This window comes from Melospiza melodia, chromosome 2 (genome assembly GCF_035770615.1).
Source record: "Melospiza melodia melodia isolate bMelMel2 chromosome 2, bMelMel2.pri, whole genome shotgun sequence".
NCBI classification, from domain to species: Eukaryota; Metazoa; Chordata; class Aves; order Passeriformes; family Passerellidae; genus Melospiza; species Melospiza melodia.
The window spans coordinates 123,533,196-123,605,284 of NC_086195.1; the positions used below are offsets into that span (position 1 = coordinate 123,533,196).

The 72,089-nt window shown below is 38.7% G+C and overlaps 1 protein-coding gene across 2 annotated transcripts; it reads left to right on the plus strand.

The window, feature by feature from the left end:
- Positions 1-22,121: 22,121 nt before the first annotated feature.
- Positions 22,122-57,820, plus strand: MRPS9 (mitochondrial ribosomal protein S9). Of its 2 annotated transcripts, none has more exons than XM_063149834.1 (11): positions 22,122-22,226; positions 30,685-30,864; positions 39,303-39,365; positions 39,455-39,485; positions 41,712-41,791; positions 47,953-48,035; positions 50,767-50,842; positions 53,539-53,707; positions 55,109-55,217; positions 56,084-56,253; positions 57,613-57,820. In XM_063149834.1, exons 1-11 carry the CDS (start codon positions 22,137-22,139, stop codon positions 57,702-57,704), a joined length of 1,143 nt encoding a protein of 380 aa, XP_063005904.1. In that variant the 5' UTR covers positions 22,122-22,136; the 3' UTR covers positions 57,705-57,820. The 2 variants fall into 2 exon arrangements, with proteins under 2 accessions (XP_063005904.1, XP_063005905.1); XM_063149835.1 differs by lacking the exon at positions 22,122-22,226 and adding an exon at positions 23,797-23,886.
- Positions 57,821-72,089: the final 14,269 nt, after the last annotated feature.

Sequence of the window (72,089 nt, forward strand, 5' to 3'; positions counted from 1 at the left end):
AAAAACTCATCAAAAAAGAAGCCACAAAAGGGCCAAGAGGGGAAAAAAATACCCAATAAAACCCCAGCATTTTTCAGTGGTTACAGTCATAACTCAGCACAGACACGCATGGTACCAAATGCAACCTGCCCAGTTTAAACAGCGGAGAGCAGGCGCTGGAGTTGATGTTGTTCCCCTGTTTATTAAAAACGGATGGGAGCACTTGACAGAAAAATCAAACTTCTGGTCACAGCTCATTAATCTCTGTTGTATCTGTCAGATATGTGTGTCTAGAGTTTCAACAAGGCTCTAGAATCAAGATTGCTGCTGAGCTCTGTTGTTTTCTCTAATTTTGAATGAGGGGAAATGCTGCCAATCACCCTAGGCAAGAGGCGAGCGCAGGGCCATGGCTGCAACCCATTGCAGCCGGCATCTCCCTGCCCAGTGGTTTGGATCTGATTTCAGAGACAGCAACTCCTCTTTCCCTTCCTCACCACAGCCAGTTTTGGCTGGCTGCCTCCTCTCCCTTTCCCCTGAAAACCAGACTCATCACCCACCACCAAAGCACATGGCTGTCAGTGTTAAGGTGATGACGAGGTTGATCTGAGGCAGGGTGGATGCTCCTTCATCCCTGAATTCTGCTCTCATACACAAAAGTGTTAATCCCATTAATCCACTGAAGACAGTGGAGCTCCTCCTGTGTAAAACCAGGGTAAGTGATGGGCTCAGCAGGCCTAGAGTGGGCTCAGCAGGCCTGAGACAAATATGGTATGAAACAATTAGCTGCAGATGGTATAGGAATCTCGTTTTCTGGAAATACAGATTTTGCCTGGAGATTTTTCTATATATATTGGGTTTGTCAAACTGATAATGACTTGAACATTTGGAGGGAGAGGATAACCCACTGCAGGGCCAGATGCAGCTGTGATGGGGAGGATGGAGGATGTATATTAGCCTCAAAATGTGTCTGTCTCCCCATCACATTCCCATGCCAATCTATGGCGGTGGGAGGATGGATGAGGCCCTGAGCAGAGCAGGGCAGAGGAGCTCACCCGCTGCCTCCCCTTATGCCGTTACTTTCCTTATTTGTTTTGGACATTGCTCATTTCTTCACTCATTCTTTTCTTCCCCCCCTTTCCTCCTCTTCAAATCGTCAGTGTTGCTGTTTCCAGAGACAGAAAAACTTATGGGCACTGAGAAGATGAGGCACAAGATTTAGCTGTGGCTTCGCTTAAGCGCAAAACACAGGCAGTTGTTAGAGGAGGCTTCCAGCTCTGCCTGCCAGAGGACAGGCTGGGGATTCCTTTCAATCTTGATACCACAAGCACTGTTCTTCAGGCAGGAACAGTGGAATCACATAACACAAGCATAGACACAGACAGAAAAATAGCAAAGAAAATATGATGTTTTATGACTGCAGGTACACCACAAGCAGGCAGCCTGACCCTCACTGCTCACCAACTGTAAATGGCAGTAACAACACTGTGTAAAAGCCATGCTTGCCAGCTCTCTTCTCAATGAAACACATGGAGGTTTCCTCCAGGGGATGTCTCTCCTGCCTGCCAAAGTCTGCCCTCAAGATCAGCCCTGCCTGCTGCGCCAACTGCAGGATTGCAGGCACGGCTGCCGCATGGTGTTTCAGATCATATGGAAAGCCATATTCCTGAGGATGTTCAGACATGCCAGAGAGCCTGTCTGCATGGCAGTCAGCTGGATTGGGAGTGGGCAGTAGGCAAATGGCAAAGAGCAGCACTTACTGCTGGGCTGCAGCTCGCTGTTTTGACAAGCACAGGCATAGCCCTGTGTTTGTTTCAGCCTTAGGAGAGATTGCCTGTGCAGAACACTTCCCAAGACCATTTTGAAGATCAGATTTAGAAAGCTAGACCTACTAAGAAACAGAATGTCTTACTAGATCTCAACAGACAGGGTGAAATCCAGTGGCCTGCTAACCTGCCTGCAATGTGGTGGACCCTTATAATCCCAAGAGCAAATTCCCATTGTTTTAATGTTAGGTTCTATCACTTAAAATACTTTTCCAGTGGGTTTTTAGGAATCTGGGTTATTGGGCCAAGAAATCTGGGCCTCCTGACCTGTTTATTCTTGCAGACATATGAGTGGCTATACTAGTTGGTGTAACTTTTGTTGTTGCTCAGACAAGACTCTGCTTCTCTGTCTCTCTCTCTACATATATATGTGTTTTCAGCATTTCTGAAGCTTCTCTGTATTTAACACTTAATTTTTTTCAATAAAGTGTATATGATATAGGAGTAATTTTTAACAGTGACATCAGCAATTAAGCCTGGATCATTTAAGCTATTCAAGTACTTATATAGACATATACCTTATATATATACATATATATATAAGATTTATATATAAGAGATATATATATATATATATATATATATATATATATATACACCTATATCTCTTGGTGGAAGTGTTTCAGACATCTCAGTGAGTTAGATGAGTAGCTTCCAATGAAATCTGCCCCCAGTTCCAGCTTCTCCTCAGTTGCTTGTTTTTTTTTTTTTTGATTTAGACCCTGAGATGATAGGCACCTAAAATATGCAATAACTGCATGACATGCATAAGGTAAAGATGGGTGTTTGAACACTGTAGGATGCAGGATCATATTTAGCTGAGGGACAGGTCAGGAAAAGGCCACATGGCCCTCCTAGGTATCCCCTGGTCACCAATAGCCCTAGAGTAAAATTGTCAGGCAGCATATGCTGACAGTATCTTGCTACATGCTTGGGTATGTGAAATTTCTTGTGCAGATACAGAAGGCACAGCACAGGGAAAATCTCCTTGCTAGGCAGCTTATTGGGAGCCAAGTCATAGTAGTGAACCTCTATTGAGAGCAGTGCAGGTCAGCTCAGGTGTAACTGAGAGCAGAGAAGGGACCCACACATCAACCTGGCAGAAATAAGGGCTGGTTTCATTGAAATAGTGGGGGCATTTTTAATGGCAGCCTGTCAGGAAGCTATACTGTATTCTTCAAAGAGCAGTTGCAAGGGCTGCAGGTAGGCAATAGTTGAGTGGGCTTGCTGGGTCTTATTGCTTCCTGACTTTGTGCATTGTTCATGCAAAGTCACTAACTATGAACCCAGCATGTGTTATCTTCTTCCATCCTTTCGAGTATTAATTTTTTTTCTAGGAGACAAAGAGAAACCTGAGCTAACAGACCTGCTCCAACTCTACTCCTGTCTCCAGGATATAGACATTACAGGAGTCCTTGGTGTCCTTTACTGCATGGTGTGACAGCAGCATTCCCTTTGATGTGTCAGCAGCATTCCCTTTACTCTCAAAAAGACTTTGTGTCTCCTTGGACAGAATCACAGAATCCTAGAAGGGTTTGGTTGCAAAGGACCTTTAACAGTCATCTAGTTCAATCCCCTGCAATGAGAAGTCAGGAGGTTCCTTTGGGTGGTGTAATTTGGTACTGCTGTGTACCAAGAATGACATTTTAAGCAGCCATCATGTCCTTTGTCTTCGCCATTTCCTTTCTCCTCTCTATTGCTGGTAATTTTTTTGCATGCATCTGTTATTTGAACAAAATAAAATGTTTTCAAGTGAGTAAGTCTATAAAATCAAGTTACTTGTAGTTTGCTGGAAAGGTTAGTGGAAGGCAATTACAAATGTTTTAATGCTTAGCAAAATATAGCTGAAGATGTTATTTGCTTTGAACTGCAAAATCAGAAAGCACAAACCCTTTTGTTATTTGAGATGTGTCACTAAATAAAAAAATCTTTTTATGAAGGGAAAGCTAAAAATCCAACGATATTCTATTCAGTTACTCTAAAACTGCAACCTTTCCCTCTGCATCTCTGTTTCTACCATCAGCCATAAAAAGCCCTTCTTCTTAGCACAGAATATATCAACTGCAGGTCTCCAGTTAACTCATGTGTGAAATGTGCTTGATACTAAATGAATGGATGATCATAAAAACAGCGTTCCTTTTTCCTGGAAACAAAAAGCAGTGGTGATACATATTGCTTCTGTTTTCAGCCAAAGACTATAGTACCAGATGGCTAACACAACCGTAACAGCTAGCTGCATCTGGATTAAAAAGTTTGAAGGGTGTGAGTTAATCTTTAAAAAATGCCAGATAACTTTTGCCTCTTTAAATCATGCTACTGCTCACACCATCCTAGGACTGCTCAAACATGCCTTAGTCATGTTCATTCAGCATAATTAAATTGAACAAAAGGCTAGTAACTATCTTGGTCAAGTCAGAGGCCGTCTTTTGGGATATGATCCAAGATCCACTGAAGGCAAAGGAAGATGTCGCACTGGTTTTTGTGGCTCTGAAGTAGGAGCATAGTGGTTATTGCTGCTTGTCCACATTGATTACGGCTGCAGATGAAACTTATACTAGTTAAGGTTCTTTTCCAACTTTTCCCTCTGTATGACATGGCTTGGTTTTTCAAACTCAAATGTACTTTTTCCCATAAAAGCAATATGTTTGGGTAACAAAGGTTGTAACCCGAATACTGACCACCTAGGAAAGAAATATATCTTTTTGCTTGATATGATTATGAGATACCTGAAACTTGTAGTAAAGCCCTAGGCTTAGCTACAGGTACTTACATTGCAACAGTCAGGTACCATTTCAAATTACTTTTATTTCAATGTCTTTCATAATCAGCTAGGAATGAAATTAATACACTGTTGTACAGGAGAGTTTGCAGGGGCTTTAAGGGAAAAAAGCATTTTTATTTTGTGAACACCAAGGCTGAAATGTGTGGATACAGACTAGATACAGAGCGGCAGTTCTTTTTTTCCATTGACTGTGCCAGGCTACCAAAGTTCTGAGGGCTAGCTCTTGGGTTGGTTTTGCTTTTCTTCCCTCTTTCATTTTCTTTCCTGTAATGGTAGCAGCATACCTTAAAATTCCACAATTTCCCACCCTAATCTTTGCTATATTGTCAGACAGTCAATGGGAAGAGTTTCACAATTGCTCAGTGTTTCATGGTGTTAAAATGTCATAACCATTCCGGTGTTTTTTCATGTGAGAACATCTACAAAACTTCTTGAGAACATCTACAAAACTTCATGACTCACCATACCAGGACAGAGAAAGAGAACAGCCTTGCAATACCTTATGCCATTTCTAAAATGTTTGCTATCTTAATGGGGTCAGCACTGACATTTGTCTTGAAAGCCACCCAGCAATAGCAGGAAGTTCTCACACAGTCTTCCTCACAGATGGTGAGACGTGCCAGCAGTTTTATGGCTCGGCAGTGAATGGCTCTGCAGCTGTATGGGCATACCTGCTGGAAGGCTGCCCGAGTGATGCAGGCAACACGAGCAGCAAAACCCCCAGCGCCACTGGTGGCTTCCTTTGTTTAATCTTCCTCCAGCAAACAAAAAGTGACGTGGCTTCAAAACAATGGGAGGGAGCGAGAAAAATAAGGGGAGAGGGTGCTACTGAAAGATTTAGTTAAAGTCTATTCTTCTCTGGTATTTCTCAGAGTAGGGGTCAATGGTTTAAGTACAACAGGCTTGATTCACTGCCTGGGTGAAGCAGATGGGGCAGATCACCAGGCCGCGGCTTCCGAATAAAAGCCATGGAAGGCAGCTTTAACTTTCCCTGCAGACCAAAGGGCCATTGTAACAGTGAGAATGTGGGACCTGACCTGACTCAGCCTTCACTGCCATCTGCTCCTGAGAATCCTTCATACAGCAGTTTGGGTCAGAAGGACCACCTGGACTATCCCTTTCCTCATCCACCAGCATCTTGGAGATCCAGTAGAGGAATTGACAGACAATCTGCACAGGAGAATACAGGGATTGCCTAAGACAATCAGCCCCAGTGTGTTGATTTATACTCTCACCTGGAGCCCACAGCTTACTGCAAGAAAAGGTGCTGCACCAGCAACTCACAAAAGGTCCTCTTGCCTGGAAGATGAGAAAGTGGAAGAATGAAACTATAGATAGAATTGGGAACACAGACACTTAGAGGGAAGTACAAAGAGAGAGCTGACATTGTTCAGCATCATGGCCAGCAGCCTGACTGTTGTTGTAGGGGTTGCAGGCCTTGAGATCCTTTTAAAGCAGAGAATGAGGTAAGCTTGCAGATATCTGCTGGGAATTCTTCCCAAGAGAAATATGAGCAAAAGGGTAAAAGTACTTATTTGGAAGTGCAATGAGTGGGTAATAACTGTGGTTTTCTGGGACAAGGATGCAAGATTCAAAACAATACTAGGCAGGGAAGATCCAAGAAACTGGAAACAAACAGTTTATATCAAGAACCAAGATGGAAACCAGAAGAGAGAAGCAAAAATATTAAGTAAATATGCCGTCTAGAAGAATTATTTTTTTCAGTAGAAGTCAAAATATGTTTTTGTGACATTCAGCTTTCCATGATTTAGCTATGATGCCTATAGCTGTTTTCCAAGGCCCCTTTCCCTTCTTAAACCTGGAATAGACCCTAGGAAATCCTTCAGGGACCTGAGAGAGGAGTACCTGGAACTAAGACACACAGACAGCTACTTCTTTTTGAGGTTTTCATCATTGGTGGTCCAAGTGTCACCCTCTACTGAGGAGTCTCCATTTTATACTTTTTCTAGGTTTTTTGAGACCCTGACTTTGAGCTACTAGCACCCATGTTGTTTTCCAAGCTTTTGGGAAGCTTGAGTTATGAGTGTGCATGGTGATACACAGCTCTGATGAAAGGGTATTGTACACATTCCTATCCCATGTATGGAAATGTGTGGATAAATCTTTCCATGTCTCTTTGGGCTCATGTATTGTTAGCAGATAGTCTGAAAGACAAATAGTTAAAGCATTCAACACGTTGTGTCCCCAGAATATTCCACTGTCAGTAAAGTAACACGTATTTCTATAATATCTTTTTTTTCATTTGTTGATTCATAATTTTTTCACTTCTTTCACACCAACCTCTGCTTGTTTCTCGAGTCTCTAAACACGCACCACATAATTGCCTTTCAAATGTCCAATATCTACCACTGCCTTTGCTTTCAGCCACAAAGTTTCCTAGACATCAAAACAAAGCATTCTTCAGTACGTGCTCAGGAGCTTTGCTCTCATACATCACTAGCTGGGCATCTAGTTCCCACATAGTTCAGTGCTCTACTAATCGTGAAGAAAACTACTCTTGCCCAACTCCAAAAGGATTTTAATTTGGAATTCCTGTTTTCCATGGGAGTTATGTATGGATCAGGATACAGATATTCAGCCACAATGAAGAGAAATGTGCAAACTACATCTACAGGAGAAGAAAACTATGTTGGTTTGATTCCATAGTCCTGGGACAACAGGAATACTAGAACTAGGTAAAGTCACAATTTCTGCCTTCTGCCCTGTCCCTGTGCCTTATCATCAGCATGTAATTCTTCAATTACCTATGTATTGCAGTGATGAAACCTTGACTGTTTTGACTTCAATGGATTTTGAAGAACTGGGTCAGAATGTGTGTATGACAGATAATAAGCCTTAACTATTAAAGCAATAAAAATGCAGGAGGTGCTATCTGTGTAATACAGTTCCATTAACATATCACACTTGAAATCTTAATTTTGGAATTTCCTGAGGTAATTTTAACTATGCAGTCTTCACTTTACATTAAGAGTCCTCCTTGTATAACACCCAGGGTGGCACAGCAAGTGTAGCAGGAGCTGAAACGTGGGTTTCTGAGCTTAGTGACTTTAACCTCTGCTGCCTGAGCTTAAAGTTGGCAGACAGGAGCGACACAGAGTGCCAGCGTGGGTTACAGTAGCATATTCTTTCATTTTCTGCTACTCACACCCTTGTTTTCACAGCAGAAAAGGAAGATCAACAGGCCTGAAGGAAATTGGATGGAAGTGTTCCTAGACTCAAAATAAAATAGTAAGACTTATTTTGAGTATTAAGACACATATGCATAGATGGGGGTTGGGAGTGAGGAAAAGAAAAATACTCAGCATGGGTGTTAAGGAGAGAAAAACAGTGTCTGCTTTGACAGTTAGTATTTGGTGCCCTCTTCTGCACCCATCCGTATTTCTGAAGTTGTGTAGAATGAGGGGAAGAGCATCTGTCTGTCGTCCATTTCTGCATAGCAGCGCTTTGCTGCGAGGGGCAGGGGGTCAGCCTAGCAGATGTCAGCCATCGTGGTGATGGGAAAAGTAGAATCTTTTTTTAGGTGAGAGGAATGAGTGTGTTAATAGAGAATAAAAGGCTGTGAATAGAAATTAAAAAATATTTAACTGAGATCTCAGTTATGACATCTAAATTATTATATTAATAAAAGAAGGTTGTATTTTGATTGTGACTGAAAAAGAAGCACACCATGTATATAAGGTATATAATCAGTTTAATCATATGCTGATCCCAGGACAATCTCATTCCGACATTTTATGAAGCTACAAATAATATATAGCACACACAATTCTTCATAGTAATTTAAATGTCACTTTGCTAAATGAACTTGAAGACAGATTTGCACTTCTTGAATGCAGAATCATTTCAATATTAATTTCTATTTTTTCCATTACTGAAAGATAATTTTATGCTAGAATTTCAAATACTTAAAACCAAATGGTTCACTAATTCTGGTCTCAGCTTTTGAGTCTCAGTTTGAGTTTCAAATTCAATTGGAAAGTTTCCTGACTACCTTTTTCTGTCTTCCTTGAACGTCACTTTATCCACAGATGCACGAAGCATTGCAAACATATTCTTACAGCATTCTCTACCAGTCTGCCACAGCCTGGGCAGCTCTTGTTTCCTCCAAGATTATTCATTTATTTTGAAGAGGACTAGTATGGAGGTTATAATTGTGCCAGCTCACAGCTCCTCCACTCAGAACTGAAGAGAGCAGTATCTAAATTATAGATGCTGTTGTGAAAATGACAAGCCTCAGGTTCCTGTACAACAGTCCCTGAACCTGGACAGAGTTACTCAGAAACATCATATGAGCAAGAAACAGCAAACTGAGGTCTAGTTTTACCCTTCCAGGTATGGTTCTGTTCCTGTTTATTGCTGGTTGACTTCATGAGAAGAAATCCATTTGACATTTTAAGATTTTCTTTCTTGGATACATAGGTTTGAGCAGCTGCTGCTAACCTCCCCTACAGTTTTGAAGCCAGTTTGTTTTCAGTCAAGTTAAACCTTAGAGCCAAAACTGTCAAACTTGGGTGACTACATTCCACAGAGAGACATGAAAGCAATTGGCCAGATTTTTGAGGATGGAAAACATTCTGAATTTGGATCAACTTAGCACCTCCAAAAGTCAGGCCATTAATTTAAGTGAGCAAATATGTATTTAGATTCCCAAATAGATTTTTTTATTTGGAATAGCTGGCTATTGTTTTCAATTGAACTGTCATTCTCAGTAACCTGTCCTGAAAACTGTTACCTTCTTTCTTATTTTCAAACTTCGGAGTAGAGAAGATATATCTTTAGTGCAATGACTAAGTTTTATACAAATGTCAGAGGATAGATAAAATGGGGTATATCACAGGAAAAGGCTCAGGAAAATATGAAGACTATTACTGTAAGCAGGCACCTGACCTCAAAAGCAGCAGTCACAGTGCACCCAGGCAAGCTTATCCTGAATCTGACATATTATTGTCACTAAGCAGATCTGAGCAATATAAGGAAATCTTGCTATACTAGATCTACGTCTTACTGTGCAGGAGCGCAAATTCCAAATGCAAGAACATCTCTGCAAAGTTAATTTTAGCCTAAATGTTGCCCAAGTTTAACCAGGATCCCAACTTCAGTGTGGTGAAGCCTGTGGCTCTAACTGGCTGGCCCACTAATGGATGCAGTCTAACAATTGATCTCCCTGTAGCAGGGACATATGTTTGCTCCATGGGAAAACTTCAAGGGTATACAGTCCTTCAGTGCCTTCTGCTCATCTAAAGAGGTCAGCCTTTTCTTATAAACAATTAACTGGGGATGTTTTGTTTTGTTTTGTTTGGCAGCCTGCTCCAGTAAAGAAATCCATAGGATGCCCATCCACAACTGTTAGTATTACATACAAGCATAGCGTGGACAAAACAAACTCTAGTGTTATTTCACAGTGTGGTTGCTTTCATGCAAACAGAGCTTATACAAACAGAGTAACTCAAGCACGGATAATTCATGTTAACTCTTCACTGAAGACACATCCATCAGTGGTGCATAGGAAGTGATTTTACCCTTGCTTTGTTTTCACTGAGGTTGCTAATTAAGAGAAGTTAATCTAAACAAGTTTGAACTGGATTCAAAGTGTCAGCCTCATGGATTTTTTTCTAGTTTACATAGATCAAATAAAATTAATTAATGTAAACTTTTGGAACTTTTCTACTGAGGACAAGATCCTGTGTAATAGAAAATATTAGCACAGACTGCAAAGATAGATTCCAGAGCTTACAGCACCTCTTTTTCTGATGTCTTATACTTTTATATCATATGACTGTCTGCAGCTAAGTGGAGCTGGCCATTTAACAAAGGGACTAGTCAGGTCACTGAAATATGGAGTTGCCCTTTGCTTGTATTTGGATAACTCAGATGGATAAAACATTGCTGAACATTATTCAGGAATGACATCAAACATTTTGCCTCTGTATACAAAAAATAGCAGTCTAGACTGAGAGGAGACATTCAGCATTCTTATTTTCTATTCAACTTTGCAAAAAAAAATTTTTTTGAATTAATTATTAAATGAAGGCATTTAAAAATAATAAACCAAAGCTGCATTTAAATTTCAAACAAGGATGAAGTACCTGTGGAAAGAGGAAGGACATTTTCCTCCTTTTACCATGGTACCTTACAGTTTTTGAAGGTGATTAACTATTGAATGCTCTAATATTAAAAGCATTCTTAAAAGGCATTTTATTGTGAGGATTTCTGATTTAAAGAGGTGCTTCAGGAAGTAATCAGCTGTTTTACTATCCTGTTGAGATAGCTATCACTGACACTGTAAGCTCAAGTAGTATTCATACCAATGTAAGCAATGTTATGGCATACAATCTCAGATTAAACTGTGTGGAAAGCAGTTTCTAACATTGCATCATCTACATAGCAAAAATATATGCCATTAATAGAATCTACTTACAAAGGCAACAAACAAATATAATAGGTAGGCTGTTTAGGAGCAAAAAGCTTCATCACTATGTCATCACCATAGTCCTCTAACCTAACAAAACAAAATAACTTTGATGAGTTAAGAACATGATTTCAGAATAAAAAAAGTATTCTGCTTACATATTCAGATAAAAGGATTGAGCACAAGATCAAGTGTCTAGTAGCTGCATATTCTGAAATTAGCTTGGATCTCATCTGGAACTCATCTCATCTGAGCTCTGGAAGTGCGTGCTGTCACACAGTTCCCCACAGCTCAGGGTAACTGCCACCTTATATAGTGTTAACCACCTCAGATCTTCAAGGGAGACTGGCATCCCCCTTCCAAGCCCAGCCCACCCAGCTTGCAGCATGGGGACAATACCTCCAAGCAGAGGCAACACCTGTGCACAGGGACCTCGGTGTCATCATGAGTCTTAAAGTCAGCAGAGGTTTTCTCCTAAATGTCGTAAAGCCAGGGCATAGAAATCAGATTCCTTGGCCTATGTCTATGTGATTCTTGGTACTCTCTTACTGATCCAATATCTAGGGTTATATACTGTTAAGTTAAACAGTGTCAGGCAAAGTTCTTGGGTGGGGAAGTCCATCAGCTATACTGTAAAATTACAGTTAGAATAGTTGCAACAGTTGCAATAGTTGCAAGCACAGCTTTGGTCTTGCCATATAGGACTTCCCCAGCCATAGTTCAAGAATTAGTACAGCCCTGGCACCACTCCAAGAGGTGGAATGGATGTGGATGCCCTTTGCTGAAGGGTAAGACTTTATTAGTGCAGTTGCAAGCCACTCTGTGACAGCTGGCCCTAGTGCCAGAACAGGGCCCCAGGATGCTTTGCTTAACACCAAACACAGTTTAAGCATTTGCCAGGTGAAGACATACTTGGTCTCTTCACAAAATCAGGACCAGGTGTGAGGCATTCTCCAAAGGTTTGGAGACACTGAGAGAGCAGATGATGAAGTGGACCACTTCAGTCACCCTCAGTACTCCAGGCAGTCTCTGAGACACCTCTGGAGATCAATACCTTTTCATGGCTATCAGAAATGGAAGTGGAAGTACCACAAAGCACAGGTTTGCTTCTGTTATAGGCAATATAAAAATGAAAAGGGTTATACATCTTCCCACTAGGTGCTCATTTCCATATTTGTAATTTTCAGATGAAAGGGTATGTCCTGTTGCAGTCTTACCTTCCAGTAAACAGAGATATGGTTTTTAATAGATGCATACTGTGGCCCATGGAAAGTACAAATCATGTCCCTTGCTACTATGCAATAAACCTTCTGGATACCTTTTATTTAATTAATCAATGCATAGTGAGAATTTTATTTTAACATCAAGTCACTCCTTAACTATTAGAGTTCACTCCCGGGAGAGAAATGTCCCCAATTATCATAATTATCGTATAGTTCAGCTCCTGCAAATTTTATATTATGCATTTAACTTCTGGCATCATAAAATGTGAAGTGCAAAGTACACATGATGTGCCTTCCTTCACAGCTTAAGAGTAGCATCACCTACTTCCTAGATCTGTGCACTTTTTGTACTTTTGACAGGGAATTACATTAACATTAGCCATTCTTCTCTGTTGCTAAAGTAAAAAACATTTCTTTGCTTCAAAACTACTTGCTATAAACCTTTCCTTCATGATAGCAACCATTCAAAAACTGTATATTCAATTTTTAGAAAAATTCCTGGAGAAATTTCTGAAATCATCATAACAAGCTAGTTTGTAAACTTTTATTTTGGAGATTACATATATAGAAATTTTTCAAACAAGTTTCCTATCTACAGAGACATTTGTTCAACCTGCCTGATTTTCTCCTCACTTATTTTTAAGAGGTAGGAGCCGTCTCTGTTACAGTGGCACTGACATACCAGGGCTACTCCCAGCAATGGTGATGTATTAAATGCTCCCCAAGAAAGAATGTTCTCTCTGCAGTAGTAGCCTGCTTACCTGATAAATTATCCCAGAAATTCAAAATGTTAATATGCTTAATCTTCAGGGATTTCTTCAGAAGTTTTTCAAGATATTTACTCGAGGAAAGATCAAGATAGATCATAGTTGGAAATTTTAAGAAAATCTCGCCACATGAAATTACAAATTGTTGAGTTGCATTTGTAATTAAAAATAATTCATCTGCATTTGGTACTTTTTATAGTATATGCTTTGAATCCTCGGATAAGCAACCTAAGGATGTATTTAAGATTTTTTTTTCCTTTGCATTTAAGAATAAGAGCTTTTATTCTCAGTCTTGTTTATTTAGGTGCTTTGGACACATTCTATAGCTTCCTTTCTGCCACAGGCTTCTATCCCACCATCATCATCCATTTATTTTTACGCCTAAATGAGCATTTGGAATTGTCACTTAAGAGAAAGCACATTTTGTCAACGTCCTTCTCTGTTCTACTTTACTCAGTTCTGTTTATTTTCTTGTCATATCTTCACTTACATTTCTTTAAATATTGACTTAGAAATTCTTTAAATCTTAACTAAGAAAAAAGACAGACTTCTTTATTGGTTTGTGTTAGAATTGCTCATAAGGTACTATATATGCCCATGCAATAAAATAAATTTTAAAAAACAGATTTTGTTCTAAATCAAGAAAATCTACCACAAATAGAACCATAACAGCTTGTTAGCAGACAGTGAGAATATTGCTGTGACACAAAGGTTTCTAGATTTTTCCAAAGACAAGTAAAACAATGAGATAGTGGTGTGAAAAGGAAGAATCTTCAGACATGGATTATGGAAGAAAGCTCAAGACTGTAGGTTCACTTGGAGCTACTGAAAATATTATCATATTCCAACAGTAATGTTTTTATACATTAAAATCAAAAAGATAACTGGCATTTTAAGGAAAAGTTATTTTGAAAAGATGAACCATCTCATTATAAAATTAGTTTTGATTCTTTAAAAACATTTGGCTTCCATCTGCTACAAATTATAAAGCAAACAGAGAATAGGTACAGAAGAGAGAATATTAATTACTCTTTTTATCCTTTTCTCTGATTTATGGATATGATCTTGTTTTAGTACAAACAAACACTATATATTTTGGTATAAGGAGAAAAATTTCAAGTAGAAAGACGATATTTCCCTGCCCACTCCCTTTTAGAGCTCCTCTATTGGGTCAGCTTGTTCAGACATCTTCAGCAGGGTTTGAAAAGGCTGCAAGCTGCAGGTACATAACTTCATGTTCTAACCCAACTGTGTATTGGCCAGCATCCACAAAAGGTAGCTAGATTTAACACTCAATCACTGTTGTGCTTGCCATCCTGACAAAGCACCTGATGCCCTTCTGCTGGCAAAGCAGGCATCAGACACAGGGCAAAGGCCAATCTCCAGGGCTCCTGAGGATGGTCCCTCAGCACGGCAGAGCTGCCATCTTCTACCACAGGCTGAAAGCCCCTGGCCTGAAAAAATTCTATTAATTGATCATGGAAATTCTTAGGACCTTATTTTGAAATTCATTCTTCTGGTTCATGGCACTGAATGGGGTGCCATTAATGGCAACAGCTTTGTCCACCAGGTAAAAAGTTCTTTAAAGACATATGGCACCAGAATCCTGGCCTTGGCTCAGTTCTAAAATGAATTTCAAGAGACTGGAATCCTCCCATTTTTGCAAATATGTCCAGGTTCAAAAAATGCAGTGCTATTTACATTCAATTTTCTTATAATCTTCCAGCCTAGATTCTCATTATTTTGCTTCACTGACCTTAACTTCTGAGGATTCCTAAATTTTACATTTTTCTGAATACCATGCCCCTGACCAGTCACAGCACTGCCACTACTTAGTGATAGTTATAAGCTGTTCTCTGCATTCTATCAGTTAAATCTAGAATTAAACCTTAACTGGGAGATTAACTGAATATTGAATAGAAGGGTTGAGAATTTGTGAAAGTCCTCTAATATCTGAAAGCAGAAAACTAATTCATAGACATTGATTTTTTTTGTTAGGTTTGTTCTACTACTGGAGTAAAGAAGCAAAACATCCTCTAATTTTCAGTGTGAACATAAGAAGAAAAAAATTTTATTTTTCTCAAAAATTTCAAACTATTCCAATTTTGTACATCAAATATTTCCACTAATCTGAGAAAAAATCTGAAGACCAATGTGTGTTTGCAAACATTCTCAATATAATTAGAAGGTGCTTAACAATCATATGCTATTAGAGTACAAAAACCTCTTTCAATAAACATAAATAGGCAATTTAAAGAAATAATTAAACTACATATAATTTGCAGAAAATTTAAAACAGAAAAAGGCAAAACAAATTCTGTTTCCCCAAGCCTGTTCCTTATTGCAACACCAATTTTCAGGCTCCAATAAGGTGTTTAAAATTTGATCTGAGCACTATCCTGAATGTACTTTACCAAATAATTACACATTTAATTTCATGCAACAGAAGAATTATATATAGTTGACTCATCTGCCCTTTTATTTTTAATGTTTGAAACTGTAGTATTTATTTTGAATAGTATAACATTTCCCCTGACAACTTCACTCAGAAATAGACCTTCTTCTGAAGGCTTCTTGCATTAAAAAATCTGTATTTGCTCAGAACCTCTATATTCCAACAGAAACTCTACTGAAATTCCAGTCTGATTAACTTTTTTTAATGTATTCTGAAGAGTGGAAAACTAGCAGTCATATCCCAGGGGATAGTGAAGTCCTTTCCCAAGAGATATTTAACAAGCTTATTCATTTTGCTGTGCTTTAAAAAAATTATTTATTTTTTTAAGTGAATGGAAATAATGTAATCTGGTTAAATCATATTGTATCTATAAGTAGAGATTGACCTTTCCATGTAACTTTATAAATGACTGAGAAGGCTTGGCCAAAGAGACAAAATGTCTGGCATCTTTAAAATATGCTGGAGCCTACTTACCTCCACAAGGTTCAGGATAATTTGCTGCCAGCCAACCACGTCCGGCTGGATTGTGGCAGCACATTATAAATGACACATGACTTATGTCATCAATAAGTAAGTAAATCAGTCAGCTTGTGACTATGATCACAGAAGCTGGAGTTTCCCTCTCTTTTCCCCCCTCAAAATCTGCAAACTTTCTCTTCTGTCTCACCTCCCATTTAGAAACAGATTATCAGAATATGAGAAATACAGTTGCTAGCTGCAGATGTTCAGATTTAGGCTGACATGCAGTATTAGATTCTCACATGCAAAGAGGTGATGATTCAGACAGTTTCTACTGATACTTACAGTAATCACAATTACATGTGCTATTTCATGAGTGAGCTCCAGACTGTATCATTCACCCTCTTAAATGATTTCTTTGATGCCAAAAGATGGCAGAGCAAGAGATATCAAAACAGGAACTGCCTTTCTACCTGTAGGTCAGGTTGAGAAGGGCAAGTATTCATTAGTGCTTCCTACTCTTCTCAGCATTATTTCCCACAGTTGGAACTTGGCTCAAAGTGGTCACTGTCTGACAGGTTCTCCAGAGGCAGGCAGAAAACACCTGTAAGTAAAACTACTTTCCAGGTGCTGCTTAGCTCTCCAAGAGCAGACTACTATTTCTGCATTTGGGTTACCTCTTGCACTGATGTGGTATACCAAAGAAGCTTTGCATGCTTACTTCCCTCTCCAACCACATTCACACGAGATTATTGTGGATTAAGATCTTTACTTGTGCAGCAGAACAACTTCCAGGAGTCACACTGACTGGGTTTTCAGTACTGGCACCCACAGGGCAGACTGTAGGTAGTGCCTTGTTGCTGCAGTAAGAAAGCAGCAAAAAATGACCAGTTTCATACTCAGAACATCTGGGAAAGACATCTGCAATACGTTAGGTGGTTTTGCTGGGCACTTTATGTCTTGACATAGATTCAATACAGGCACATGATTTGCTTGTTTTGGTAAGAAGTTTTACAGCAGACAACTGCAAATTATTTTCTTTGTTATTTGAATATAATGGTCAGAAAGTAAGAACAGTGATTTGTGGTGGTTTTGAGGTTTTTTTTTTCCTTAATCCAGATCCAATTTGTCATTCTCTTTCCTTGTTATTTCTGGTAAAGATGCATTGTATTTATTTTTTTAGATTTTTCTGTGGAAGCCCTGCTGACTCAGAAGCTTCTGCTGCTACAGCTCTTTTAAAACCTGAAATAATTTAGGTCATAATTTCTTGTACTTCATTATTTCAGAGTTTAGTTCAAAGCTTATTAATGTAAAGTTAAAGCTTCCTTTTCAGCTCCAAATTGGATGGTATTTTAGTCATTAGTTTCATTTTGAGGGGAGAAAAAATTTCCTTCTGAGTAACCACTTGGTTCTCTTCAGAGCATCTCCAAGAAGCATGGAAAAGTGCACAGTGCTGGATCTGCCATTTCCAGAACTCCAAAGACACTGAGAGGACCACTTCTATTCTCTAACTGTTCAGCCCCCATCCAGTTCTCAGAAGGTGAATGCAGTTTTCTGTTAGACTAGTTTGTGGCCAAGGTGACCACAGCTTCCACAACCTGGCATGCTCAGCAGGATCAGCTGAGTGTCTGGAACCACAGCACTTTCTGGGACAGTTCCTGCTCATTGACCATCATGCACCTGCATGAATTTTAATCCAGCAGGAAAGATGCGAGACCACAGGAAGACACGTGCCAACTTTCAAAAGAAATGAGAGCTTGCAGTCTGACAAAGATTCAGATGGAGCTCACAACCCCCAGCAGCATCTATAAACTGCAGAATGGCCAATTCCTCATGTTGTCCCAGGAGGACGTGCTCTGAGATGTATTTTCTGATTATCTGGTGGGGCAGACAGGACCTACAATGTCTACTCCCTGCTTACAAATGAATCTCAAGAAGCACACACAATCTGAAAAACTACTGTTTTCACATATTTATTCTGAATATATGTTTGTACCTAGCCCTTAAAAGAATCAATAATGAAAACTTTATAAATCTGAACTGGTTCAGTAATGGGAATAGCAATATATTTCCTTCTGTGGGATGAAGGGATAAAACTACCACCGCTCTGTGTCCAGATAAGGGAGATTATTTATATTTTTGATTCTATTTTGGGGTCTTCCAAGCAGCTGTGCTATACAGGTAAGGTGGCCCTAGTCAACGCTGATGTGACTTGATCATGGTCACTTTGTCTCTGGGCCAGACCTTAGGCCTCTTTTATTTAGAATCACAGGCACAGCTTCTGGATATAATGTCAGCTCTGACTCAAAAGATGCTGCTAGGATCAGCAATGACTTTCATCTAATTATATTGAGACAGAAAAGTCTGATGCAAACCCTAGTCTAAAGAACAGCTCCAAATGAGTCTATTACTGAAATACTGAATCAGCAATAGCAACAGTGATAAACATACGGAGGCAAAGTGTATGGTAGACAAATGACAAAGACACACTACATAGTCTAAAAGCACTTGCCAGCTAAAAATAGGCGTAGACACTGCATTTATATATCTTTTGGGCTGACTCTGGCATTCATGTGGGATTAAACTGTCTTCAGATGCCTCTTAATTACATCAATATAAGTTCTCTTTCTTTCTTGGAACTGTTTGTAAATTCAGTGGGGTCTACCCAAGCACATAAATTAGGGCAGAGCTGGAACATCATACTGCAGAAAAGAATGTTCCCCAAAATTCCTTGCAGTGCTCAATGATACCCATAAACTGTAGGGGGAAAAACCCCAACCAGCAACCTTCAGACCATGAAGAAAAGACAAAACAGATGCAGGACTGTGATCCAGAGAGCAATGAAAATCTGGGTAACAGATCTTTCCATGGAGAAAGAAAGTTGTGGTAAGGAACAAAACAGGGGGCACTGCTTTACAAGTAAAGGTTTCTGGCTACTCTTGATTCACTTTTCCTAATTCTATGCTCAGTCCAAACCACTTTCACTATAAAATGAAATAGGATGCCTCTGTATTTGGTGTTGTCAGGTAAATTAGCTTTATTTTTATATTTGATAGTGTTGGAATAAAGGTTCTTGAAATCTCTCTCACTACAGAGTTGACTGACAGCCCCCTAAGTGCTGTGCCTTTTACAGCGTAACATAATTGACAACCCTTAGGTAGCTGGCATATGCAGTCTATGAAATGAAGTGTGCTCGTTCCACATCTGAAGAAAAGCAGGTGCAATGAAATAGCTGTTGTTATTATTAGCCTTTTAAAATAGAATTTATGTGTTTGCATTAAAGAAAGCATGACTTCTGGATATATCAGCCTCAAGTCTTTCAATAGTGATGAGGAAGATCAATGCAAAACAATTTCTGTGTCAAAAAGCACACACATGTCATAAAATATCTGGAAATTACTTAACTGGAACAGAGTTAAAATACTGCTGAATTGTCTGCATTTTTAACATTCATTTTGTTTTTTTTTTCAAATACATACTGATCAGCTGAAACACAAAGCTTTCAGTCAAGATACTCTTCTCCAGTGCTCTCCCTAGAGAAAAACTCCCAATTTTTTGTTCAATGCTGGAGCTGGGTGTTCCTAAACTTCCCTGGGCACAAAGGCAATCCAGCAAGTGCTCCTAGTTAGGCTCTGGGAAATATTCTATGCATAAGGACACTGTAACATCCTGAGATTCTGTCACCCAGTCAGCCCCTGTTGATTGCTGTCCCTTTTGGCTCATCTGCCCCAGAACTTCAGCTAAAGTACTTACAGCTTAAGGAAGAAAGGCACAGGGGAAAGGGAACAGAAAACAATTTATAAGAAGAATAACTTTAGTTCAGAATTCCAAAAGAAATCTACTCTTTTTTTTCTGTTTATGAAAAACATAAAATTTTAGGCATCTCTGCAGAAACGGGTTTGGATTAGGGCATCCTGTGAAGTTTTAACCCTCCTACAACCATTTGCTTTGTTTTCTGACAGATGGAGTCCCTCATGTCTGCTGCAGGTCAGCTTGTTCTGTTGTAAGGCAGCAGATCTTGCTTCATCAAGTTCTGACCTCTTCTCCTGAGTGAGTTTCTCTCATATCTAAGCCTAAATACACTCTTCAGCTCATTACCGATGAGGAGACATTTTCTCTGTATGTCTGCCCTGTCTTTATGCCTCATCACAGTCTACAACTTCCTTGTGAGGGGACAAGGATGGGCAGGCACTGATATCTTCTCTCTGGTGACCAGTGACAAGATTGGAGGGAATAGCCTGAAGCTGTGCCAGGGGAGGGTTAGGTTGGTTATCAGGAAAATGTTCTTCCTCCTTAGGGTGGGGAATGCCCTTTGGACAATGCTCTGAGGCACATGGTGTGACTCTTGATGATGGTCCTGTGGAGAACCAGGAGCTGGACTAGATGATCCTGATGGGTCCCTTCCAACTCAACATGTTCTGTGATTCTGTAAGCACCTATCACTGGTAGAGTGAAGCCATCAGGCTCAATTGATCTTTAGGCTGCCACAGATTCTTGCCAATTTTTGGGCTGCTTCTATGAGGCAGTGAGCTGGAGAGCCATATATCTCCAGCACTGCCACTGGGATACCTGTTCCTCAAGCAACTGGTTTTCACACTACCCATACTAGCAACCTGCTATCTGCAAATACCCATATTAGTAAGCTGCTACCCATACTAGTAACTCATGCTATCTACAAATCCCATCTCTGATTACAAAAGAAGACCCCAAATCCCACTTCAGGATTGCCTGCACGTAGGTTGGTAGCATAAGCAATCAGCAACTTTGGACTGGAGCTAGCCCTAGGTTTGTGCTTAAGAATTTGCATATGGTACAGATGTGCCCCTCCAGCTGTGCCTGACCCATGCATGTGACAGGCTCAGCCTGGTTTCCTTATTCTGCTTTCAGGGATTTTTCACTTCAGAAACCTCAAGCCCCACACAGTGGCACCGTCTTCTTTATGTCAGGCCATCCTCAAAGACAGCAAAGACTCCAAAGCTTCGAATAGTCCCAAATGATACACTTACCCCTCATTATCCAAGTCTAAAAACAAAAGCAGGTAATGTGCTGCAGGCAACAGTCCCCACTTCTGTGATTGCACAGAGCATGAACAGCAGGTTACACAAGGACATGGGTAATCAGGCTCACAATTGAAACAGGTCCCCAGAGCAGAGCATTGCCCAGCTGGGCTCAAGAAGGACATCCCTGCCACACAAGTGACTAAAGTTCCTCAGAGGGCTTAGTGAAGCATTGGGGTAGTTTGCATGGATTAGGTAAGCATCTACAGTCTGTCAGCTAAACACAGAGACAGAAAGAGGAGCCCTTTGGAGTTAATCTTGGGATAAGTAGATTAAACATGGTTTTCTTGCATTTCCCTCCACCCCTGTCTTAAATTTTGACAGAGGGATGGGGTGCAGGGTGTTGAGCATGTAAATAACCTCTGCTCACTTTTATCATACCTTCATTTGTGCTAAAAATTGATTTTGAACTGGCAAACCCAGACCTCTGCCACCCAAACAGAAGCAGAATCTTTTCACTAGAAGGAATCTTTCTGGAATGTGCTAGCCATGCCTACCACAGAAGTATATTTCCAGTTCAAAACATCCAAAGTAATAGCTACATGCACTCCTGACCAGTATAGAAAATGGTCACTCAGTGACCAGTGTGCAAGTGTCTCCTAGGGGCAGGCAAACTCTTTGGTAGAAGCAGGATAGTTGGGAAATACACCTGAAATTTGTGCAAAAATCTTCCACCTCGAAGGGGCAGCTATCAGTTTCTAAGGGCTGACAGCTCTAATGATCCAAGAGAAACACAACACAGCCCTTAATTGCTGGACTTCACATACACCACAGTCTCTATTCAGCAATATGCAAGAGCAATTCTGTAACCTCCAGCTGAAACCATGGGCTGTATGAACCCCAATGTCTTTGAAATCATGCTCCAGATTGCAAATGCATTTAGGATTTTTTCACAGTGAGCATAGGAGTAGAAAAATGTAGGAAATCACAGAAGCTGTATTTAGATCAACTAGTTACCAAGAATAAGTGGGCGATATTTTATAGGTGGCCTGCTCCTCAAGCTTAATTGGTGATTAATTATATGTGGGGAATAAAACCCATTCACTCCAGCGGCGCTTTGTTTCTGTAGAGCTGACAGGGGTGAGAAGTAACAATTGCTGAGCACAGTGAGGACTGAAGAGCTCCTCTGCTGCTGAACAAAGCCAAGCTGCGGGGCGACAGATGGCAGATGGGATTCACCATGGGCCGCAAAGAGGCCATACTCATCGCTGGCATTCTCCACCCCGTCAGCTCTGCTGGCTGCTCCAGAAGGTGGGTCAGTGGGACTGTGACCCTGAACCAACCCCTTTTTCTCTTCTGAGAAACAGCTAGCAGCTAAATGCCATCCCCACACACCCCGTGACTGAGAGCGTGACTGCAGTTCCCAGCGCTTGGCCAGGTGTGCACAGGAGAGACACTTCACTGCTCTCCTTCAGTGCAGTGCTCATGGCAATCATTTGCACGTATCCATGTCAGTAAAACTGCTGATGTTTTCACTTCCACAGCTGGCAACTGCAAGAATGAATGCACCTTTCCAGGCAGCTCCTCCTTGACCTCCCTGCATGGATGACTTTTTTTTGCCCATGGCTAGTTTTCTTACAACCTCTTTTATAACCCAGAGAGGAAATCATATTTTCATCTGCATGCGGGGAAGCAAGGCCCCCCCCCCCCCAATAAAAACTTAACAGAAAAATAAACCTGGAAAAGCAGAGATTCATTTCCAGAATTTCCTCTCAAATAGTTACTTCTCTTAAAAAGAAGGTCGCTGTAAGTCCTAAAGAAAAGCTTCTTAAAGCCAGTTTTTAATTCATTTCCACTTCTCCAATGGTAGGAAAAAACTACTGACAAAATCCAATCACCTATAAGGGTATATCCTATGTAACTCAGAGAAACTTGGAATATTCTCAGGCTCCAAGGTTCAGCCTCCAGAGACACTGCCATCACCTTGGGAGATGACAGGATGGACACCAGCCTCCCCTCAGCAAGAGATGACCGCTGTGTCTCTAAAACATGTCATCCAGAGAATGGCAACAGAGCTGGTGAAAAGTCTGGGGCACATATCCTATGAGAGGCACTTGCGGGGGCTGGGGCTGTTTGTCCTGGAGGAGAGGCTGCTCGGGGGGGAAGCTGTGCTGCTCTCACTCTCTACAAGCGCCTGAAAGGAGGCTGCAGCCAGCTGAGGATCAGCCTTTTCTCCCAGTAACCCGCCACAGGACAAGAGGACATGAACTTAAGCTTAAACCATCAGGGGAGGTTTAAGTTGGACATTAGGAAGAACTTCTTCCCAGAAAAGGTGATTAGGCATTGGAACGGGCAGTGCGCGGTGGTGTGGGGGTCGGTGTCCCCGGAGGTGTTTAAGGAAGGGCTGGACGCGGCACTGAGTGCCATGGGCCGGCTGGCACCGCGGTGACTGCCACGGGTTGGACCCGATGACCTCAGAGGTCTTTTCCAACCTACTTGATCCTGAGATTCATTGATTTTTTTCCCCACAGGAAAAACCCAAACAGACCAGTTCAGTGCTAAGGTGAAATCTGGTTTTTGCTACAAATCTCCAGAGCAGTGCGGTTGCCCAGACACTGGGGCAAGTCCCAGCGCTGCGTACTCAAACAGGAGTCCTGCTTTCAGCGCTGTCCCTCCGAGACAGGAGGCCGCGCCGGGGGTCTCCTGCTGAGCTGGTGGCCACTGTGAATGTCGCTTCAGGTATAAGCCACCACTCCCCCGACAAGACTGGATTTCAGGAACGCCGGAGCGCCGCTGAGCCCGAAGCGGCGCCCGCTCCCAACCGCGGCCACAGGCTCGGCCGCTGTGGCAACGCGCAGGCGCGGCCCGGCCCCGCCCGCCAATGGGAGGGCGGAGCGCCGCGGTCATGGCGGCGGCCGTGGGGCGCGTGCTGCGGCTGTGCCGCCGCTGGGGCGCGGGGCCGCGCGCGCAGGTGAGAGCCGGGCGGGCGGTGAGGGCCGGGCTGGCGTCCGGCCGGGAATGGCCCCACGGGGGCGGCCCCAAGGGGAATGGCCCCGTCGGGAGCGGCCTCACGGGGCGACACTGCCTGCGAGGCCCCGCTGTGCTGCTGCCCCTGCTCCTGGGCCGGCGGGGCTGAGCCAGCCTTACGTGGGTTGGGAGTGTCGAGGGCTGGCGCCGCGTTCAGGCTGTCTGTTCCGTGAGCTGTGTTTGCTTCCCTTAATGTGGAGCAGAAGAAGCTTGGTTAAGCCTAGAATTAACAAAGCGGTATATAGAGCAAAGCCAGCGCAGAAGATGGCAGGTTTCAGGTTGATAATTTTGAATGATAAGCTAAAACACAAGAAGTTCCACCTCAACATGAAGAAGAACTTGTTTACATTGATGTTGGCAGGGACTGGGGTCTCCCTCGACGTGACCTTCCAAAGGCACCTGAAAGCATTCCTGTGTTACCTGCTCCAGGTGACCTTGCCTTGGCAGGGGGGTTGGACTGGATGATCCCAGAGGTCTGTTCCAACCCTGACAATGCTGTGATTCTGTCAATGGTGTTAGATCAGCAGGTGAGTAGCTCAGGAGGCGCAGAATCACAGATTAGGGTTGGAAAGGATCTTACAGAGCACCTGGTTACACCCCCTCCCTGCCGTGGGCGGGGGCATGTCCCACTAGAGCATCTATCTCTGAATACCTGCAGTGGAGAGGGAAATGTGCTCCACAAGTAAGGTAACTTATGATTAAACAGAATCATTTTGTTTTCGGGGGTAGTGGTGTTCAGCTGATTGCCATTTAATTAAAAGGCTTAGCTGCTGTCAGTATTATTTGTGCAGTGGTATTTGATACACCTGCATATATATTTAATCAGTGAGTAGCAAGTGGATAAAAAGGCCTGCTGGTAATGCTTTCAAGTTACAAAGTAATTTAGGATTATATGGGCTGAAGAACTGTTGGTGACTGAATTAAACCGAGCTATGGGGTAACAGAAGATGCAGTAAGAAAATGAAATGTAATGCCAGAAGGAGCAATTTGAGCTATTTATATTGGTTACATCTAGATTAACTTGACTCATTAGGGATAAAGTCCTGGTGCCCATGTGGGAATTTCTTTATGCAGCAGTCAGGAATACATACTCTTAAGGTGTGCAAGGAATGACAAAGAATAAAGCTGAAAATGTTCTAATACTTGATTTCATTCTCAGTTGGAATAGTTTATGTTGCTTTGGTTGCTTTGTGTCAAAAGTATGATTATGACAGTAACTTGATTTTCCTGGCGAGGCACATCCTTAAGTTCTAAGATTTGTATTGTAAATGAGAGAATGTTCTCAAGGGAGTCACAGAGGAAGGCAGGACTGGCAGGGGCCTTGAGGGATCATTTATCTATTCCTCTCGCCCCCAGAGAGGGGATCAGTACCTAAGCCTGTGGCTATACACAAATTGTCTAGCTGTCTGTGAAGCAAAGGATATGAGGAAAACCAATGGGAGACAGGGCCCAGAAGCCTTAGAGACTCTTCTGTCCATTAGGTGTAGCTAACTTGTGGAACTGTTGGGTGAGAATGTTCAGGATGGCAAGCATTTATGTGAATACAAAAAGCAAGTTGAGAAACTTGAAAGAACATTCCACTGAGCGCCATTAAAAAAGAAGATAGTGGCATGCCTGAACTACAGATTGCTGGAAATGAGGCCAGTGCCCTGGGAAAATGATCGCTACCTGTTTGTCCTGTCCTTGTGCCTCTCATACAGGCTGTGTTTGACAACAGGGCAGAAGTTGCTGTATCAATGTTCTGACCTGCTATAACAATTTCTTACCTGTCCTGACTGTTTGGAAATTTTTTTGCGATCTTGTCGTAAAAATACCTTGCAATTGTTTACTTCATTACTTCTTGTCTGTCTTAGTGGGAGAAAGTATTTAATTTCTTAACTTTAAAGTTTCTTGCATTGAGAGGCAAAATGGAAGAGGAACTTTGTCATTTCAGTTCCCTTAGCACTGACTGAGCAAGAGGTGTAGTTTCCTATTCTTCCAATAAGCAAATGGCAAAGATGTAGTGATATTTATAAAGAAAAAAAGAGTCTAGCTTAGTTACTATCTATCACTGACTCTGATGTGATTGAATAGCTATTCTCAGCAGAAGAGTTCAGAGTTCCTTTTTAATTTGATTGGGTTGAGTACTTTATCTAAATCACTGTAGATGTTAAATGTACCTATATCAGACAGAGATTATGGTATTTGGGGACAGACTTTCAGAACTACAACCTTAAAATGTAAGAGAAGCCTTTCTTGCAGTTGTTAACGAAGATACAACTGGAAAGCCTCTTAGTACTTGAAAATTTGAGCCTAAAAACAACTAGATCTGAATTCTGTTCCCTGTTATACACATCTGACTTTTGCCATGCATTGATGCGTTTAGAGCTATTTTTTACTTCCCCACTGTACAGCAAAACTTAATATGTAGATTTGGTTAAACATGCACAGAGAGCATTCTGAGTGTTTCTGAGCAGGTGGGATGCAGTTCTGTGGTGACCTGCCAAGGGATTTAATTTTGAAAAAAAAGCTTCTTCTGATAAAATACTTTGTGAAATCAGGTATAAAAAAAAACAGCAAATCACTTATGCGTATTTGCTGACATCTTGTGATGCTTTCCAGTGTATTTTGCAAAATGCTTCTGAGACATCAGTCTGATACTGGTTCACATAATTAGTTTGTAGGCCAACTAAAATCTAAGATTATACCAATGTTGTTTTAAATAAATCAATTAAAACACATTTTTGTGAAACAGCGCTCTAGAAATCCAAAACTCACTTATTGAGGAAAAAGCAATTATTTAGAAATTGGGATGGCTCTGAGCATTTTTATTCTGTGTAATTGCTATGTAAAAAATGTTTCTTCTTGTGCAACAAGTTAACAGAGGACTGTCTTGCATGTCTGCTGGGTTCTGTAGCAGCAGCTGTGCCCATGGCTGGAGTATTGGACACTGGGCAGCTTTAGTCCAGCATCCTGATGTGGTTATACAACTCCAGTTCCACATCTCTTAGTGAAGTCCTATCCCAGAGGTAACTTCTTGGTACAAATTTGTTTGTGCACTGCGTGGTTTTTGAAAAGGAGGTGGTTGAAGTCTGCAGTTTAGAGCATGGAAGAATCCTGGAAATGGTGCAACAGTCTATGTGCCATGTCATTTGGTGTCATCTTCTGTCTCTGTTCCTGTGTCTTGTTGTAAAATGAACAACCTTTGGGCTTGACTCCAACTCCAGTCCACCTTTCTTCCCATTCCACAAGTACAGGAAACTTGACTTCTCTGTTGGTTTGGTTTATATCTGTGTAACTCCAGTGAAGCAAATGAACAGGATGAGTAAACACAGTCCTAATTACTTCTCTTCTTGGAAGAAAATAGGCCAGAGAAGTTGAAGTTCTCTGAAAATGCTAATTTTTTTTTTCTAAGGCAAATTTAACATAAGCTGATTTTCTCTAAGTTTATGGTCTCCTGTAAAATCAGGATTTGCCCAACAGTTTTAATTCTAGGTTGCTCAGAAAGGAGTTGGGAAGGAAGGGTTAATCACAATAAGTTGTGTCCAGAAGTAAAGGCTTTCCCTTCTCCCATGTTCTGGTGGAAGAGCATATTATTTCATGACCATTGCTAATAAGCATTAATATTATTTTTAAAATGGTGAGGCTGCAGTCTTCAGTAATGCTTTATGAAATGTGTGAGAAGTGAATGCAAACCTCTGTGGTTTCCTCTACAAAGTAGAGGAGCATGCTTTCTTGTTTGACTGAAATGCCAGAAGCATTTAGCTGTGCTTTGCAGTTTCTGCCTGTGCCACCCATGAAACAGTGCTCTTCTCCCAGAAGAGGTACCCAATACAATAGATATTAATTTACATAAGAGGCTGTTTTCTAATTATGAACAGTTTGTGTGTCCAGGGACTTTTGATTAGTGACGAATTGAAGCTAGGGAAGAATATGAATAGCTTGAGGGAAGAACGACAAAAATGAGAAAATTACAATAGAAATTGACAGGAATAAGATGAAAGCAATCTTTTTTTAAAGTATTCTGTTTAAAGCATACCAGAGAGAAAGCTATTTTGGGCCAAGTAATAAGGAATCATATGTTCATTAACAAGAATTACAAATAATTAGTTACTATTAAGACAAGTTAGAAGATGAATTGAATTCTTTCCTGAGGAGTGACTAGGAGAGAAGAATAGGGAATATGTGGAGGTACCTTTGCTTTCCTCACTGCTTTATAAGGAAATCACCAGAGCCTTGCCTGTGGAAAATGTGTACATTTAAAATTTTGATTATTTTTCTTTTCATTCTGTCATTATTTCATTATTCATTTATTCTTTTCATTATGTCAGTGCTTCCTCACAGGAACATGAGTATTAAAGAGAAAAGTAAAAGGAAGGGACAAACCAGGATTAGTGCTACATGCAATATGTATAAGCTGTGGAGAAAATGAAGCAGCAACAGGCTCTTAAGCACCAAATTCTACCTTAGACCTGTTTTAAAATCTTTTCTAGCAGAGATATATGTTACTTTCTTGAGTTTCATACCCTGAGGGACAAATCTTTGTCTGTCAGGTGAAAGCATAGAGGGTCAGTCCTTTCTGACTTGAGTGATCTTATTCAAAGATTACTTTACCTTCTATGTCAAACCTGATTGAATTCATGGGACCTATCTTCCAGCCCAGGCATGGGCTATATACAGGTTTAAGGCAGCATGTTGTAGTCTTCATTTCAAATTGAAATTTCAAGGTGAGTTGTTTTGTTATGTAAATGGAACGCTGACACAGGCATGGATGAGTAAATTGTCATGAGCAGCTTTACATATGTGCAGCAAATTAGATGAGTTGGATCAGTCCATCCTGGACTGCCAGGTGTCCAAAATACCAACTGGGCTCTGTGAAAGTAGAAAGAAAAGCTGTGTTTCATTTCCTCTTAATGTAGGAAATGACCATGGAATGGAGAACACCAAAAGCTTCTTGTCACAGGAGAAGTTCTTGTAAGCTAACTGAAGGTACAAATTTGAGCTGCTTTTCTGTTTGCCTTGCAAATAAATTTATGTAATCTTGTTTTGATGAGATGTGTTTATGTTGTGGTTATAACTGGGTTTTGAGATTACTGTTGTATTTGTGTTAGTTACAGGAGGGGTAGCAAGTGTTTTATTTATATTAGCTGAGCTCAGAAGGATGAAATCCATCAAAATTCTCAGCATGTCTAAATTGTGTTTTGAAGGCAATTCTCATGACTTAGAGAACATTGAATAATTTTGAATACTACCTTTGTTCTGTTCCTTGTAATCAGAACCCTAACTACTTCACATTGCTGCATGTGTTTGGTTTTTAATGTTTTGCTAAAGGTAGACTGAGGCTGCAGCTCCCAGAGCACCAGGGGCAATTTAATAACTTGCTGAAGGAAATGAAGGTAAAGAAAGGACTCCCCCTCTGCTTTCTTTCTCCCAGTTCAGTGTTTCAGCCATCTCCTTGTTGCAGCTTTGGCAGTTCTCTGGAAAGTGAGCTCTGAGCTGCTCAGACTTACCAGCTCGGCTGAGAATTGCCTGCTTGTTGGGCTGAAGCAGAAGTTAGTGTTGTGCCCCATGTAGGCAGCTGAGCTGGCTGCAGAGGAGTCCTGGGCCAGAGCTGGCACAGGGAGAGTAAAGGGAGTGGAGCAGAGAATGTTGGCAGGGCTGAACTGTGCCATGGGTGCTCTCTGCCTTGTGAGGCTGCACTGTCTCCTCACAAAGCCTAGCCGTGGCATGTTGAAGGGGTGGGGGTGAAGTCTTTCAGGGTACTGTGTGATGAACAAAAATTGGCATTTTTCTGAATCAGAAGTGGTTCTTTTTCTGTCTTTGCTTTTCTGTCTCACATTGCTTTCTTTCTTGTGATTCCCTCCCTCCTCCCACCCACAGAAGACCACACAAATAATCAGTTCTCATTCAGTTTGTAGAATAGTGAAGCTGTAGAGAACTTTAATACTAATGTTGAAGAGCCAAAATAGTGCATAATATTGACTCTAGGCCAGAATTGAGACATTACAGCTCTGTCAGTGAAGCTCCTGTTTGTCTGGCAGAGAGCATCAGTGAAATTAGTCATCTTAACAGCCAATTGTCTTGATAGAAGTGAGACCAAACCTGTGTGCTTGAGAAGGTAACTGCCCTTTGGGTTACGACTTGAGCTGCTACAGTGCTCGATAGTATTGGCTGCTGGACTGCCCTGCTAGTTTTCTATTAGGTCTACTTGAGACAGTGAAGTAGCTTAAGAACCATTCTGGCACCACAAACAAGGAAGGAGCATGCCTTGGCCTTTCCAGAGCTTTTATCAGTATTTGATTGGTGGCTTTTGAAAAGCCACTGGGCAGCTGCCCCACATATTCTTATCATACTTTGTTGTGGACTGCCTTTAGGTGAAGGCAAAACCTGATTATTTGCTGATAGTTTTTGTTTTCTTTTGTGATGGGATCTGTTGATCAGTACTGTTCTTTGCTTTTGCTGGATGTTCCTGACTTAGGATATACTATGTTTATTTCCATCAAAAAAAATCTTCTAAATTAATACTAATGTGTGAAAATGTGAAGGTTTTAGACTGTGTTTATCTGTTCATGGATGTTAAGCCATTGGAAGAAAATGATTTAATGAGTAATAATGCTTTTCCTAACTTATTCCTCCTGTGATGTGTTGAATCTTGTAATAGGTATGAATAACTTGCTATAGTATTCATGCATTCATTTTATTTAGTGCTCACTGTGCCAGAAATGTAAAATAAATCTATCTTTTTTTTTTTTTTTTCTGTTAGACATTAAGGCTGATCTGTACCACTACAGCAGTGCAGAAGAGAAATGTAGGAGCCTCAGGACCTGAAAAGTACACAGAGGCATTTATTAAAAAACAGATTGAAGAGTTCAACCTAGGAAAGAGACATTTAGCCAACATGATGGGAGAAGATCCAGAAACTTTTACCCAAGAGGATATTGATGTAAGTACAGTTGCTCTGTTGGAGAAGTAATTTACTGTAGAGTTTCAGATATTGAAAGCACTTTACTTCAGCATGAGCCCCTCAGCTCTCTGTGAATTTTAATCAAACTGTCAGAATAAGCAGGAATGCTGCTATACATTGCAAACATTGCAACTGTGACTGTGAATAGACATTCTACTTCTGCTACCATGTGAGGTCACAGATCCCTGTATAGAGCTGTATACTATATCTTGTTAAAGCACAGTGGGTTCTTTTGAAAAGTGCTAATGGATAATCCCCTTGATCTCAGGTTAGAAGAGGCACTGTAAAGGTTTATGTAGCATTACAAAACGTTTACTCACAATTTGACCTGCTGTGTATATTTAGGGTTTTCTTGCATGATACAGTGGTTGTTGGTAACGTATATTAAATTTTATAGGATATTTTATAACCAATGCACTGGTTTAGCTTGAAGATTTTAATGTAGAAGTGAATTTAAGCTCATATCAATATCTACAAACATACTGTTTTATTGTCATTCCCTCTCATGACTGGCAGATGGGTGGCCTCCTCTTTCTCTCTGTCATTTAGGCTCATGTAGAGATAAGCTCCCTTTCACTCAGAAAAATGTTTTGTTGCATGGATGTTTCATTTTTTTTTTCTTTTTTCTTTTTTTTTATGTCTCACCTGGCCTTCACTTCTGTCATATCTGTCTTATTTTATCATACATCAGAGGCAGGAAGGAGAAATGTCATTTGGTGACATTCACTCTTAGGTGAAGCTGTGTGAAGTCTCATGGCTGAAGTTTTCTTTGCACAGCAGCAACTCTACTGCTGTAGCCAAGGCAGCCCAGTGGGCCAGCAGGGTCCTTAAGGTAGAGGTAGTGATGTGGAAGTGCAAAGCAAGAGGTGTCCATGGTTTAGTTTTCTCAGGGAGAGGAAATTTGTTTATTGCCTCTTTCAGTGGCAAAATTCTGTCTGCATGGCTGTGTCCATTTGAAAGGTCTTGGCAGTGTGCTTATGCCAAGAAATAATATGTAGGTTGTGATACAGGCTCGTTTCAAAACTAAGTTCTAAAAATAGGCAGCAAGGTAAAACGATCCAGAGTAATGGCCTGTTGAGAAAAAGACTGAAATGAGACTTGAGTTTTATCAGGTATCAGAAAAAATCCATAAAGGCAGCTTGAGTTCAGGTCACAAATCCATAGGAAGTCAAGCTTTGTGAGTGCAAAGCTATGCCCTGATACTGTGTCTGTGTAGAGATGTAGAAATCTCTCTGCCCTTCTACAAACAAGTGCCAGTGCAGAGACCCTGCCAGTCTAGGTGTAAGTGGGTATGGTCAACAGTGAAGCTATTCATTGAGGTCAGCAGTAACACCAGGCTGTTTCTTTACATTGGCTATTTTATTTCTCTGCAAGCTGTAAAATTTCCTTTCCATGTATTTTTGAGGTTGTTTTCTTCTTACTTTTAATGACGTTTATTTTTTTGAGTTCCTTTCTTGTAAAGTAAACATGCACCAATCTACCTTGTCAGAATACCTCCCATGTTAATACAGTACAATGATGATGCTGATTGTTCAGTTTGCCTGAAAGGTTAATGGTAGGAGAATGCATTAATCTGTAGTCTGGCTTCCTTCCTTCCTTGGCAGGGTCTAGGGGGAAGGCTTCTAGAAAGCAAGAAATGCAAAATGACTGTATCTATGTAGTGGTTTCTTTTTTATAAAGCCACAGCACTATGATCATTTGCACAACGTTAACTCAGCTCCACCATTAGTAAAAGCATATTCATTCTGGAAATTAGCTTTTACAAATGCAGTGCAGGTGACAAGTACGGGACTGCTTTGCAGACTGCTTCTGAAATGATGGAGAAGTGGGGCCAAAAGAGTAGTTTTGCTTGGTGATACCAAGTATCTGTGATTTGATTTCTTTATATTCCATCAGGTGTTGGGAAGTAATTAGAGTGTGTAATAGTGTCTGCTATGCATAATTAAATTTCTGTTGTAAAAATATAAAAGCTCCTTAAGCACTGGCAGGAGAATTACCAAGCTTTACATTTTGAACAGCAGTAATTCTTTCTGCTGAGTGCTTATATACCTCCATGTCTTCTGCTGTTAATCAGTCTTTGCAGTGTATATCAAAAGTAGACATCCTAGGATTCTGTCCTTCACTGGAGTTTTAGGTAGAGTTTAATAAAAGCTAAACCTTGTGAAGCTTTAAAAAAGGAAAATAAGTTGACTTACTTGCTAATCCTCGGATGTTGTGCAAGCAGAATTGCCTCTTACTGATACTTTTATTTAGGAATGAAAAGTTAAGCTGTGCATTACAACAGTATTTCTGGAGGAGAAAAAAAATCCAGCAAATTGATATATAACTCTGCAGAAGTCTACCAATTGCTTTTTAATTGGTATTATAGACCTCACTCTGAAGCTAGGATGTTTTATTCTCCTATGTGTGAATATGTGCTATGAAGTTTTTCTAATTGATTTGCTTTGCCCATTCCATTTGATGTATCATTTTTCACAATATTTCATAATTTGTGCTCATTTCTAATGAACAGAGTCGTTAGGACAGGCATGTCTAAGTACAACTGACAGCTAACATTAGGTGCCAGATGCAGTTTATAAAGCTATGTAGAACTGCAGAGAACAGTTTAAATAAATTAGCACCTGTACATTAGTCTCACTTGCTGGTAATTTATAAGCGAATCAGTAGAGATGACATTTAGGTAAGTCATTGATCAAGTTAACAGCTGCATACCCACTGCCCAGCTGGGATACCTAATTAATAGAGATTGCAGTCCTGACCTAGTGCTTTTCCCTGTTTGAGTCTGTAATCCTTTTATTTTGTGATTTAACTTCTAACTTACAGTTGTGGTAAACAGCCCACAGCCGTTTTCCACTGTCAGTTCTGTGATATTCCACTTTAAAGCCCAGGAATCTAAGTAAGATTAATACAAGAAGAGTGTCTTAAGCTTCATGACCTATTTATATGCCAGTATTTTTATTATTCATTTTTATGCAGTCTCTAAATGCTCTCTCAGATACCAGCTCATCATAAAGGAATACTCTTTCCCTGTAAGAGTTAGTAAAACTCAAAAGCTAAAAATCTGCATTCATTTTTGCTTGTTGTCTGTCTTATAATCTAATAGATTGTTGTCAAGCAGATGGAATAATTTGAACATAAAATATATGTTTTCCTCTACTAGCATTTATACTGTTGGAAAAATACCAGTAAGATAGTTAACTGTGAAAATGTTAATGTCGAAAGGCCTAATTCCTCATCAGGTTTCTTTTAAAAAAATAAGGCTTCTTTCATGAAAAAGTGCTTGTATCCAGTTGCTTTTAAAGGTAACTTGGCACATCTCATTTCTAAATAATGTTCAAATTTTAGCAACACAGAGTATTAGAAATGAGTGAATATTGGCAAATGTGAAATGTCAGAAATGTTATTCAGAACAAAATGTGTTTCTGAACTGCCTGTTGTCTGCAAGAAGAATGTCTTGTCCAGCATTGTCCTCACAATAAATAATAGATTTTGGATTTATTTAAATAGTTGAAGCTAGAATGCTTTTTTCAAATCTTTTTAATTTTTTCCCAGTGGAAGCAAACTCTGCATCAGTGTTTTTTTTACTTCTGCATCAATCTGAGCTGATGACTGCTGGATTTTTTTTTTTACTCTTTCTAATACTGTTTCATATTTTGAAAAAATGAAACGTAGATAGAAATAAAGACTTTCAACACATTTTTTGGGATTTTTTCTCTGCAAACTCATGACAAGATATTAATTTTCATTTTGAAAGTGATTACATAGTATAAAAATAATGTAATATTAAAAAGGTGGGGGTTTTCATATAATGACTGTGGATTGTTTTGCTTGATTTGTTTTTTTTTTTCAAGTGATAGAGTTAAAATAGTATGTCACTTTGGATTTGAAACTTCTTTCTGTGCAAGCTAGAATTTAGCTGTAGATGAACAGTGGTGGGGGTGGTTTCAATAAATTTTAGTAGTTAGTTGTTAGAAGAGAGGTGTGTTTTGTAATATAAGCTTTGTTTGTCACTTTTTTGGGGGGGCAGGGGGGCGTTGTGGTTTGTTTTATTCTTAACCTTTTCTATCCTGTTAAATAAAAAAGAAATATTTCAGAATTCAGAATTAACATTTTGTGTCTCATTTTTGTTTCATTCATTCCTGGGTTTACCCTAGATATTCTGGATTTTGCATGCTGAAAACTGCTAAAGAATACTGCTAGTGTGGTTAGAAGGAAAACAGCTGTTCCAGAAAACATCTCGGTCTAAGAGGTGATGAAGTACAGTGACTAAATGATGTGATTCAAGAGGCACAGTTTAAGAAGGGAAGTGGCTCTCTTATGATCAAGTTGAGGAGTAGAAGCTGAAACAGCTTTTGCTCAGGTGTTTCATTAAAATGTTATGGCATAAAGTGTCACTTCTCACTTCAGTGTTTTGATGATTAAAATTTCGTGTATATTTAAAAAGGAATGAGCTGGATTCTTGAGCCTGCTGCCAAAAAGGGTGCTGCTGCAAAGGAGCCCCAGGGTAGAGGTGGTGTTTGTTTGGTTTTTCAAATTTTTTTTCTTCTTTCCTTTTCCCTAAAATACCTTTTTTCACTGGATGTTACTTAGATAACTATCTTTACACATGTTTTGAGCAATGGGAATTAGTGGAATGTTTTTTGTTTGAGCTTCAATAAGAATAGGCAAGATCAATTGAAGAATTGAACTGTTGAAGTCGCCTATCCCAATATGACTCAGTCAACTCTATTTGAATTAAAGTATTGAATTCTTAGTTTCTCAAGACATTGGGAAATAAAAAGCAAAAGAAAAAGTAACTCTGACTGACCCAGCTGAATTTATTTGATTCAGAGTTAGTCTCTGACAAATGAGAAAATGAGCAAACAACTTGTTGGCTTGTAGAGAGGTGGTAGGAAGGGAAGAACGATCAGCAGTCAGGATGTGCAACATCCACAGGGAGGAGGAAGGGTGAGGATGTGGCAGGTACACTGAATTTACACGACATACCCATGCAGGGCTGGACAGATTATTTAATTAATTGGTTTGTGTGTTTGAGGGAATGCCAGAATTTTGGGTTTCTCTGGTTTTGGGCTTTTTTTCTTAATTGGAATGGAAGGTTGTACTTGTTATTCCAACTGGCTTGAATTCAAACCTAAAGCTGCAAGTGAAAGACATTTTCATCCTGAGAGCAGTATGTTGACTCTTCTGGTCTCTCAATAAATGATGATATAACAAGATTTCTTCTCGTTTGGTACAGGAAAGTTAAGGTTATCAACTGTACAGTTTAAGGAATGTCAGATGTAAACTACCTTGTTGCTAATGTGTTCATTATGATCTGCTGCTTTTAAAGGTGTGACTACTGGGTATTTTCCTCTTCTCTGTGTGGATCAACAGTGAAATTCAAAAACAAAGATTTTCAAATCCTTAAAAACATGACTTATATTTTTTAGTAACTCATAGCAGAAGCAGACTGTATCCATTCCACCATTTTCAAGTAATTTATGTAGTTATTTTTGAAAATACTGTTATGTTATTAGGTACCAGGATTTTTAATTGTGATTCTGCTGAAAAAAATTTTGGATGTTTCACTTTTAGTAAGTTGTGGTTTATTTCCAAAGACAATGGCAGCAGTGTGATTTATCAAACAGAATGTGAAAGAGCAGCCCCAGAACCTGTGGAGTCTAGAATGGAGGGAATGTATCTTCTATAGCTGACATGATGGCACTTAGAAAGTAGTTCTTAATATTCAGCACAACAGTTTCTGTAATCTGGAGTTCAAGTCCAAATAAGTACTGAAAAAAGGCTATGGGCCAGGACCCTTGAGGTGAAAACCACTTCTGGAATGGGAAACTGCAGTTAAATGTAAAGGTTTCTTGGGAACTTTACTGCTGGCATTTACACCTTGATTATGAAGTCTTAAGAGGGACATTCACCTGCTTTTTCTGTTCAGGAAAATGCAACTAACATGCAGTTAATTCTCTATGGAATTTTGGTTTGAGACCTAGAGATTCATGAAAGGAAACCTACGTTCCATATCTGAAGACATTTTAAAAAGATTTCAGGAAAATAATTTCATGGTTATGTGCTTCAGCTGCAGTTTGGAGAGACTAATTCTGATGTAATTCCTCACATTGATCCGCCATCTTTTTATATTGCTAGTACAGGGCTTTTTAAAAAGACTTTTCTACAAAAATGAAACATTTGCATAGACAAAATCAGCTTCTGTAGATGGAGCTCCCAAGAGGCAGTCTGACTTTCTATGTAGTTGGTAAAGCACAGCCTGAGAACCCAGCTATGTAAAAGTAAGAAGAAAATTCTGAATAAAGCTGAACTGAAGTCTGTTGCATTCCAAGATAGTTCATCCTTGACTACTTTTCCATAAAAAGAGAGGTCAGGAAGACTATTTATTTCCATTTTGCAACAACAAAAAAATAAGCTTATAAAATGAGCCATTCTTCTTTGGTTGGTTGTTGTGTGGAGATATGAGAGTAGGTGCTAGGATTTCTTAATACAGGATGTGTTCATGCTGTAGTGTGAAAGACATGAGTATACACTTAGCAATAAAATAAACTTTCCAAGAAGTAGAAGGTCTCAGATGGCAGCTACTTTTTTCATTGTAAATGTTAACTTGTTATGTTTGGCATTTATTAAGATGTCATAGTTACAGTAACTGTTTTGGCTGAGATTCTGGAAATGCTTGTATAAAGATCATGTCTTAAATACACAGTCAGTCTCAGGACCCTGTAATAATTTCTATTAATATATTATATAAGGTGTTGGTTTAACATCATTTGGCTCACAGTAGATTTCTCTCTTGTCATCATAATTAATCCCCATTTGTTCATAAATAGGTGTTCACCTACTGTGTGTATGCATAAAATGCCCATTGACTAACAAATGGGAATACAGTAGTCACTAAGAGAAACAAAATTACCATTTTATAAAATCAAGTTAAGCCTTTTGTTTGCTTCAGAATTCTGAAAATTTCTGTTCAGAATGCCAGTAGGGGATTAATGAAAGTAATAGGTTAGGTCTTTTTACACTCCATGCATATTAAATCTGTTGAAGCACTGACAAAGCACTCCAAGTCTATGGAAAAAATTATCAGCAAGTAATAGCCCTAAGGTAGCCTAGCTAACAAAGAGCCGTTCTTCTTGAGAGATTTTAACCTCAGATTTTATTGTAATTCTACTTTTCTGTACTGTCTAATGGAAATATAAATGAGACCACTGCCAGAAGGGTTTATTTGGTTGGTCCATTTTACTGTGCAAGCACAATATTTCTGTCTGAAGCTCTGCTACCCACTGTCTGAAGTTGGCTACACTTGCCAGACTCCTACATCTGGGAGCTTTTGGTGGCTAGCTTTTTCTGGTTTGTTTTTAGAAACAAATTAAAATAAACAGCTCTGATAAATCCATGTTTTTGCATTATTAAATTATGGTTTAGTTACATTGAAGAGGGAGAGTAAGATGATATTAAGCAGAAATGTGTGTCATTGGGCTTAACTTTGTACAGTGCTTTGCCTTAAATTTTGGCCAGAATGGTTTGGAGTATTGGTATGCTAACTTCATTTGTTGTAGGCAAATAATGCTCATTTTATATATCACATAAATACTGGTAAATACTAAGTCAAAATACAGTATATACCTTGTACTTAGTGAAAACAGTAAACAATGAGTGTGATGAATATCATGTATTTTTCTAAAGTGTTTTGTCAAACCTTCAGGTATCTAAGGGAAAAAGAAAAAAGATGTCACTTGAGTCTTTCTTCTCTGGGCAGTTAGTTCAAGTTCAGCAAACATTTTAGTGATTCACAGTTGTTTCCAAATGCAGTGATCAGTGAAATGCTTATTTAGGCTATGTAAAGTAGCTATTACTGGCACAACAAACATGGCTTTTAGACTTGAGGAAACTATGACTGGAAATTGTAGAAAGTGGGATTCCAAATGTTTAAAATTTGGCTTTTTCCTGTTGCCTTAAATAAAATTTCTATGCTTGGTCTGTCAGTAGGCACTGTTAGGAAGCACTGATATTTTCAGAAAGATAAATAAATAAGTGTTGTGATTGTGATGGAAGTCACAGCACTTGAAATTTTACTGGAAAATCATTGTGTATAAAGGGGGTCTTTGCACTTGAGTAGTTCAGGTAAGTTATGATAAGTGCATTCTATAAAAACTAAATTTGGCAGAAGAAAGTTCACTCATTCTATTGCAGTAGCGTACAGCCTTCAGAATGAGGTTTTACCTCTGAGGATTCCAGAAGAAATTATCTGCTTTTTTTTTCAGCACATCACATATGTGTCATATTTTCTTACTGATTTGGTTGCCTGCTGTACAAAAAGTATGCTATTTTTTGCATAAGAAGATGCATAAGAAATGTTTTTGATGATGCTTTTGTGGGAAAAAAGTCACATACAAGATCTTTCTTCTTCTTTTCAGAGAGCCATTGCCTATCTCTTTCCCTCTGGCTTATTTGACAAACGAGCCAGACCTCTGATGAAGGTAGGATTTTTTGTTGCATTTCTGAATAGCTGTAGCATGTTCCTTTGAGTAACTTTTCCCTTTTGCTGATATTTTTTATTTATTTACAGCATCCTACTGAAGTTTTTCCAGAGCAGAGAAGTAAGTGTTCTTAGATACTTTCTTTATTATTTCTAAGTATTAGGGTTGTTGCATATGTAGAATTTCTTATTTTTATGGATTGGCTCTTTTCCCTATATTCCTAATGACTACTAAAACATGAGCAGTAAAAGTCTATTCTGATATTCTGTGGTTTAGGATAAAAATTATCAGTGTATTCCAGAGTACCACTGATCTTCTCAGAAATTGTGTTAACTGACTAAGAGAAATGTTTTTCATTGTTTAAAAATAAGCAATAAATAGAATGATGTGTAGAATTCAGTAGCTTTTTGTCAGAGCTATCACCTCCATAAAATATTCATTAATACTGTTTTAAACCAAAAGTTTTCTTTGTAACTTTGTTGCTCTAGAAGATTAGAAATTACAGGTTTGAATTTTTTTCAAATAATAGAGTGGAACCTCTCCTAATTAGTTCTTTGACCTTAAAGTCCTAACTCTGCATGTCTGTCCATACTGTCTTTGGTCTTTCTCCTGAGACACGGTATAGAGTCCCAGATGTCAATGATATGCCAGTATGTTGGTCAGTTCACTAAAATCAACAATTTAATTTTAAATAGAACATTTGAAAGATAAGGTCAAAACCTGTTGTCTGGTTTTGACTAGTATTTGATATCAACTAGTAGCAGAGGTGTGAAATTCTACATTCACTGAGCTATCAGGTCTCAGATAAACATTTCTGATTATCATTAAAATCTTAAAATTTTCCTTCTTTCTTCCTGTTGCTGGAATAATTGATGCTTGTTTTTTGGGGGACTTCATGTCTTTAGAAAGCAGTCTAAACCATCCGAAATTCTGGACTTCCATCTTTCAAATGTTATCATGCCTTATTTTTCAACTTCCCTGTATTGTGAAGTAAAAAAGTAGAAAGAGAAAGGGTAGGAGAGAGTTAATCATTTAGTAGTTTTAAAATCCAAGGGCTGTTTTATGGAAGAACTAAGCTACTATTCTATATGCTTTCAGGACTAAAGCATTCTTTGAAATGCTAGCAATATCCTGAGGACTGTAAGAACAAATTAGTATAAATGTTTAGTTTTGTATTTATATCTAAAAATAACACATTCAATAAGTATCTCTTAAGGCAGCTTTGTCTTGTCTATGTATTGCGTCTTCAATAACTTTGAAGTACAAAAAATTAACTTTATACTTTGGAAAGTTTCCACAACAGTTTTTTTCAACAAAATATGGTTTCACAACTGCATACATGAAAAATCACAGTAGTAGTATATGTGGGTAGAAGTTCCCTGTATTCTTTATTTTCTGCCTAGTTTTGCGTCTTTACATTCAGCTTCTGAATGTGTATATATATCTTGATGTTCCAATCCAATATATACTGTGCTTATCAGACAGGTTTCTGGAGTCTTATCTTTGCCCTCAGTTTTCAGGTAGCTTTAATTAACTTCACTGGATAAAATGGCTGTGACTTTCTCTACAGTTCAATTTGTAAAAAGCTCCCAGGTTTTTATTTTTGTAGTTTTTCTTTATTTGAAAGAGATCTTTGTTATCTAAGTTTGCCTTTTTTTTCCTCCAAAGTCAAAATTTGACTTTAAATAATATTTTGTAATGAATAGAACACACTGGATATTCTGAATTAATATGAAACATTTGTTTTCTTGCTTAGCCAATTATGTAAACTGTAGGATAGGTCTTTGTATTTCAATATCCCAAATTTAATAACAAAAATGAGTTCCAAACTCACCCAAGTTCTGAATGTGGTTGTTGCCCACAAAAGACAAATGTACACATACTTAGTTTAGCTTAGATGTATTATAAATAAAACCCAATAAAATAAAAACTTTATTTGTTTTAGCACTGTTTTTTCCAGAGCTGCTAATCTTTCACTTTTCAATGTACATTTCAGTTGTCTCTTAGTTTGTACTTCTTTTTACACTAAAATGTATACTTCTATTTGTAATACCACCTATACAATCTTTTAGAATTGTACATGATGGATTTCCTTATGTAAAAGATTATTTACAATTATAATGTTAAATATTTTCTTCTAGTTGCAGAGGGAGATTAGCTTTAAAAAAGATTGTCTGAACTATTAGATTTCCAGGCAGATTGAACACCTGTAAAATGTCTTTGTTCTCTGATATTTAGAAAGATAGTCTGTATTATGAAAGAGGTTTATAACTGCAGTTAGATACAAGGGATTTTTTTTTTTAGGGATTGTATATTGCTTTCTTGTCTAATCTTGCCTTCCATTAGAAATCCAGTGGGGAGAAGATGGCCGACCATTTCACTTCCTCTTTTACACTGGCAAGCAGTCGTATTATTCATTAATGCATGTAAGTATGTTACTTGTAATAAATAATGTCAGCTCCCAGTCAAGTGCATGTTATTCTAGAGGTGCCACCCAGGATCTCCTGGGTTTAGTTATGTTTTCACAGAAGGCCATATTATCACATCTGAAGCTACATGCAGTGTATATTTTTGTGTCACAATATTCATTATTATGAACTTTTTATGTCACATTTAAGAGAACACGCTACATAATAGTTCTTCCTTTAATTTTTGTTTCATTTTACAGTTTTGACTATGGACTGGTTTTGAATAGTCTGAACACTTTCCTGTAGGCTCTAACTGTAGTTGGTAGCAAAAGATCAGTAGTGGAGAGTGCACATACAACAAAAATGCCTAGTTCTAGCAAAGTTCATTGTAGAATAAAAAATAGTTCTTTTTTTTTCCTCTGTGAAGGGCAAAGCTATAGGAAATGTTATTTGTGCTGACATTTAGTGTGAAGAGAATTTGCATTTAAACTGCTTAATTGATTTTTCTAAGATGGTTCCATTCATGCAAACTTAAGGCTTTTTCTGATTAATATGGTTCCAGGAGTAAAGGATCTGCATCTTTTACCTTTATGAAAAAAGCTGTATCTAATAGGGCACCGCTAGACCCTGAGTCTTGACATGGGTTGTGAAGAAACAGATTTTTCATATCTGTGACCCTCAGTAGCACAGGCATTATCTGCATCTTTAGAAGAGTCTGTGTGAAGACATTAATGTTTCTTACATGTACTTATACATGACAAAAGCATTAATAATGTATAATATAATAATGCAGAAATATTTAATTGGATATTCATATCAGATTTTGTTTCCTCATTAGATAGTTTTAAGAAGTTAGTTCTGTGGTTAGTCAGTTGTCAGAAAAACAAACTTTATGGTCACAAATTCAGTGCACAGCTATACTGAGTATAGTGTTTTTATTAGAATGATCTGATATTTATTTGAGTTCTGTGTACCCAAAGGACAAAATCCCCTCTTGTCAGGTACATTTATTTCTTTGGGAGAATAAAAAACACCCCCACTTTTTTTTTCTTTTTTTTTTTTTTTTTGTTGCTGACCTTGGGCAAATGAGCTTCTTGCCCTGGCAGAAATGAAATGAATGATAAATGTAGAGAGTGTCTTTGCTGAGTAATGGAGCTGCAGCATAGGCTTTCCACAGAGGTTTTCTCCTGCACAGCCCGAGGCAGCCTGAGGACCCCCGCTGTTCATTTAAATAGGTATGTCAAATCTGCCTCGAAACGCCGCTGGTTTGATCTGTGGTAATATTTGTGAAGGTTCCATATGGACTTGAGCCCCCTGCAGTGCTAAGAAATAATGTACAACGCTTCATGGTGCAGACGCAAATTTTCTCTGAAAAGGGATGCAATGCTGCGTTTTAGCTGTCGGAGAGGATGATGGAGCTGACGCGCTAGGCCTGTCAACTTGTTACACGGATGGGTTGCACACAGCAAGGCTGTGGAAAATCTGTGCCTTTTAACTTTTCTACTTAATCACGGTTGTAGCATTGCCTTTAGACTGTATGCTACATTAATTCTCTTCCTGCCTTCTGCCTTTCATCCCAAGTTTCACGGAAAAAAGTAAAGCATGCAGGTCTTGTAGAGGAGCCTTATCAAACAGCTGTCATCTGACAAGCCATTTGCATTTGTTTTGGCTGAAACAGAGCAACCCAAGGGCAAGATGTTTTGTTGCATTCCATCATAATGAAGAAATTACAAATTTTACAAGGAGCACAAGTTTATTTTTAGCTCTTCCAAGCAGTTAGCTTGCCTTGAAAGTATAGTGCGCGTTTTGTTTCTAAGAGCGTGGCAACCACCTTCAAACAAATGGCCTTGACAAATGCATTTTTCATTAGTATAGGATACTTGAGTGTTCTTCAACTGTTTCTGAATATTTTCATTACATAGGCTTCTTTATATGCAAATCCATTAAGTTAGATTTAACAGGGTTTTTTCTAAGTTGGCCAAATGAAAGCCAAAATCTGCATGAAATTCCCAACAAGCCAAAATCTGCATGAAATTCCAACATTGTTTTAACCACTTATTAAACTAATGTGTATTTAACAAAATGTGTTCCTTAGTCTCAAAGCTAATTAATTTGTCCAGAAAAGAGTTGCATATTAATACAGCCTAGTGTAAGTAATCAATCTGATTTGAAGATGTCTTTTAAATTGCTACATTAAATCTAATAAACAGGATAAACATATTGTTTAGCTTAAACTTGTATGCCGTTAATTACATATGCTCGTGTGGAACTTGAATTTTATTACCTGTTAGTTATATAATGGGCATAGCATTATTGTTTAGTTAGCACTTATAAAAAGTATTGTCCACTTATGAAAATAAACTTTGTCTGTATTGTAATTGCCAATATACATGTTTGGCTTTCAATATGAAATGAACTATTATATTAGATATTTGTTTCAGGCATTATTGTTGAAGATGTCTTTTGATGATATTGTTGTTCTCCTTGTTGAATAAAGTTTAGCTGTAGGGAAAAGGACCATTTATTTTTCTTCTGATGCACAAAGAACTGTTTATTGCATGAAACGCCATTTTGCAAATATTTGATAGTGCATTTGATCATCATTTCACTTAAAAGTTTTTTGGAATAAAATACCATTTTTGTAATGTGCAGAACAAGACAAAATGATATCTTCATACCATTGTGCACAGGAGAATAGTAATTCCATATAATCATGCTTGTACATTTTTTGGAAATATCAGGGCTTATGGATTGAGGTAAATACTCTAACAATTGAGCATTTTAACTCTCAAAAATATTCCAAAACTTAAAGCCACTCAAAGTGTATGCTGAACTCAAAGCACAAGAAACAAATTAAAGTGCAAACTGAGGTAAAATGTCGGCTCTCCAGCATATCTTAACTATAATGTTGACAGAATTTTTTTTTCCCCATAAAAATCTCTTTTAGGGATTCATTTGCTGATTTCTTCCCTATTTTTTAATGCAGAGTAAAATAATTTTTAATTATTTTAAGTGTCCTTGTAGAGATCTGAAATTTGATCTCTCTATTAGAAATGGAAGCGTTTCAGTACATAGTCAATCTTGTAAAATCAGCTATTTTGATTGTGTAATAGCTGAGTTTACAAGACACACAGATGTGTACAGTCATGAATTGGACTATTGAATCCTCAAGTGATTAGTAAAATCTTCACCTGCCAGCTTTGAAAAAGCAAGTGTGTCTTCAGAAGCTTTCTTTAGCCATTGGGGAGTGAAGATTTGTCAGATAAATTATTGGGCATTACATGTGATTCCTGATTTTGCAAAGGCTCATCCACATACTTTACTTCACACGTGAGTGGTTCTTTCAGTCTGTTGGCTTAATCTCTATACAGAGATAAGATACATGCATCAATGTTTTTATTTTTTTTTTTTTTAGTACTTCAGACCAAAATTTTATAAAGAGTTCTAAGTCCACTTTCATTGCCAGAAATATGTAGGAAATTATATTTAACATTTCTCTTACACTTGGATTTACTTTAAAATGCTACTTTTCAATGTTGCTTGACTTCATCTCCTGAGTAAAGGGTTCTTTGTCTGAATAGACATGATTGCTGTAATTTAACCAGAACAGTTTAAAGATATAATTTTAATTCTTAAAAGTGCATGTTCTTAAAACTTAAACAGGCTGTGGAGTGTTGGTGTTCTTTGGGATTACCTAGGGAGGGTCTTCAGGAAAATTTTATTGTTGCTGCTGCTCTAAACCCTTTTGTCATTGTAACTGACAATTAATTTCTGAGGCTAGAAAGTGGTAGATCGTAACCCATATCTTATTTTATTTGCCCGTGTTTATCAATCATTTCCAAATATGAAAAAATCCTTAAGTCTTCTGACTTGTGTCGTGTTACCTGAAAATTCTTGAGTTGCTGTTTAGAAGCAATTCTGACTGTAGTATGTCTCTTAAGGTCACAGCTGGGATTACTTCCAGGTGTCCTTTTTTAAGGAGCTGTGTTGAGCTCCTGTTCATGTATTTTTGCTGACCATACTAATAAATAAATATGTATGCCAGAATGCATTGGAGGAGGATGGGTGATTGTGAGGGGGCAGACAGGAGGCTGCTTTTGCAGGTAGAGTGGTGACACCCTCTGCCTTTGAAGGCAAGAGGTAATTCAATAGTAGCAGTAAGGTGAAAAACCTCCATACACATTTATAAGACCTGATAAACCAGTATGTCAGAATTCTAAGCATCTGACACCAAAATATCATCTTTGTGCCTGGCTTGACTTCTTCCAGATGCAGACACTCACAGAGCTCACCAGATTCAATCTCTGACTGTTCCAGCTGAGCTCTCCCCAGCTTACTGAGGGACAGACACAGCCCTCCTTCCCCTTCTCTTCCTTCACTCTGTGGTCCCAAGCAGAAGCTTCCATACTCATTCTTTACCAGTACTTAACTACAGATACCTACAAATTGCTTGGTGCAGGCACACCTCATGCTCTCTAACCCAAACTGTGTCAGCTTTAATGTATAGGCAATAATTTTTGAAGCCTAATGCTCAGCTCTGAATGAGGTTGTTAAGATTACTAGAGTGATGTTACATAAATCTTGCCCACAGTAGTAATACTCTATCCTGTTTCCTTAGAGGACTATGGTTATATTTGTGAGGTTTGGAAATGCTTGAAAATAGGCTTGCTGCTCTTTTATGTAATGTTTCCTATGTTTGAGGATAAATAAACTTTTTTTAATTTGACATTTTTTCCTAGTTCCTATCTGATACAATTACCTCACGAAAGAGAAAGGATTTCTGAAAGGCTTACTGCTATAATAAATGAATTCTCATGCTGTCTCAGAAGTGAACAATTTTGTGCTTCAAGATTTTTAACTGTGGAATTATTTTAAAAATATTTTGTTCTATTGTGCCATTAAAAATGTCATCAGTGATCTGCATCAGAGACTTCAGTGAGTTGTCCCTATTTAAATGCTTTGAGTGCAGCTCAGATAACAATCTGTTCTTTGTTCATACATTTTTAGTACAAATATTTTTAGTGTATGTGCAGGTGTATTTTATATTAGTGAAAAAATCAGCTTGAACAGTAGGTGTTTATAACTAAGCAAGGGGCTTCTATTTTTTGGTTATTTTTAAGCTGTTGCAGATATTTCACTGCATCCTGTTATAAATCCCAGTTTTATGTCAAGAACTAATATTTTATTAGTTAATATCTGACAGCACAGTGATATCTCATGTTTCTTTCTTTACTGTTTTTTTTTAAGTAATACAAATAAAAATCCCCAAACTATTGTTGCTTTTCCCCATTAATTTTTACTCTTGTTTCTCTGTAGTATTTGCTAAAATTCATATTAGTACAGTATAGTAAAGTGACTATAAGCTTTCTATTTCACTCCTAAATGAAAGTAAATTATTTTGCATAGAAGTACTCAGTTGTAGTACAACTGTCCTGTTGTTTCAATGTAATTTATAATTATTTCTTCAAATAATCTTATTTACCTTTGCATTTGGATCGTTATTGTAATTAAGAGTATTAAAGGTTATATTTTAGAACAAGTAGTCTTTATAAGTTTCTGAACTGAAAAAAAACCCCTAAAATCACTGTCAGGCCATTTTTTGCAAAGAATAATATAGCTAAGAATTTTGAGAAAGTTATTTAAAAATACTGAAAATTCAGAGTAGGTCCATCTGCACAGTTGGAAGAACAGAAATGCTTACTGTGATAAATGTGCAACTTTGTATCCATGTAGACATGCCAGAGTAAGAAGTTGTGACTGATACAGACCACCAGTAAATCTGACACTTCTACATGTACAAAAATCCTAACTAAATGAAATTAAATACATCTTAAACCTTGTCAGTATTTTGAGGAAGTCAAACCAAAATGTGAATACACTGATGAAATTATTGTGCAGTATGTTTTGGAGTTGCATTCATTATACAAATGTAGTTGTCTTTCTATATACAGCTGAGATTTTTTTTTTACAAGCTTTTGTAAGAAGACAAAAATTGCAGAATTCAAAATCAGTCATTTTGAACTGCGCATGATTTTTTTTTTCAGAGCTCTGCTTGTTTTCTGACCTCTGTATTTTAAGTGTTTGAAAAGTAAAACCATTTAAACATGTGTTTTAAGTAGCAAAATTTAAATATTAAATGAAAAAAATCTATTTAAATACTTCTTCCATATGCATTTAAGGAAACATATGAAAAATTTCTGAATGTTCAGAAACATCAAGACCAACTGACAGCTCAAGACCTTCCTCTTCAGAAGGAAAAAAGGTAAGCTTCTAATTGGAATGAATATTGGTAGTAGTTTTCTTAATGTGCTTTCATATTCTGTTTTGGCACTTCTGGTAGTTCCCCATGCTACTTGCCTTCTATTCCACAAACACATTTTCAGGCTTTTTTTCTATTCCTTGTGTAAGGAGTAGAAGGTAATAGAAATTACCATATTTGTATGGTAATTTCATGTTGAAAAGTTTTACCAGATATGTGTGGAGCACTCCTCATTGTTAGAGTAGAGAAATCCCATCTATTTCTCTTACTCTTTAAACTCTCTCTGTGCTTTTTTTTCTTTGCTTTGTAGAAGTTCTGAAGTGTGATTTGAAAATAAACAGAAAATATCCAGAATTCTATGTTTCTGTATAAAACATGTCTATTCATATATATGAATGTTTTAGATATATATAAAATATAAATTCTGTATGAATTTTTCTAATTATGTCTTTTATTAAAGCATTTTGAAAAAAAGAGCTAAACTTTTTATAAAAACGCATGGGCTTTTAAAGTACCAACTACATTGTTCCTGCTTTTAAAATCTCAAGATCTAAGGCTGAGCTCTTTAATAGTCTTTAATTTTAGCTTACCAATATTTATATTTAAGAGTCTCAAAATACTTAATTTCACTATTTTTCTTCTAATGGCTTTGAACAGAAATCATCAAAACCTAGTAATTTTGGAAAAGCTCATTTGGCTGGATTTCTTTAATTATTACCACTATTAGTGAATGAATTTAGTGTGTGTTTTTTTCTGTTTAGCTTCCCTAGTATGCACAGCAAGCTCTTCATCTAGTTAGCCACTGGACAGAAAAGCTCCATGTCAACCAGAAGCTATGGGAAATATACATTTGTTGGTTTCTAGGTGTATCCAATCAGGATATGCTTTTAGGTGCTGTTTGCTCCTCTTAGACTGTAGTCTTGATTTTTTCTGAGATTTCTTGCAAGGATTTTAAATTAGAAAATTAAGTTAAGCAAGTGTTTAAAAGAAATGGCTGCAGCTAGGAAGTTTTGGTTTAGGCATTTACTGCTTTACTGTATAGTTATTTTTCCCAGTCCCAAGTTGTTTTTATCTTTGTTCTTGCTGTGTATTTTCTAGCCAGATTTATGCATTGCTCCAGGAGCACATGGTGTTGGTTTGTCACTTCTTCATTTCAGCCATTTGTTATTTATGTTAGGAAGAAAAAGGATTAATTTGCTGAGATTATTTCAATTTCTTAAATAACAGAAGTTCATGTTTCTTCATGATATAAATAGCATTCTGTGACCCACAAAATGTTTTATTATAGATTTGTGTTAGGTTCTGAGCAGACAAGAAAACAAATGAATTTAGTTTCTTGCTGCATGCTGCTGAAAAATAGCCTGACTCTTCACAGAGCTCAGCCAGTGGATTTACTGATGTGAAAAACGACCTAAAGCTAGTCAGAGATGAAAGGTTTTTTCCCTGTTAGGTTTGTAAAGCTCAGAGTATTTAAAGAATTTTTGATACTTACTTCTCACACTGGATATGGTACTTCCTCTGAGATTAGTCTGGATAGGATAATTTATCTCCTAAGTATAGGTAGAGGGTTAGTGGGAAGGGCTGTTTTTTTTGTCTGAGAGGCATGGAGTTAGGGGTTTGGTTTAGGATTTTCTTCCCAGAAAATAATCTATTGTGAATCCATTCTGTAATATTAACTGTAGGGTTAGGACCTGATCTGAACTACTTCAAGTTTATAGCTTTTCACGTGCAAGAAATTTTTTCCAGCTTTAGTGGAAGTAGCAAGTAACAGTATGTAAATGTAAGTATATATCTATATATACTAGGGCAGGATTGGAAGCGTTTTAAAATCATTGTTAAAATCTGCATTGTTTCTAAATAATCCTTTCTCACGTCCTGACTCAGAAAAGCATTAGTATGCATGCTTGAGAAGTAGTACTCCTTAAAAACACCTTCAGAAGGAGTGTTTTACTGAATCACAGCTTCCTTCATGCTGCTGAAAACACTGTTTCTAAAAAACCCGAGGAGTTTAAGAAGCTAGTTACGTATTTGCTTTAAATTTACCTGGTAATGTTGGTATGGATTTTTGTGGCTGTTTAGTTGGTCACTTCATATCATATATATTTCAAAGATCTACTTCAAGGTTTTTCTTTGCCTTAGCATCTCTCCTGTATGAGGCTGTTAGAAATTTCTGCTTTTGCTGCCATCAGTGCAGTCACTGTGCTGAGCAGCTCAAGATTACACAGTAGATAGAACACAGGGTGTCACTGCTACGTTAGTACTTTGACTATGCTTACTGCTAGTGCTGCTCTTTATATTGATCAGAAAAGTGAAGACCAGTGGCAAAAGAATTTGATTTTAACATTCTGCCTTTGATTTTGCTCTGTGCTGCTAGTATACCAAATTTTTCCTGGCAGCAGGCTTTTAAAAGTAAGTCATAAGCTGGAGGGAAGATCACTTCCTATTACAGTATTACTCTAACTCAATCTCTGACTTCAATAATATGAATAATGCATAGCTGATACTCATAATGGTCAAGTGGTTAATTCAATACATGAAGTTACCACACCTTTGAAAAGGCAAATCTTTTAAAATTAACGTAGGCCTTCTCATGTTTACTATAGGAATGTGATCTGCATTCATTTGTAATGAAAAATGTATTTCTGAACAAAGATTGACTGTATGTGTGGTCTTTTGTGATGTAACTCTATTGCATGGTTAATTAAAAGAAGAATATATGTGATATTTTAAACAGAAACCTGGCTGGCAGCAGATGGCTGACTAAGATTGAATTGGAAGAAATGTTGTTAGAAAAAGTGTCAGATAATGATGTAAGTAATTAATCTTCCCAATCTTAAGGAGGCTTGTGTCTTAAAAATATGGACTCTGGGTGTGTTTTTTGGACACTGGAAAGGTATTATGCAGAAGGAGGTGCTCTTCGAAAGAGTTTTCTGTCTTCTGATGAAGTCTGTATATGTTCACAGCACTGTCACATTCATGTTGTTTTGAAGTGACTTGAAGTGATAAAAAATGTGTAGACATTTTTTATCTAGCACAATACAGAACTCTTAAGAACTTTCCATTGTTATTACCATAATTTAGTTTTTCTCATGGCAACGTTGTGAGACCTAGAGCACTTGTTCCTTGTTATCTAGTTATGTGGTCAGGAATGGGTTATAAGAATTTATTATAGAAATAGTCATTTATTGTTGTTACAGATGAAAAATAGACAGGGCTAGAACTGCTGTTACTAACTGTAGAGAAGGGGTAAATATTCAACACGGGGAAATGCAATGGATTTGTACAATAGCTAACCTGCACAGAGTTATTTAATGTTAAGGATGACATGGTAATGATAGAAAAATCACAGAGGGCTTACTAGAAATAAGGAGCCCTTTTTCTTAGTGATTGACTACAAAATCAAATAACAGAAGGAAGACAAAAAGCTGTATAGATCTGTGGTTTGATACAGATATCTCCTGTTACATTTTCCTTGGTATGAATATGGTGGGAGGGAGGAGTTTTGCAGTTTCCTCAGTGTCTGCAAACTGTATCACTCTGTAGGTTTGGAGTCATCCTTTCCATCTATCTCTGGGTATAAGACTATTCATCCTAATAGTCAGACACTTTTTTCTCACTCAGAGCTTTTCCCTACAGTCCCCTGAAGAGCATTAGATTTTGTCACAGCAGGTTCAGTCTATGTGGCCAGCTTTTGGAAGCTTAAATATGACAGTACCAGGGAATGTAACTCTATTTGTCTGAACATTCCAAGTGTTTTCTCACCTAGAAGCAGTGTTCCTCAATCTTGTCTGTCCTGTGAACAACAGCTTTGCAAAAATAGCATAACAGCAGCAAACATGCCCTTTGCTCAGTTGTCATCTGGAGCAGTGGCATGTGATGGCTTCCTTGTTTGTGGGGGATATAAAAAGGTTTCCAGCAGATTATGGTCCATAAGCATCAGTTCGAAGTAGTTGTTGCAAATTCTCAATCCTGATAATACTCAGGAGACTTTCTCTAGCTTACTTGCAGTAGAAGCCGTTAAGACTTCAGTATTTTCAGTAGCTCCTACATTTGGAATGGCTATTTTTCCTCTCCAAGTGCCAGGTCTAATTGTACAACCCAACAGTTTGGTGTTCTTCACTGCTTGGTTTTAGTACACTCTGTACATGAGTCCATTTTACATCTGTGAAAGTACATTGCAATAAACTTACAAAAACCCTAACCAGCCAAAAACCTGCACTAAACCTTTCTCTGTACTGACCTCTCCCATGTAAGGCTACAAAGTCTGAGTCTATAGTAAAATATATTGTTCAAATAAATTTGAAATGTCTCAGTATAAGCTGCCAGTCTTTCCTGCTCAAATTCTTACCTTTTGCCACTGCAAGAAAAATTTCAGTGGTGTTTACATTATTAAACAAACTCAGAGCTATTGATTTTTTTTTTTCCTTTTGCACTCTCCAAATGAGAACTGTTTGAAGTTTTCTACCTTTATAGTATCTATAATTTCTACATGTTTTTATTTCCATATTTCTGCTCTTCAAAGGCTTTACCACAAGTCGGTGTCATATTGTTAGGTAAAAGTAGTTTTCAGGGACTATTGTTAAGTTACAAGAAAAGTAGTAATTTTTGCTAGAGAAGACTCTGGTAAAGGAGAAAAGAGCAAGTACTTGTAATAACTGCTTGTAAGTGACAAAAACTTCAAAAATCAGGTTACGATATCTATATGAAAAATCCTTTTTTGATGGTACGATACCTTTGTATCTGGTGACAGCTGTCTGGAGCTCCTGCCTGTAACACTTGGTAACAGGACATCCCAGCTTTTGGTACAAATGGGTTAACACACTGGTGTGTACTCTTTAATCACATGTTGGAGAACTTTGGAGGGAGGTATAAGGGGGAAGGAGAACCACACAGTAGCGAAGGATAATTTATTTCAAGAGGTTGCCCTTTAAGTCAAGTATCTCTTGAATTTTTAAATACCTTGATTGTTCAGTTTTAAAGGAAATCATAAACATTAAAGTAACTCAGCTTGAACAGCCAAAGATAGGCATTTTTTTGTATATATTATGAAATATAGTCGTTTGTGAGATTCAGTTCAGTGAAATAAAATTATTTCCAAATCAGGGAATATGCTGACTTACTAAAAAACAAGTAAAAATCTTTTCCTATTTTAATAAGACAATAATAAAAAAATTAAGACATCCCTCCAATGTTTTTTCTTTCTTTCTTTCTTTTTTTTAAGTGAGATGAACTTCATTCTAATACAGTAATCCTTTATTAAAAAGGGGTTGGTTATGCTTTGGAGTATAGTTTAGCTGTTTTCTGAAGAAAGAACTAGATGTCTTTAGTCACACAGAAAATGATGCAACTGCTTGCTGTTCTTAAATCAGCATGTAGGTGCAAAAATGTCATCTTGTCAGAAATCATCAATAAAAGTGAAGTAGGAAAGATCCATTAAATAAAAATAGAAAGTTTTCGCAAATGCAATTACACTTGCATACTTTAATGAAGTCTTGTTGTCTTATAGTATTCAAGATTTATTCAACTCTTACAAAAATTGGCGACATTGCCATGTGCTGACATCGAGGAGAAGTACATACAGAAGTTTTCCAAAGAAGTTCCTGTGCAGTTGCAGAAAGTGGTTATTGAGCCCTTGCAGCATGATGAGCGAGGAGTGGCCTTCAGCACTGGGGAAGGTAATCATTTCTTGTTGATTTGTAACGATGCAGACTTTAATCCTCTTCACACTGCTTTCTTTATATAATGTACAACACTGCTGAAAGTGTCACTACTTCATTTTATATGCTCATATATTTGTATACTGCATGTATAGCTGTTAGTAATGTTATGGAACACCAAGTTAAGACATGGACTGGTCAGAAAATACAAATTTTTGGCCCAGAGTCCTATCATCTGGTTTTTATATGTATTTTTATACAGTGATAGCTTTGTAGAGAGGACCCCATTGGGTTACAGGGTGTAGGATACAAAAGGACTTTGATTTTTGGGCAGAGCTGACTGCTGAACATAAAGAGTAGAGGACTGCACAAACAAACACCAATAGTTCATGGATGTAACAGTGTTGTTGCTTAGTATAAAAATGGCATGATTAGACTAGTGAGTAACCTTTATCATGATTTTTGTAGGCAGTCCAGCAAGGAGAAACTTTGAAGATGCAAAGAATAAATTGTAAGGCATTTGGATATTTACAAACACCTAGGAAAATGTGAAGAGGAAATTTCTAAATATGGGACAGAGATGGACAATGGGATATTGATCATTCATGCTGAGATGGACGGGGTGTTAGACAAAAGCCATGAAGATCTCTGTATCTTCTAAACACAGGCTGTTATGTTTTCATTGGAGAGACAGACAGCTGGAAAGCAATATAGAATATAGGATATGAGTGATTGCAAGGAAAAAAATGTGACAACAACATGTATAGAAAAGGCTGATGATTTTCTGGACAAAGCATGTGTACACACACTTTATGCTGTACATTTAAGAGGAGTCTTAGAGATTATGGGTATTATGCAGCAGGCAGCAGATGATAATAAGAACAAAGGTCACAGAGAATTTGAGGGGCAGAATGGCTAGAGAGCTGCTTTACCTGGGTTGTTTTCAAGATTACATGACAGCAAAGATGTGAGAGCAGCAAACTGTGATTTAATTTGCGCTGGTTTTCAGTAGTATCTTCAGAACAGTAGTTAATGAAGTTTGATGAGCATGCAACCCGTGTGATTTAAGAAAAGCCACCAGGTTTAATAAGTTCAAAACCAGTCTTGTTTGTGCCCCATCACCCCCAAAATGAAGAAGAATGTCTTATTTGTTTCATAATTCCTTTATCAAAATGATTGCTTCCTTTGTGCTGAAGGAGGTTGGTTTCACAACACATACTTCTCCCCTGCTTAACAGACATTGATTAAAATATATTGAAAGATAGTTGTCCTTTGTTTGCATTTTTTTTTCTTACCTCATCCTGTAAAACCAAACAGCTGGCACTGTATGAATGTGATGAGATTTGTTTAATTGCTTGGGTACTTGAAGTTCTGGAGAATATTGAAGCCTCATAAAAGATTTTGTTTAATTCCTTTAAGGTAAAAGAAAAACTGCCAGAGCTACTGCAGTAGTTTATGACAATGGGACTGGAAAAATTACAGTGAATGGAATAGACATTTTACATTACTTCCCAGTGCTGCAGGACAGGTGAGAGCACTATGAAATGCTATATTTTACTGTAATTAAATTATTCCAGCAGAAGTAATGCCATACAGTTACACATTGATGCTATGTTGAGTCTGTGTTCTTGTCTCTGTATAACTATGTGTTTCATAAAAATGTGTCTTGCATTTCCTCCTAATTTTCAGGAGTTTACTGATAGGCAAACCTTGCTCTGTGCTCCTTGCCTCACCTTTTCTGAAGGGATGCAAAAAGCAAGAGGACGGAGTGTTCTGATAGTTCAAATTTTAGTCCCCTTAGAAAGGGCTTGAAATTTATTTTAAAAATTAATAATAAGCATTATCATTTCTAAGTGTTTCACAAGAGATTTGCAAATTGCATGCATGTGTAATTACTCTGGTATACAGTAACATAGTGGAAGCAAACAAGGTGAGGTTTTTCATATAAAGCTTCAGATTTTGGAGGATGTGCACAGTCTGATATAGAAAAGACTTCTCATTAGGCTGACATAAAGTTTCTAAAGTTTCTATTCCTAATGTGATTTTTATTTTTATTTCATATTGTGGTTTTTAAGCTCAAGAATAAAGGGAGAGGTTGCTCAGTTTCAATATCCAGAGCTGATGGATCTTGGCTTCCTTAGAGAAGCAGTGGAATAAAAGTTAGTTGTAAAACTGATCTTAAAATACATACCATTGGCAGTTGGAATATGCTCCTAGCTGCTAATTTCCTATTGATTTGGATGAGATATGAATGTCTTTCTGGATCTCTGCCCAAAAGTTAACTATGTTTTTTAATATACAATGATAAGAAATGTGCATAGGAAAGAACTTTATGCACATGAATTTTTAAATTTTTCTTCTTTTTTTTTTTTTTTTTTTTTTTTTTTTCCTTAGGGAACAGTTATTGTTCCCTTTCCAGTTTCTTGGCAGAATTGGAAAACATGATATGGTTTGCACAGTCTCTGGTGGAGGAAGATCTGCACAGGCTGGAGCAATACGTTTAGCCTCTGCAAAAGCCTTGAGGAGTTTTGTGACAGAAAAGGAGGTGGAATTCATGAGGCAAGGTAGGAATTGAAATTATTTCAATGTTTCTTAATGTGTTTCTGGTAATTAACAGAATTAATACAAGGATCATTAAGGATCAGATTTGAGTAAATAATCCCAGTGAAACCTTGTGTATTGTATGAAAGGGATGTGCATTGATTTATAGACTGTTTTCACTTTTTTCCTAGCATTATTTCTGTACGTATTGGATGACTTCTCAAGCATTTTTCCATGTGTTCATGACCTCTTTTAGGTCTGTTAACCAGCTTATATTGCCTCAACATAGAATCACAAAACATTAATTGTATTCACTACTAAATAAATTTGGATCAGACATTAGTGAGCTGTAAGATACCGAGATTGTGGTTTGTTTTGCTTTGCTGGTTGCATCTTTTTTATGTTTTAAAATGTTTTCTTCTCCAACATAAATGCCAGAGGGTTGACTTTGAAGAGAGAGTAATGAGCAACATACTGCATGCAACTAGCCAAACTGAGGGAGCTTCTTTCCTCTCTTGCAGTATTTAGTGTGTACAAGTTACCTAGGATAAGATAGGATTTATTTAGATAACTGCAGGATTTGATGCTTCTCGGTGATGAGATGTCTGTGCTATTTCAGCAAATGCAGTTATTAACTGTGAGCTTTTAACTATGCTCTTTCTGGACTAGTAGCAAGAATACCTGCTTGTATTAGTGGCAGAACATGTGATTTTTTCACTCTATTGCCAGCCATGAAACAAAAGCTGTATTCATGCTTTGCAACAGGTTTCTTTGACTGTACCCTTTCAACACTGGCAAGTATAACTTGCTAGGAAAACCCTTGTAAATAAACATTGAGTTTGGTATCTTTACTGAGATCAGGTAATTGTGAACATGTTTGGGACATTGCCAAGTATACTTTTAAGTATATTTATATATATAAATATATTTGTACTCACAAATAAATGTACCACATAACAGTGGTCTTCAGAACAGGGAATGTGCAACTGATCCATTGGGATCCAGTAAGAATGTGCTGTATATAATTCATAAGTGAATAAATACATATATTTGGGAGTACATGCTCAAAAATGCTGCTAGGACTGCATGATCAAAAAAGTTTAAAGACCACTGCTTTAAGGGCTTAAGCAATATGGGTAGATAAGAAACAATGAGTGGTTATTTTAGTGGCGTGTAAAGGAAAATATGAATGAAGTTCAGTTACTGAAGAGAAGTTAGAGGATCTGATGACACTCCTTGGAGTGTTTTGTGGTTCTGAACCTTTAGCCCTCTGGATGATACAAATTATGTTAGTGAAAGTCAGAGTTATTTGCTCACACATAGCATACCTGTAATATTAACTGGTAGCAGTAAATAAATGGGTGCTTTTCTGTGTTTTGTAGCTGGATTACTAACAGTTGACCCACGTGTGAAGGAACGAAAAAAGCCTGGTCAAGAGGGACCCAGACGGAAATTCACCTGGAAAAAGCGATAAGTCTTGAGTGTTTAAAGAGTGACAAAGTGCTGCCACAATTTCAAAACATACTGATTTATGATTTAAAAGTGTTGTATGAATATATTTAGTAATAAAGACTTTTTTCCCCTTTATAATTATTATGTCTTCTGTTTAAAGAGCAACAAACAACTCTAAATTTATTTAAAATTGTGGAAAATCGTGGTGCAATTTGATGGAATGCTAAATCTAAAATAGTTGCCAAGTGCCAACTTTGCATCTTAACTCCAAAGAAGTCAATAACAATTTGTGAAACTGTTGGTGGATTATAGCTTCTAAAAATCAGTTTATTTGTTTAATGATTTGGCAGTTTAAATTCTGAAATTAGGCAGCCCCTAACCAGGTATTTGGACATCTTCAATGTGCCTCCCTTTGTGCTCGCAGGTATCTGAGGATAAGCAACAACTTCCTGCCTAAATTGTGGTGGAGCTGAGAAGCCAGTGAGAATAGTACTGACAATTGAGAGGATGTTGAGAGAGGAACTGTCACAGAGGATAACCTTTGCCTGTGGAATCAGTTGTCTCCAGGATGCTTCCTCAGGTTAAGTAGGGAGTGATTCAGAACAAGTACCTAAATTTAGGTTCTCTGAATCATCCTCTGGAGGAGTCAGTTTTTCTGTTCTTCCCCCAAATGCAGAAAGAGCTGGAGGGATTAAGCTGAAGTTGTCTTTTGGAACACTCTTCTCCACCCCTTAAATCTCAAGGGGCCTGTTCAAGGAGGCGTGTTCTGAATATGGCTAATGCACAAAGATAGCATTGGACTCTTTGCCAAATACAGTCATAACTTTTCTGTTTTAAAATCAGAAGCAGGAGGTGATGACAGTGCTGCCCACCTCCTGTCTATAATTGTAGCCTTCCAAAATAGATTAGTGGTTACAGTGCTCACCCAAAAGCTTAGGGTTTTGGTTTATTGCCAACTTCCTTCCTGGGACAGAGGTCAAATACTTTCAAGGAAGAGCATATCCTTCATCTGTCCTGTAGGAAGTGGACCACAGCAAAAAAGAAGATAAAGTTTATCTCACCAGGAAAAGCAGAAAAACACAACTCAGTAGTTTTAACACAGGGCACTTTCCAGCTTTCTTTTAATTTAGAACACTTTGGTACTTGGAATTCTTTCTCCCAGCCAAATTTTTTTAAGTGTTAGAGTACCTGCTCTGCTTCTTACTTGCTGTAGGTTATACCAAAAGCCACACCTCAGAGGTCACAAAGGGTGCCAGCAGGTCACTGCAGGTGATAATTAACAATAAGTGATGTGTACAGTCATTATTTCCCAATCATCATTCAGGGGGGCAACAAATAAATAGACCTTACCAGCTGAGCAAAACGGAGGAGGTCAGAAACTGGGTATGTATTCTTGACTGACATGTTTGTGATTCCTCTTCCCAAAGCCTGTGCTTCTTTTTAACTTTTGCTCTATGAGAATACTCTGTAAACTTCGACAAGATTCCTCATTGCTAAGGTAGTACATCCTTATCAGAATACATGAGGCTAAAATTACCTGAAAGGATGTGGTAGTAAGTTGGGTGTTGGCCTCTTTTCCAAAGTAGCAAGTGATAGAATGAGATGAAACTGCCTAAAGTTGTGCCAGGGGAGGTTTGTATTGGATATTAGGACAACTTTCATCACCTAAAGGATTGTCTAGTGTTGGATCAGACTGTCCAGGGAAGTGGTGGAGTTTCCATCTCTGGAGGTATTTATAAGACATGGGGATGTGGCACTTGGGTACATGGCTTAGTGGTGGACTTGGCTCTGCTGGATAAATGGTCAGGCTCTGAATTTAGAGGTCTCTTCCAATGCAGAAGATTCTGTGACTGGTTAAATTGAATTCAACAGCTGAGGCAATTCACCTTTGAAAAACAAATGGGGATTTTACATGAGAGATTCTACACTAAGGCAAACACAGAAAGGCTTAACTAGCACTTCTTTACATTTAAATCTGAATTGCTTGTGTGTAGCAAAATATGTCATGTATCAGTAGAGGTTGTGATTTTTAATAAAAACATTCATCCATGCTGGCACAGGTACCTAAGGATCCTTTTGCTGTGCTCACATGATGAAATGAACATAACCATAATCACATGGTATTGAAGGTGCTAGCTGAAGAAGATAATGAAAAAGATTAAATAGTAGAATTTGTATCATTTTCTCAAATGAGAATTGGTCAGTTTGGCCACATTACTTGCCTCATTACTAGGCAAGAAGCTACAAGTGCAACAGCTTATCAGTGCTTAAAACATGCAAAGCCTTTTATCATGTTTTAAAGGAATTATTAGTGTTTTACCTCTCAGAAAAGTATAGCCATGGCCTTTGATGTTTTAACTGAGCAAAGAAAATGACATAAAGTTTCAGAATTTACCACTACTTTTTAGAAAAGTCGCTAGGAATACTAGTTAGTGCTATGCAGCCAGGTCACTTGCTTAATAGCTACCAGCTCAGGCTTTCAACTAAATCTGAAAGTGAGCCAAAAAGCGTTTTTAAAAGAGGAAAACAAACAACACACAATTGTACAGTTTTTTCATTTGTAGGAAGTTCCTCTCAATCATCAGCAAAATATGTCAACATTTAGGAGTTAGGAAGTTAAATTGTTGTGTTAAGAAAGATTACTATTATCTGTAGTGTTAAAGCTGATGGAAAGGTGAAACTAGCATTTTTTTCACTCATATTTGCAGACATTAGAACAAGTATCATGTGGGAGAACCAAATTTATCAGGGTTGTTAATTGTTGCTTATGACAGCAGCACAGCAGTAGAATCAATTCATCAGTTTGAATAATCTGTTTTAACTTCCTGCTCCTCTTACTCCATTGCATTTCCAAAGTTATTGAGAGAAGCAGCCCTGAACACCTGGCTTCTGTGTTCAAGCCAGGCTTCTTAGGTCTCAGTTTTGAACATTTGCAATGTGGACTAATCCATCTCACCAGCAAGATTCCATAATTTACTCTCCTGTGACAGATGCTTATACCCTGAACATTAAAATATTTTCTGAATGTGGGCAAAAAGAAATAAGCCCTCCATGCTTCTTGGGCAATGTTGATTCATCCAGGATATTTTTGTTTTTCGTTCCTCTCCACCAAACTGATGGTTTTGCTGTAAGATGCCCAAATTTTCAGTAAGGCAAATGGAAGTTGTCTGTGTGCTCGTCCCGCTCGCGGGCTCTGCGGGCGGAGCTGGGCTGTGCCCGGTGCGGGCAGTGCTGCCGCGCCGCCACGAGGTGGCGCAGTGCGCAACAGAATGCGGAGCCGCGAGTGGGATGAGGAGGCTTGGGGAGGAAAGGAGCAATCTTCCTCATGAGCGCTGCTTCCATAGCCACAGGTTAATATGAGAATGAGTGTATTGGCTTTCAAAAGAGTGTAGGCGAATTGTCTTTCCAGGACTTCTTTTTCTCATGACAAGAGAAAAGGTTTTAGTGAGAAATAATAAGTGCCAGTTAATACTAGTTTTCAGCAATCTAATTTCAATGTGTAAGTAATGCCTTGAAATTATTAGTACGTTGTGCTAAGAAATGCCAGCTACTCTTTGAAGCCTGGAAATGGTACTGTAGCGTTGTGCTTGTCATCAAAAATCATGGAATAGTTCTGGTTGAAGGGACCTTCAAAGATTGGCTTTCCACTTGGCTCAAAGCCCCATCCAGCCTAGCCTTGAACACTTCCAGGGATGGGCAGCCATGGCTTTTTGGTGCAACCTGTTCCAGTATCTCACCACCCTCATAGTAAAGAGTTTCTGCCTTATGTCCAACCTAAACTTACCCTTAGAAATCTCATACCAAATGTATACATAACATAATAAAGATAATTATTTAAATAAAATGCCAGAAACCAGGCTAAAGAGAGGGAGATTTGTTGTTGAAACTGTGCTTCATCTGTACAGTTTCATAAAATTCTTGTAAATATTTGAATTCATTTTCTGAGTAATCTCTGATATTTTATATGGATAAAATTTCATGGGCTGGAGTTGAAAGCATTTTTTTATGCTGTGCTAGCACACAGTGGATATAAGTTGTGGTGTCTTACTAAGTGTCCAGACAAACAAGTAAACATAAATCACTGCCTGTGTACCTGCCCACATAAACAGTGTGGGAGCAGAACAAAGCAAGCAAACAAATGGGCAGTAATGGGTTTAGATTTCATGGTGCTTAGTATCTGCCCTCAGCCACTGTGTCAGAAATCACCTTCACTGTTAGTTCTCAGTATTAAATACCCAAATGTTGAAGTCTGGTGGGCAGCTCCGGTCTACCTGCCATTTCTTTCCTAGTTACCAGCCCCATCAACTGTGATGGATACTCTGCTGCTCTGCTGGGGACTTGCTCAGTTTGAGGGAAGGAAGAAAACCTTGAGTGCTCCACTCCCAGCACAGTGTATTTCAACACACTGAATCTTTGAGGTATTAAAGGTGTGTCCTGACTATTTCTTAATCATTTTAATAAATGTCACCTTCAGATGCTGATGATACTGACATAATAATAATGTATGTAGAGTAGTGTGTGCTTGTCACATGTCCTGAGCAGACTAATACATCACAGAAGCAACTTCAGACTGAGAGATAATTAGCAGGAGGTACAAGATGGTTGAATCTTTCTAGAAGTGCTGATTTGCCTCTGAGGTCAACAAAAGCAAACTCTCCTTGGTTCCAGAACCGGTCCTGACCCTTTCCTGGTAATACTTTACCTTAGTAACGGTTGTAACTGACATAATGCTAAGAAAAAATTGATTACACTAATTTTTATTACAAAAAAATTACAACATATCTTGGTGCAGTTCTTATTCCAAGTCCTAGAGTAGCCCTGCAGCATTTGGATTGGTGGCACCACTAAAACTTGGGCCATATGTACCTAATTCCTTGAGTGCTAGATTGCATATGGGCAGTGGCAGCTGTAATGCTTTTGTACTGGTGGAGATATCAACAATATATTTTTGTTGTTTTAAACTTGTATTCATATAACATCAACTGAGGTTTTAGGGGAAAATGTTTTACAAAGCAAGAATGAGTATAGATTATCCATTGTCAACAATAAAATGGTGGGAATATTGTTACAGACTGTAACAGAGAAAGAAGTGGTCATTGCTTTGTAAAGCATCTTGTGTCTCTGTCTTACAAAATTCTTCACCCTTGGCCTGAGCATGGCATGCCCATTGCTGCAGGTGTGAGATGAACCAGCAAAATCCTCAGAGTGCTCTTGGGCAGGAGCAGCAATGCCCCAGAAGGCTGTGACATGGATACTGACACGGCTGTGTGAGACAAAACATCTGCTTCCTTCAACTTCATTGCAAAACGAGAATGCAAGCACATGGTTGCACAATATCCTCCTTGCTCAGCTCACAAATAAAACCACAGGGCAGCTGGGCTGTCAGGATCTTACACCTTTCTGCTACGTGTCACCTGTCACGCTCAACCTGAGCTGGACACTCTCATCTCAGTCATAAACTTTGGGCAGAGCTGAGGGAAGGCCCAGGCAGCTGCTGCAGGGTGTGTTGCAGTTCAGGCACGCTGCTGGTGTGTTTGGCTTTGGGTGCTGGTGTGTTGGTGTCTGGGTTTGCTGTGAGAGGGAAGGGAAGCTCAGAAAGATCTCTGAGGAGAGGCTGAGGCTGGAGTGTCCTGGTGGGGAGGGACCCCAGCAATGCTGAAGCAAGGGCTGCCCCTGCTCATGTAATAGAGATCTAGGAGCTGTTATTGCCCACAGATTACATCACCTGCAAGGTAGTGAGGAATTTGCTTTTCTCCTAACTTAGCTGCAGTTAAATTCTTAGGAATTAAAAAGCATGTTCTTTAGTGAGACCTTGACATGCATGCTGGCATCTCTTGGATGTTTTTGAGCCAAGGCTACAGGGGTACCTCCTGCATCTTTCATCTGAGATATCTCTGGTAGCTAATGCTTCTGCTAGGAGAGCTGACACAGGTTTAACATTCAGCTTCCCTCAAAGAGTTTCCTTCCCTGTGAGAAAGTCACTTTGAGACCTATTCTGATTCCTCCCCCTGTATTACCTCTGAACTCTGTATAATTTCAGAGGTTAAGCAAGCGGGCAGATGATTTTCTTCTCTAAGTCATGCTTCCAAAGCTGAAAGACTCATTTGTACTCAAGTTGTGAAGATCCCTTAATGATTTTATTTGACTAAGGCAAAGTGAGAAAGGAAAACACTATCTAGAAGATTTCACTAGAAAGACATTTTCTTCTTTGTTTCTCTAACAGCTAGATTTCTGTGTGATCTCTGCCTTAATTCATCAGGGATAGCTGGTTGCACCGGGTGTGCTGATTGAGCTGATATTGATGGACTGAGTGCAAAGCATGCACTTCACCCTCTGGAAGACTCCTGCCTCAGACCAGGAACATGCAGAACAGCTGCCTCATGAAGGTACTCCAAAATGTGAAACCAAACCTGGGCAGGAGACAGAACAGCAGAGAGCAGCTGCAGAGAGTCAGGGGCAACTGAAGTTCCAGGATCACCAGGCCAGCCCTGCTGCTGAATTCTGGAGAAGCCCTAGGAAAGGAGCCACCTTGGGGGTGAATTGCTGTTCAGTGTGGAAGCCGTGGCACTGACTGATGCGGTGATGGTGTCTAGTGCTTCAGTTATTTGGGGTATCACCCTTCATTCGTGAAGGATAGGGTTCCAAATCTCCCCCACCTGGCAGCTGGGCTGCTCTCAGGTTGGCAGGACAAAGTCAGGGAAGTGTTTCACTGTGGGAGAGAGGAACTGCTGGCTGAAACTCTCCCATTGTGACAGGGCAGAGGATGTACCCTTTCCATACAGCAATGCAGCTGATTTTGTTTGCCAATAAAAAGAGGACACTGGCTGTGTTTCATGATCCACTGTGAGCTTATTTTTATGTTAAGGAACTTATCATTTAATGTAGCTTGTTATGTTAGCATAAAGTTTATCAGATGTTTAACATCAAAAGTCAAGACTTCCTCCACTGCCTAAATTTGGCATAAATCTGATTGGTTTCTTTTGTAGAAAGCCAATTTAGGAATCAATTATATATTGTGATGGGTGTGAAAACAGCTCTTCTTTGGTCATTGTAGTAGATTGCAGCTTGTATTCTGACATCACTTAACTGCACAGCAAATTGTTTGAAAATGAAAACTCCTATTAGGACACTTAAAATTTTTCTGTTTCAAAATGACTACTTAACAACCATTAAAGCGTCTTTATAGAAATGTCACTACCCTCGTTACATCTGTACCTTTGGTTAGTTTCTTTCCCCCTTTCTAATTTTCTCCCAGCATCTTGCAGCTTGCCTATTATTTGGATGTATAATTAGAAATCTATTATTATGTTTTATGGAGATGTAAAGAGTAGGAAGAAAGCTGCATAACTACTTTTTACATACAGCATGCAAATTATCCACCTTGTGTATTTTGGCTCTGAATGTTCTGCAGATGTAGTTTCATTTCCCTTGGATCTTTGTTTACCCATTTTTATTGCTAGTCATCAAGTATAGAAGCAGAAAAATCAAAATAGGAGGGGAGGAGGGACCTTTCCAGAGAAGCAGCTTCACATGCCCCCATCACAGAGCAGTATCAAAATTAATGTGCTTCACCTACACACTTCTGTGCATGGCCATTATTTATAATAGATGGTCATGGAAATGGTAGGGGTAATCAAAATCTTATGAGAAAATGGTCACTGCAAAGCTGAATAGTTGGGAAAACGCTTTGAAGGATAGGATTTGAAATGGTTTCAATCCAGATGCTGTGTGTGCTGAGAACGGACATGGGATGGGGCTTTGGATGTACCCCACAGCTCAGGATGCTCAACACCTCTTTCCTCACCCTGACTCTTCCAGATGAGTGTTGTTGTGGACTTGCCTAAGGGTAATATCCCACTGTGTGCTACACTCAGAACCTGATCTGAAGTCAGTGGAAACCCTTACACCAGGTCCTTACATTTTTAAGGATTTAAGAACCCTCTGGTGAATTCCTATCAATGTCTGTGGCACAGTGTGGTTTATGGGCTGCACTCCTTCAGATTTTCCAGTTCACTGGAGAGTGAATGAGGTGGAGGTTTGTCCCTCCTCCCTCTGCAAACACCAGATAGAAATATCTTGATCCAAGAGGCTCCTCCATGCTCTGCAGCTGTTGATCAGAAGAGTGTGGTGAGGCTCTGGAAGCTGGCAAAGCCTCTGGAGCTGTGACCACCCATTTTGATGTGGCATTGAGCACTGAATGCCTTGAGAGAGCTGCAAGCCTTGCTGTGCCTTTTGGGGTCCCCTGCAGGATCCCTGAGAGCATTTCCCCAGGAAGGAGGATGCCTCTAAGGCAGGGAGGGCTCAGTGCAATGGCTTTAAAACAGAGATTGCTTTAAACTGGCTTTGGACATTGGGTCTGATACCAGTGCATGAGCATGGCTCTTGGAGAGGGTATAAAAACACGGATCTTTCTTTTTGGGGGGAAGAGGAGGATACCAATGTTTGAGAATGAGCTGCCTTCACGATAGCAGGAGCTGCCCTTGTGGGGGTCTGGCACAGACCTGTGATGTGTGAATTAAGAGTACACATAGCCTTGGTGTTGTATGGTTTAGTGGCTCAGTGTAACTTTTGAACATTAAATTTGAAAAAGAAAAAAGGGCAAAGTGCACCCAGTAGGTATGCATTTTAAGAAATATATTTTGTTTTATTGAATATAATCTAATTCATTTAGTCACTGACTGGACAAAATGAGATACATCTTTACAATATACAGGCTTTTCCCTATTTTGAGTTACTGCTGGTATGGCTTAGCTCTTAATTTAATATAACTGGCAAAATATTAAATTGTCCAAGAGTGTCAATCTCTTTTAGTCAGAGTAGAAGCAGGAAACAGATTGTGATCAACCCGATGTTACACCTGATAATAAAGTAATGTTTGATCAGTGTATTGTATAGCTGTATACATGAACCCACATTTGCATCCAGGTATTACACACTTATATCTATTAGAACTAGGGAAGATATGTAATTCTTTCTGATTTAAATAAATAAATTATTCCTTCAGCTAATTTGACAACTCTGCTATGGTCATGACTTAGCTATAAGGACTAGAACAATTCAGAATAAAGTTGCAGTTAGGAAGTTGTTATGATGCTGGGCAAGCACTTTGTTCAGCTCCTGCTCCTTTCCAGAGCTTGTATGTGACTGTGGAGAAATTGCTTAATGCCTGACCATAGGCTGCAGGCATCTGGTGATGCCTGAACAGAGGCAATGGCCCAGGAGATCTGTTTGGCTCATTGCAGTGTCCAAGCTTTCAGAGGAGAATCCAGATATGAGCATGCTAATGTCAGTCACCCTGGCCCTGTCTGTCCATCCTCATGGCTACTCTCAGGCAGCCTGCAGCTTCTGCTGCAGCCCTCATGGTGTCTGATGACACCAGAGGTGCTGCTCTCAGAGAAGAGAAGCGCAACCTCCTCACCTGCTCCAAGCCTGACACAAGACCCCCAAGGGGGTTCTCAGTTCAGCTGGCTTTTAAAACTTCTTGAACATTAAATGGCTACACAGCTTTTAGCTGGTGCTCAAAACTGGCCTATGGCTTTTTGGAGCTGTAGATGTAGGAGAATTGCGCTTCTAGGATGAGAGGCTGAGCTACAGAAAGGAGGAAAGGTGGGGCAGGAGGCCAGGTCAGACCTTTTGTTTCTGCTGCCCTTAGCAATGTTGGAGACGCCATGAATGACCACTGCTTGGGGGGGTGGTGATGTATCACTCCTCAAAACTGAATTAGATCCTTTCTCTGTGTCTTCCCCTCCTCCCTGATGTCAGCACTGGTGCCTGAGTTGTCTGTGGTGTGCATGAAAGAAGCACTAACACCGTGGCCAGTTTGTTGCAGTGAGAAGTTTCCTCTCACAGGTGATGCTGTGCCTGAGCCTCAGCTCTCCTGCTCCTCAGGCAGGAAAGAGAAGCTTTGTCCAGCTGGGGTCTGCCACAGTTATTCCCTGGCATGACCAGAGAGCAACTCACCTCTATTTATGCAAAATTACTTTTTTTTTCATTTTAGGGTTGCTGTAACCTTTTATCCTTACTTGCAGGGGAGGGTGGGATTTTGAGACATTGGGGTTGTTGCTTGCAGTGTCAGTGAAGTGATGAAGTTCAGCCAGGTATGGACCAGGACATCTGTAGCTCAATCCTGTCCCATTTATGGGTTGTGTCTTGCAGGTCCAACAGCTGTAGAAACTTTTTAAAATCACTACTTTAAGAAGATATATCTCTGGATACACCCAGGGAGGAGATCTGTTGAGGAAGCAGGTGCCAGTTTTCCATAGTTACTTTTAAGAGCCAAATTGTGCCTTAGTGCTGATTTTTAGTTTTAAGGCAATATTGAGAATTTAAACACCCTTCTTTCTTTTTTATTATTTTTTATTTGATCCAGCTGGAGCTCATACTTCCTCTTTAACTTTTTCTTTTATTATTTAAAATCCTTAATTATCTGAGACAAAATTGGTAAGAAAATCTGCAGAATCTAGGGATTCCACAGAGCTCTCTCTATAAACACTCAGGCTATTCACTGTTGCCAAATAGACATGTGCCAACTCTGAAACACCCACCCACTCCCTCCTTCTGCTGCAGCAAACTAATAAGCACATTGATTACATTCATTTAAGGAAAAACACTGCTCTTTTAAACTTTACATCCCGCGTGCTTTAGATTTCTGATTACGAGAGATATCCTGTTTATCACACATCATGTGGTGAAAAAGCTACTTGACACACCTCAACGCATTAGATATTTTAAAAGAATATTTTATAGTGTACCAGCAAGTGGTAGTAGGAGATAATTATCATTTCCTGCAAGCTCTTATACTATTTGCAAGATGAACGAGAGGTCTCTTAGATGTGATTTTTGTAAAGGTCCCTTAAATGCCTTCAATCCCCCCAAACAAAAATGTTACCATGCAGTTTCTCTTTTCCTTCCCTCTCCTCTCCCGCTTTTCCCCCTCCCAAATGTGGAAAAACTTTGTTACACTTATATGAGACATCCCCACAATGGCTAGTTTGCTCCTCTCTAGGACTCAGTCATTTGTAACGACAATTCTATAGTTACGTATAGGCGCATATACATATATATATATATATAAGCAAATAAAAAATATGTGTTGTACATGCATTGATAAAATACATAGTGCATATTTAAGACAAAGTTGAAACCTACCTTTTTAAGATTTGAGGGCTAGCAGGAATGTCCCAAAGTAGATGAAAATCCTTTCCAAATGTCCCGTGCCCCATATGTAGTTATGTACATAGAGAAGCTTTCCTTCAGTAGACCCTGTGGGAGTCCCCACCAAGCCCCAGGGCCCTGGAGCTGGCCAGCAGAGCTCCCTGGGTGTGGTCCTGGCCAGGTTTCCTGAAAGTGTCAGTGCAGGGAAGGGAGGCAGGTCCCCATTGGGGCAGCTGGGGCTGGTTACCACCTCTGAGCAGCTCAGAAATGAGCAACAAACTCATTGCAAAGCTGTGGAAAGTCTTGCTTGGAATCCTTCTCTGGGCCTGTTTGAGTTTACTGCAGTGAATTTTTGTCATGACTGAATGATTTGGCCACTTAGAGAAACACTGTCAAAGGTATTGGCAAAAGCAGCGTTTAAATGAATTTGAGAAAATATGACTTACAAATTTTGATTGCAAGGTTCACTCTATTACTTATTGGACAATTTAAAGCATCCACAGGATGATAAAGTTAGAAGCAATTTGGAATGATTTATATGGAAGCTAGGAATGCAAAAGTATGCCAAGGATATGGGTGCAAAGATAAGGTTGCAGCAGCTCTTAATCATTGAATACTTTAACATTTACAAAGCAATTCAACACAATTCACTACAAATATAACATGACTATAGTTAAGATATAGTCTATGTAACTATAGATTTGAGATATAACATTTACACCATAATCAATTCACACATACACGGGGTGCTGGTTTGTTCAATGGGGAAAATACCCAGACCCTAAGTAATGACCAGAATTAATTCTGGTTGATTCATTCCTCTCACTTGAAATACCCTGAATGAGGAGGGTCAATGGTAGGGCACCAGACCCCTTGGCTGACCAGAAACATCCCACAGAGGAGGGACAGTGCTCTGCCATGACAGCCCCCTGTTCAGTCTCCAAATCTCAGTGTTTCACACCCTTGAAGCTCCTGACCGGACCTTAACTGAGCCTGGCAGTGCCCCATGAGAGCTTGCAAGGGATTAATGATGGAGAGGGATGGTGTCTGTAGATTCCCTGGCATCCAACCCTGCAGTACCTCTCCAAGCAAGAAACATCTTGTGCTGGCTCTCAGGACAGCTTTGCTTTTCTTTCTCCAGAAAGGAGAGATTATCTGCAGGTAGTAGAGAAATGTTTTGGGACTTGATTTTTCTCTGCTTCTGAACTTCTGTATTTGTGATTCTGAATTTAATGCCAGGTGCTATGGTAATAGGGAACAGAGACTTGTGCATCTGTAAAACCAGTCACCATAACCCAAATAACCCCTCATGGACATGAGGTGCTGTGAGTTTTTTAAATTGACTGTGCTCATTTGTAACCTAGAGTAAAACATTTGTCTCGGGTCCTGTAAGACTGAAGTTGGAGTGCTGTTTCCACAGCTTCTCATTATCAGGCTGGGGCCTGCTTGTATTTCTCATAAACATGTATCCTCAGTTACAGATTCAACTTATTAGTTACCTTTAACCCTGTATATTATTGTCCAAATCCATAAATATTTCTAAAAAGTATATATTTTCCTGTTCAGCTATACAGCACTAACATAAATTGAATCTTTCAGTCAAACCCAGGTACTGTTTGGTTTTGGGTTTTTTTTCCCCATATGTGTGCAATCTCCATAGCTATTCTAGTAGACTTTTAAAGGTGTCATTTACTAAGAATTCTTCCTAATATTTTGATTGCTAACCACAGATTTTTCTGCCTTACAATAGCTTTTCTAATGGAACAATTCAGAAAAAGCACTATCATCATATCATAATGTACTGTGACAAGAACTGTTCAGCTTTATGTTTTGGCATTCAATGTGTTCCTCAGTTCTTCACTGTGTCTGGCAAGATATTATAGAGAAGTAGCTGAGAGAAATCTTTGTAGTAACAAATACAGGACAAATTGCAGCAGATCTCTTGCTGTTTTTCAATTGTTTTTAACATGTGTGTTTCTGTCTGACATCTTCCAGCAGAAGGACAAGACACCAGCTGAAAACTTCTATGGCCTGCAACTGCAAAGTTTCTGTAGACTTTCCAAGATTCAGCAGAGCTTGTTTCTGTCCTCGGAAAGAAGGGAGCAACTAACTCACACAGAAACCCTAAAAATACAGAGATCATGGCTCACAGTAGAGGGATTCAGTTGTAAATCTCACTAAGTGAACTTAGTTCACTTCCAGAAACTTAACTGAGTTGTTCAAATAAGAATTACTTTGTTTGGATATATGGCACAAATCAGGAACTTGTAAAGTTGAAGAATCCTCTGAGTTTTCAAGTGCTGTTGAGAAGCCTTCTGTGGAGGGATCAGTAGAAATTGTAAAAACATTCCTCTGACTCTAAAGTCTTAGAAATTATTGAAAATATAAATTTATTCTGTGGAACATTTTTTCTCTTGCTACATATTTTTTTTTGCTGTTCCGGTTGAAACTCTGCTCTAGTGATCTTTACAGGGAGGATTCCCAGGAGGCCTGAAACCTTTCAGATCTTATTGCTTATAACTTCTCTTTTCTTGACAGAACAATATGAAATATCTGACCTTGCCCAGAGCAATATCATTAAAGCTAAACAAGATAACACTTGTACTGTGTCTTGGTCAGAAGCTGCCTAAAGCACTTCTTGAGTTCCTGTGGAGCAAGAAGAAAAATTCAGGCTGTTGAAGCACAGAAAACTAATATTTCTTATTTAAACACGAGCAATAATTTTATATATATATATATATATATATAAATACACATGTTTAAAACAAAGAAATGAGGTGTTTCATAGCTCAGGAGCTCATCTTGATTTTTTTTTTAATCATATAGTAAATGAAAGTCAGACCTCGGTATTTTGAAGGACTTTTGTTTCAGGACCCACTAATGTGCTTTGGGCTAACATCAGGTGACCAGCAGAGGTCTGTCAGGATGTTTTTTACCTCATGTCAAGCATAGGAGAAGATCTGAAGCACAGCTGAGTTTATCTACCAACTGAGAAGTGCACATCAGTCAAGGTGGCTGGGGAGCCAGGAGGGCTAAGGCAGTGAGAGCCAGCGGGTAAGGAGGGTACACAACAATTTTCTGCACTGAACACAAGAAGACAAAAATTAATTTTTGACAGACAGTAAATCTACTCTTCCTTTTTTCCTGTACTTGGGGAGGAACTCAAAACACTTTATATATAGGTCCCCCATTCATGCAGCCTTTTTGTCCATGTACTTAACTGGGCAAATATTTTAAAGTCATAATTCTCTTC

What these genes read in the sequence shown, in the direction of transcription:
- MRPS9 (XM_063149834.1), top strand. Translation starts at nt 22,137, where the DNA reads ATGGCAGATGGGATTCACCATGGGCCGCAAAGAGGCCATACTCATCGC. An exon ending in CGTATTATTCATTAATGCAT is followed by an intron (nt 41,792 to 47,952) that starts GTAAGTATGTTA and finishes TATGCATTTAAG; the next exon opens with GAAACATATGAAAAATTTCT. An exon ending in AAAAAGTGTCAGATAATGAT is followed by an intron (nt 50,843 to 53,538) that starts GTAAGTAATTAA and finishes GTTGTCTTATAG; the next exon opens with TATTCAAGATTTATTCAACT.